This window comes from Bos javanicus, chromosome 20 (genome assembly GCF_032452875.1).
Source record: "Bos javanicus breed banteng chromosome 20, ARS-OSU_banteng_1.0, whole genome shotgun sequence".
In the NCBI taxonomy this organism is placed as follows: domain Eukaryota; kingdom Metazoa; phylum Chordata; class Mammalia; order Artiodactyla; family Bovidae; genus Bos; species Bos javanicus.
This window is the reverse complement of record NC_083887.1, coordinates 30199683-30271771: the sequence shown is the minus strand read 5'-3', so window position 1 is coordinate 30271771 and position 72089 is coordinate 30199683. Positions and strand designations below refer to the sequence as shown.

At 38.2% G+C, this 72089-nt stretch overlaps 1 protein-coding gene across 1 annotated transcript; it reads right to left on the bottom strand.

Annotated features, from left to right (window-relative positions):
- Positions 1-38040: 38040 nt before the first annotated feature.
- LOC133233617 (coiled-coil domain-containing protein 115-like) lies at positions 38041-38994 on the bottom strand (the record flags this gene model as incomplete). The annotated part of the gene is made up of 1 exon (XM_061393581.1): positions 38041-38994. A coding segment is annotated over one exon (480 nt), but the record flags the coding sequence as incomplete, so codon positions are not given.
- Positions 38995-72089: the final 33095 nt, after the last annotated feature.

Sequence of the window (72089 nt, the reverse complement as noted above, 5' to 3'; positions counted from 1 at the left end):
GCAAGAATACTGGAGTGGGTTGCCATTTCCTCCTCCAGGAGATCTTCCTGACCCAGAGATAGAACCTGCATCTCCTCCATAGGCAGAGGCACCAGGGAAGCCCCAACCTAATATATCTCATTTAATTAATGACATATTGAGTTGGGCAAATATTTCATTTGTGTTTTTCTGTACCATCTTATGGAATATCAGAAGATATTCAGCTACTGCCCTCAAGCCTGTTTTGCTCCTTTTTAAAATTTTCCCAACTGTTGTTTGAATACTTCACTGAGGGACAAGCGAAAAAGTATGAAACTGGAAAGTTAAGTGGAATGAAATAAAACTTTTCTTTTTAATTAAAAAGTCAAACATTACAACTTTATTCCTTAGACAAGCAGGGAAGTGTTTTTAAATTTAAGCCTGAAAATGACTTAAAAATAACATTGTTGCTTAGAAATTTTCTTTTATAAATACAGTTCTATTGGTAATGTGGAGCATTTATCAGAAAATTATGAGACTGCAGGCTCACAAAATATTTAGTAGGTTTAAAATAGGAGTCCAGAAAAGAGTACATGTGAACTGGAACCAAGAAGTAATATTTGTTTTCTTTCTAATTATTCATAAAATATCCTATAAGAAATATCTCTAGAATTCAATGATTTAATAAATAATATACAAAGATGAATATCTATTCAAAACATGAATAAATTAAAAATATGGAATGCAAAGTATCTAGCACAAATAGTAAGTTTACAGTGAAAATTTATTGAATAAAGTTTAGCAAATCGTAAGGATTACAATTTTTAAAAAATCTTATGAGATGGTGAAATTATGTCTCTTAAGGCTTGTATCATATAAAACTGAATTACCAATAAATCATCAGTTTTCCTTAAGAATCACTCTGGTTCCTTGTTTGATTTAAGTTTCTTAATTTTCCTTAAAAATTTAGTGTTTGGATGAATTTCTTATCTGATATTACCTTTTTTACATAAATCAAAATGTTATATATTACTCTAATGACATAATTCTAAAATTGAGTTAATTAATTAAAAACCTGTAATAGATATCTTCCTTTAGCTCAGATGGTAAAGAATCTGCCTGCAATACAGGAGACCCAGGTTTGATCCCTGGGTGAGGAAGATCCTCTGGAGAAGGGAATGGCAACCCACTCCAAGTTTCTTGCCTGGAGAATCCCATGGATGGAGGACCCTGGCAGGCTTCAGTCCGTGGGGTTGCAAAGAGTCAGACTCGACTGAGTGACTAACACTACTAATAGATAACTTAGTAATATTGTTTATGAATGTGTAATGTTCATTGATGAGAGCATTACATAAAAAGACAACCATATCAAACTAGAAAAGTATATAATGTATACTTCTCATCAATATTGATACAGAAAATGATTATAACATAATTTTAAACATTGTCTAATTTATCTGAACAATATTATTTTTTAGTGGGAGCAACTGCAAGTTGCATGTCAAAGTGTGTCAGGGAGGGAGGAGATAACTCATTTACCATCAAATGTTAATTGGAAGTCTGCTTATAAAGCTTAGGGAAGAAAGAGTCATGAACAAGCAAGTTCAGATTCAGCTAACCCTTCCTTAATCCTAGACAAATAGCTAACCCTTAATCCTAGAGAAATTTCTTAAAAAGTAACTGAGAATTATGTAAACCGTATGAATTATTGGGACAGTCACCTAAGCCATGTAGCTCTGTTTCACTGCTGTTCTCTGAAACCTAATGCCTCTGCAGACCTCCAGAATTGCTAAAAGAGATTCAGAATCATTAAGAAATCAGTCAAAATAGTTTTAAAACTTGAGTTAACACCAATGGTCACTTTATTCCATCTTGACTCTTGATAGTAGGAAAGTGACCAAGTCATATTTGATTATGTAGACAACATGGTAGGCTTACGCCCTTGAGTTTTCTTGCTGTTAGATAAAAGGTGTCTAAACTTTCCAAAATTTTATTCAAACAGAGGACTCGCCTGGAAATGAATGTCTTATCATCAGGGGAGTCAGAAGAGGGAGACTAAGACTAAAAGGCAAGTGGAACTTTATGAAGCTAAATACATCAGTTTTGCAAGATATCACTTCCAACTGAAAGTGCTTACCCTCATGCCTGTCCTACAAGAGCCCAGAAAATCAAAACAAAACAAACAAAAAAAAACCCCTCATATTTCAAATGACTGCCAGTTATTAAGGTGAAATGCATTCTCTTGTTGTTTCTGTTCCATTATGGAGCTCCCATTGCAGAAGGGCAGCACGGGCATCATGGAGGCTTCTCATACTCTTGAATAAATGCTGGTGGGGCCTCTTCCTTCCATTCTCAGGGCCCCAAGACTTGGCGTGGTTACTCATTCAGTCTAAATTTGGAGGCCAGAAAAAAAGTCACCCATAGTCTCTAAAATTCCTTATTTTGGCCACTGAAAATCAGACTCGTGGCTATGTGTAGGAAACCAGAATTACCCTGGCTTGTAAATAAAGTGTTTTTATTAATATTTCATTGGAATAGGAAATGGCAACCCACTCCAGTAATCTTACCTGGACAATCCCATGGACAGAGGAATTGGGTGGGCTATAGTCCATGGTGTTGCAAAGAGTCAGAAACAACTGAGCACACACACACACACACACACACACACATATTAATATTTCATATGCTTGAACATCTGGAGGAGAAAACAAAGGCAACCAAAGAGGTAAAAGAAGGAAGTTAAGCTCCTACATTATCATCCAAGGAAGAATTCTTTTGCCTTTTATGGTGCGTGAGTGCTTATTCTCACTTGGAAGTTGAGAATTGAAAACTTTTGTATATGTCACCAAACTTCTTTCCAAGTATCCATAACTTGTATTTTGAATAAAGATAAAAAGAAAGAAGAGTGACAGTTGTAGGAACAGAGGTAGTTCTTACTTGAGACTAACTTAAGCTTGGATTGTGCATTTGAGGTGTTTTCATTTTTATAACATCAAAACCTTTATTTCAGGGGAAAAATAAAAATTAGTGACAAACATTATTCATGGCATCTAATGTTTTCTTGTGTTAAATTGGAATCTGTAGTTTGGAGGAGCAATTAAATAAATAGATTCAGTTCAGTTCAGTCACTCAGTTGTGTCCAGCTCTTTGCGACCCTATGAATTACAGCACACCAGGCCTCCCTGTCCATCACCAACTCCCGGAGTTCACTCAAACTCATGTCCATCGAGTCGGTGATACCATCCAGCCATCTCATCCTCTGTCGTCCCCTACTCCTCCTGCCCCCAATCCCTCCCAGCATTAGGGTCTTTTCCAATGAGTCAACTCTTCACATGAGGTGGCCAAAGTACTGGAGTTTCAGCTTCAGCATCAGTCCCTCCAATAAACACCAAGGACTGATCTCCTTTAGGATGGACTGGTTGGATCTCCTTGCAGTCCAAGGGACTCTCAAGAGTCTTCTCCAACACCACAGCTCAAAAGCATCAGTTCTTCGGTGCTCAGCTTTCTTCACAGTCCAACTCTCACATCCGTACATGACCACTGGAAAAACCATAGCCTTGACTAGACGGACTTTGTTGGCAAATAAATAGATTAATCACATTTAAATCTGTTAGTAGGTAAGAATATTACATAAAAATAAGTTAGAATCTGTCACTTTATCCATCAATGACAAATACTGCAGTATTTATTATATCACTGCTTGCTTATTCAGTTTCATTATGTCAGGAAGTATTTGTTTATATATCAGGGGTGAGTTACTGACTTCCCTAGTTGTGTTTAAATGGAGCTGAAATGCTGCACCTAGAGACCCAGAACCATTCAGTTCTTGAGATAAATCTAACCAGAGAAGAAAGGAGCAGTAATAAAACAATAGTAATAACACATTTTGTTTAGAATGTGACAGGAAACATGCTGAGTGATTTTCATGCATTTCATATTCATCATCATCCTAGGTTAGTCCTGGACATTATACCCATCATCCACTTTACAGATGAGAAAACTGGATCTCAGACAAATGGTCTAATTTGCCCAATATCACATAACTAACAAGTGGTGAGGCACGGAGCCTCCAGAATCATGTTTCTAACCATCATGCTATCCTGTCTCCTAGAAGATGAGATTCTAAGATTACTTTTGCTAGAGTATGGGTTGTCTTCAGATATAGTGTTTATTGCTCAATGCATTTAACTGGATTCACAGTTTAGTTTCATGGTAGGTATTTACAGTTCCTTTTTAAATCTAAACCTCAAAATAAGAGATCTGAAAAGCTACCTATTCCAGACTAGCTGTCCATTTGCCTCAGGAGTCCCACTCAATAGATGCCGAATTCCTGGGCACTGGCCGGAAACGTGCGCAGGTTAGCCTCCAGTTCTTGTACACCACTCCCATGGGAGCAAGCTCTAAAGTCTGACCCGTGTCCCAATTAAGTTTATAGCATCTCACATCTGAGTCCACCTGAATTGTGAAAAGAAATGTACCTGCCATGAGTCATCGACTTTCTTCTTCCAGTTTTTCACCAGTAAGAAGCATCTTAACAGAGACGATTGGAATAACTGGTCCCAGTTCCGTCCTGGATTGAATTTGTGAACATCCGTCTTAACATGATATTATATCCCAAAGTTCTAAATTTATTACCCAAAACACTAGCAGTTCCTGAATCATCTGTTATGTGACACAAGTTGTTACCCATAATAAGATACTGAAGGTTATGAATGAATTGCTTTCTATTTTGTAAATTAGGACATAGTCAGTATTTTAGTACACTAACATTATTTCTATTCATTTAAATTCCAATGTGTTTTCTTAAATTGTAGGAAAAAAAGTATGGTGTGATAGCTAGTAAACCAGACATCATATCTCACCTTCTCAACTGTATCTTCTAAGGAATGCTATCATTTGTATTATATGATATATTATCTCTAGGTTTGGTGTATATTTCTACTAAGTGATCACGCCTACTTATTTTCCCTTGGAAAATGGATCAAGGAGATAATTTATTAACTGATTTAATAAATTTCCCAACATTTTGCAAAGTATTAGCAGTGGAACAACTTGTTACTTGTGAGATTAGATGCCACTGCCAGTTAAGACTTTGCTTTGTTTAACAAAGCTGACTTTCTTCTTCTAAACTTGTAAATAGGCATATAAAATAAGCTTAAATCCTGAAATTTGATGAGTCATTATTATGATAAAATTTCAGAGTAAAATTGCCATGAAAAGTCAAAAATCTTTCAAATAAAGGAAATTATAAAGTTGCATGTTAAAGAAAATAAGAGGGAAAAAGCAATAGATGAAATTTGTTTTCATAATTCAGTTTAAAAAAGCAAGAGAATTCCAAAAACATTTACTTCTGTTTCATTGACTACAATAAAGCCTTTGACTCTGTAGATCACAAAAAAAAAAAAAAAAAAAAACCTAAGGTGCATTTATTTGACTGTAGGTTGGCAAAAAAAGCCTCAGTGTCCAGTATGCAGTTATTAGTCTGTAGAACTCAAATGCTCTTAGACACAATGCTATTATTTTAACACTGAATTATTTCTTAAAAGAATGTTGTCAAGTATCCTTTCTCATGAACCCTTTAGTTGGTATTAAAAGCTGCAATTTTCTCCTATTTATTGAGGTTTTCCTATATGAAAGCATTACCACATTTTCAGGTAACTTGTATCATTAGGTGTTTCTAACGATAAATGAGTGTGATTTTTGGAAAATGGCACCAGGTTTACAACCAAGGACAATGAAAAATCTGTGCTTAAGAAATGTAGGACCTGGAAGTTCTTCCTGTGCCGCTTAAAGACTTGTGTTGTCTTGAACACGTTCATCCAGTATTACTGTCTGTTCCTTCTCTATGTTTAGTTAGTATCAAATGCCCGTCTTTTGTTTATTGTATAGTAAGCTTACAAAGAAAAGGCAAATTCTCAGCCATTTATGCAGACATTTGAATACCATGTCTGAAGGTTTGGATCATCCAAACGGAACCTTCGGCATTCTGACCATTAGCTGGGTCACTAGCTAGGGGCTGAGGGCCTCACCTGAGTAACTCGAGAATCCCTTCAATCTGGCTCTTTGATTTGGCTTTCACAGGCCAGTACTTTTTATTTCTTCTCATCTGTCTGCTATCATGTTAACAAGACAAGACGAATCTCTGCAGCTCATTGACAATGTAATAAAATGAGATTAGAATTTCACCAGCAAAAGAATGGCTTGTTTTAGGGCTTTAGGCTTGAGCCTAATGTTTGTATGTGCCTTGATGATCAAAAAAGAGGAAAAAAACAACAACCAAATAAAACCATAATGGCTGCCTACTTACTCAAATCTGCTGAGCCTGATTGAAAACCCAGAAAAGTTCCAAACCAAAACAGCACAGCATCTTTCATGTTACTGACATAATATTACCAGGAAGCTCACCCCAATGTTGCTTTGTACCATTAATAACTGTTATCCAATTTACATTTTGTTACTATAAACCCTGGTTCAAAAAAAGCCAAGTAATGCGGGAAGCTACTGGAAAACTGCTGCTTCATTTGAGTTATTTAGAACAAATAGGTGGAATATGTAATATTGTGTTAAATGTCTCATGGCTACTGAAGATTTTGGCAACTCCTAAAGACATTTTGAACTAACATAAATAAAACTTTCAAAAAAATTGGAAGAAAGACATTGTTTATTGTGCAAGAACAATCAAGAACACTTAATGGAATATTGTGACAAAGAGTCACAAATTAATATCTAATCTCAAATACATGCAAGGCTTTTAGCCTCCTAAGCTGACCAAAGAGACTAAAACAAATTGTCTTAATTGTGTTTATATTTTCAAGCCACATTTTCCATATACAATTAAGTTATTTAAAATTCTGCAATTGAAGTACTTGTCTTTAATAATAAGGTCTGGGTTTATTTGATTAAAATGCTATTTGGCATGGTTACATGTCTAACATTTTAATTAGGGAAATTGCGTTTGCTTTCTTGATATTTGCCTATACTCTAACCATTTACTTTATCAGTTACACATGACATATAAACACATTTTGCAAATTACTTTACTGGTTATTTCTTATCCTGTGAAATTTAGATAGCAGAAAGATATATAGGATGTAAATAATATATGTGTGTACTAGTTTGCATGCAATAGAAACTTAGGTAAATAAAACTACTTTAATGTGCTCTATTCATTATTAATCAGTGCAACTCAAGAACTTAAATAGCCCGGGCCATTTTAGCAGGAATAAGGATGTTTTTAAAGGAGCAGCAATCCTGTAACAAATCCTATTTCTCAGCTCTACTAATTGCTTTCTTTGCAGTTAAATCCTTGCTAGTGCTGAAAGGTAAAAGCAAGCTAGGAAGCTACATGACTGAGAAACCCAAACAAGTCTTAAAATTTTTTTCTTTTCCAGTCCTGTGCCTTGAGAATTTGCCATCTGGATTGCATACCGTATTCAGTGCTTTAGCTCTTGACGTTTTTAAACAATAGCACTGTAGCATTTCAGCATGTTGCCTCATGACAAAATAAATGTTCTGTGCATTAAATTATGCTGGTATATATTTAAAACTCCTCATGTGACCAATGGACACAGTGAGGACAGGTACTTGCCAATTTGCTTTTGCCATGGCAAAATTTTAATAATATACAATGCATTTTTATCAGATCTGCATTCATCGATATTTAGGAGGAAATATTTCAGAGAGAAATATGTCAAATTTTGTATTGCCTTGAGCTTTCTCAAGGTTAACTAGTATCCAAGTGACTAAGATGTTTTATTCCTCTTTAATACTTTCATCCCAGGGTGATATTTGCCTGAGGTTGCACTGTTTTTGATTAACTCTATGTGATAATGAAAACCATGAGAATGGCTTCATGTAGGAGTTCCTTTTTTTTCTGATGTTACGTATAAAACTGTGGAAGTCTTCCAGTATTTAACACTAAACCTTTTTTCCCTTTCTGCACCCAGACCTCAAAGTAATTACGGAAGTGTGAGGAATGATTTTATCTAAGGTCATTACTGTTTTCTAAGGTGCCTAAGTGAAGAGTTCAACTATTTTTATTGGGGTGAAAAAAAACACATGTATTGAGGGTTCAAGGCAATTTTGTGCTCTCCAAACACAGACAGGGAGTTAGATCAGCAATTATACATAGACGTTTGAGACAAATGGACTGATGCCTCCTCTATTGTGATAAAGTCAGTCTATATTTTGAACTAATCAAGTAATGACTATTGGTATTTCCTCTATGAACTAAATTGAAGTCAGAAAAACAACCACTTGGGTCAAGTTGTCAAAGTTGTTTGAGGAAAGATCTAAAGATGCAATAATAATTTTTTTCTTCCAGAAACTACACAAGATTGTGAATAAAGGAAAATCCCTTCTCTTTTATTTTACTTCTGTATTAATGAGCACATTTTGGTGCTGCTTTTTATTAGATAAAATATGTAATGGGCTTAGTGTGCATATTAATCTATAGACATAATTACAATTAGAAAGGGACTTATGTAGAGACAACTATAATCTCTTCACCTTTCATTTTACTCTTCGCTGAATTATATCTGAATCCAATGAGAAAGCAATTTGCATCATTACATTCTGTATCATAAACCAACTTGTATCATTATTATATTTTCAAGAAGTTAACACTTTACACCTTTGCTTCTACTCAATTTTATTCACCATTAACTGAGGCAATTAAAATTTTAATTGCAATACAATTGACTTAACATTATAATATTAGTTTCAAGTATAGAGTAAAACATAATGATTAGATACCTGTATGTATGAATTATGAAATGATCACCATAATGTCCTGTTAATATCTGTCACCACACATAGTTATAATAAGGCAATTTTAATTGATGAAAATACTTATATACAATGGGCTTGGGTTTAACCCATGTGTTGTCTTCAGATTGTAAGAATAAATTCAGTTTGCCTCAGTAAATCCAGGGTTTGTTGGAAAGATAGCACGGGAAGAAGGAGACGTAGGTACACGTGGGTCAGAGTCTCCCTCCCAGCCTTGTTGAAGGATGATTGCTTTATTTCCCATGTCCATTCCAATTAGCTATAGTCCAGGCAGGCCACACATGGTAAATTAAAAAAAAAAAAAAAACAATCAGGCAAAAACAAACACATCAGACTGGGGTTATGAGCATGGCAGTGAGTCTGAGACTTCTCACCAGACTGCTATATAACTAGCAGATAATTTGTGTGGCCTGGCCACACATTGGGATTCATAGAAAATAAATACTTGATTTATATTATTAAAAATTTATTGTCTGGCTGGCTCAAAAATACATGTTTATTAATTGATGACTTAAAAATAGCTATTTGAAAGAGAAATGATATCTAATACATGGGAGTATATTTTATAAAAAATGCTAAAACTGGTTTCATACTGAAAGGCAGTTGAAGTAGAACCCTCTTCTCTTCTCAACAGCTGAGTGCTATTAAATATTTATTAATTAATTGCTAAGAGATTCTAATGAAAATTGACATAGGGCCTGCAGGTTAGATCTTTTAGTTTCCTTAAAGAAATACATTTGAAAGAAATTGACTCGTGATTGAAGGAGCTAATTCTAGCAATTAAGTGGTTATTTAATGGACTATTTCCTATATAGCACAACAAATGGAACATTTTTCAAAAGGAAGAAGTCATGAAAATGCTTGCAGGCACAAAAGAATAATAAATTTTTAAACTACAAAGCTAATAAACTAGATAAACTGGTGTCATGTGAAGGAAACCCATCCTGGTTCATTAAAGTGTAACATCTGAAACCACTAAGCGGTCTGTCCCTTTTCACCACCACAGTACAGAGGTGCTAAATTACAGGCATCAGATTAACTCCTCATACGTTCAGGCTAAGCTTTGCTTGAAATGCTACCATACATGTTCAAAGAAAGAGCATTTTCTTTGAACAGTGTTTGTGAAAACTCTGATTTTATGTATAGGTATATATGTACACAAAATCTTAGGTACAGATTTTTTTGAGTGAAGTATAATTAATTTATACAATACTGTGTTAGTTTCAAGCATACAGCAAAGTGATTTCAGATGCTTTTCCATTATAGGTTATTAAAAGATATTGGATGTAGTTCCACAGAATTTCTTCTAATCAGACCTACTAACCTTTAACAAATAAAAATTGCACTTACTGAAATCATTCATGAGACCAGGATTCAGTAGATGTATTACTGTTAATACTATTGTCAGTGATACTGAAAACTCTTAATTCTTAAAGATCAAATTGACTAGTTTATCTTTGGCTTCTTCTGTATAAAAACACATTGGAAGAATTAGTTTTTTGAGACATCTGCTACCAATTTAGCACTGTTATTTTAAAAAAAAATGAAATACTCCTGCAATAATTTAGTACATATTTGATTTTTCCATAATATCAATCATGTGATTAATAAATAGCTCCTTCTATTTTATGCACATGGTATAGGTAATTTAATATTATTATTATAAAAACACTACACTTTAGAATAATCTGGCTGAAGAGTCTGAGCTTTTGCTACATCGTTGAACTGAAATGTTTCTTTAAAGCTGTAGTGGATGGGTCATTTTACACAGATTGATTACTTTAAGTTTTATCTTTGGACCATAAGTATATAAAACAGAGAAGCTACACAGTTAATATGGGGAATATACTCTCTAAAGAATACTTATTGCATAAAAACATCTTTGAAAGTAATGGCTGGAAGCAGGCTTTTCTATTTTTTGGAATTATTTCTTTTCTACAGATGTAGTTCTGTGAACTGCTATAGAAGTTGACTTGCTATAGAGCACTGTCCAATAGAATTTTTTGCAGTCATGGAAATGCTTCATGTCTATGTGCCCCTAAACACTGCTAGCCACACATAGCTTTGGGGGACTTAAAATATGGCTAGTTCAACTGAGGAACTGAATTTTTCATTTATTTATTTTAATGAAATTTGAATGATACGTGACTAGCAGCTGCCCTATTAGACAATATAAAGTGTTGGCTCAATAAAATGCATAATGGCCTTAGTATTTACTTTGTCACCAGAAAAAGTGAGACTGTATGCTATTTTCCAAATCAAAGAAAGCTTGGAAAACCAAAACAATTAAGTATGAGGAAGCAGTTGTGTCTAGGTAATGTGAGAGACTCCTCAACTGACTCTTTAGGCCATTTTTCGTCGTTTAGTGTCAGAGATGAAATTAGTAAGTCCTGAAGAAGAAAATGGTGTCTGTAATTCCCATGGTGATTCTCTAAGGTATAGCCAGGTGCACTTTAACTTGCTCTTTGAATATGGCAATGCCTTTGGAATCAAATAAATATGCAAAATAGGTACTATGAGCTGATTATACAACTTGAAACCTGATACCCTGAGGAAGATTGTTCAGTGACTCATGCAGTTCTAGACAACAAGCTACATTTTGAAGAAGAAAAAAAAAATAAAACAGAAATCTACTTATATCTGTATGAAATCATGTGAAACTAAAATAGGTGTTTCTAAATGTTAGGTCTTTATTCTAGTGTGTTCATTCCCTAACTTCAGAATAATAATTCAGTGTCACGACTTTGCAGCCAGTTTTCAAATCACTGTGTCTATACTAACTCCTACACTTGATTGCCTCTCTTTCTTTTTTCTCTTTTCTTTCCAGAATGCTTATTTTGTGTGCTGCTGCTGCTGCTAAGTCGCTTCAGTCGTGTCCGACTCTGTGCGACCCCACAGACGGCAGCCCACTGGGCTCCCCCGTTCCTGGGATTCTCCAGGCAAGAACACTGGAGTGGTTGCCATTTCCTTCTCCAATGCATGAAAGTGAAAAGTGAAAGTGAAGTTGCTCAGTCGTGTCTGACTCTTAGCAACCCCATGGACTGCAGCCTACCAGGCTCTTCCGTCCATGGGATTATCCAAGCAAGAGTACTGGAGTGGGGTGCCATTGCCTTCTCCCATTTTGTGTGCAAGACCATGTTAACCTTTCTTTCTGAATACATTATTGCTCCCTGGTTTCCAGTTAAGGCTCCTAGCTTCTGTGTTTCTAATCAGGGCCTTCATTAAGCAGTCACAGAGGTTATTGTTTGGTTGTGTTTGCAGTTAGTAGCTTTTAGCTTTATCTGCTCCGTGGTGGTTTACAAATTCCCGCTAATGCTAAATTAAAACGGTAATTTCAGGTGGCTTCTACTCTTATTTTTCCTTTCTCCTCTCCCTGCTACAAATCAGAGATGGAGGAGGAGGAGAAGACACTATGAGGTGAAAAGCTTCACCATATTCAGTCTGTAGGATCATGGATAAGGAAGATCACAGTGTTTGGCCTGGATCTGGATGTCACCAGGCTTCCCCGATTCTCAGTGGCAGAAAACCCGATTCTCCCTGCTGTTAACAGGCCTTAACATGAACTGAAGTTCACTAAACGTCTTGTAACTAAACAAAGTCAGGGTTGCTGAAACTTTCCTCCTGCCTTTAATAGTCCAATGAATAGGATAGTGTTGGTATCACAACACTGTTTTGTTGTTACCTGATGTCCTGAAACTGACATACGCTAAAATGTGTCACTGAAGCTGCCACTTGTTTCAGCCGTAACCTGCTTTCCTGAGTTTGGAGTCTAAAAAGTACAGCCTGGAGAGCACTGGAAGAGAATGTGCAGTAATACATTTTTTTTTTTTTTTTTGCATTGTGCTCTCTCTTGCAGTCTGAAATCGAACACCTTTCTGCTTTTGCAATACAGCTGATACTCCATATATTCCAAGGACAAATAACACACATCAGAAGAAAAAGGTAGAAGGAGTGTTAAATATTACATATGAGGAATGAACTTTTAGTTATTCTTTCGTAAAAGAGGGTATTAATAAAAATACAATTGACCCTTGAAAATCCTGGTTGGTTAGGGTTCTGACCCACTGGGCAGTGGAAATCTCTGTATAATTTATAGTCTGCCCTCAGTCTCCATTATTTCTCTGTATTCAAGGTTCCCCATCCTTGGATTCAACCACTGAGAATTGTGTAGTATTTACTATTATATTTATGCATTTTATGTATATTTATGTTACTTTTACAGCCCAGAGCTGTGTACACACAGACACACACACACACACACACACATGCAGTGGAATGCAATACATTATAATGATCTCAAGCAGTACTTATGTGAAATGAGTGATTTGAATCAATCCACTTAAATGAGAAACCAGAACAAAGTGTAGGCAGAAAAAAATTATTAAATGCTCTGTTGGTTACTGAAATTCCACCACCATAGCAGATTTGGGGCCTTAGAGAATTATTGTTCTTACTGTTTTAGAGTGTTACTGCAACTGATAACAATTACTTAAAGAAAACAAATCTGCCTTGCTCTTTGCCAGTTTGGCCCTAACACAGTCTTGTGAGAATATTGGCTCTACAAAAACAAAAGTTTAGGAAGTAAGGTCAATCTATCTTTTTTTTCTTTTTAAAAAATGATCTTGCATAAAAGGAGTTGGCTCCCTAAATCCACACAAATGTAAATGAGGATAAAGTACCTTGTATTCCTAGAGCAAAGAACAGGGCTAGGCTTGAACTGATGAGAAGTTCACTCACTCAGTGTTATCTCCAGACCCTTCAACTCCTGTGGCAGTGTAAGTATCTGGTGTCTACTAGTAGTATACTCATTTGAAAGCCGTAATTCTGTGGTATGAGGAGGCGGGGCTATATTCTGCCTGTTGGAGGTAGATACATGTAAATAAGAGTAAATACTATATTTACCAAGAGACTCTAGAGATGAGAACCTGGTGTGGTCCATAGACCTTCCTTGGCACATATGAGTCACTGTAGGAATTGCTAGAGGAAGTGAAAGATTGTGCAAGATTCTGCAGTATTCTGTGAGAATGTTTTTCTTATTCCACAAATTCCTTATGAGTTCCCAGTCATTACTAAGTACTTTTCAGCGTATTCATTATATATACTTTAATCATTTACTTCCCTCAGGGATCACAGAGAGTGGACATTTACTCCTTGCTCAGGGGAGGGAAAGTAAAAATGTGGGAATGTAGTTTTTCAGGAGTATGTTGCAAGTTGAGAGCCTAGAAAACTCTCCTCTTCTCTTTAGTGTTTCATGCAGCCCAGCAAATACACTTTCTGGTTATCTACTGAGCAGTTGGTGAACAAGCAAGTACATTCACCTGAAGAGATGGCTTAATGGTAGTTTTATTCAACGCTCTATTTCCTCCCAACTGGCTTATTCTTTCCCAAACTTTGGCTTAGTTAGTTCACTGCCATCTAGTCATACTCACTCATTAAAGACAACACTTAGGAGACTCCTTGAATTCTTCTTCCCTCTGTGTCCTTGTTCTCTTCTCAGTTGATTACTAAGTCCTGAGGATTTTACCACACAAATACCAAATATTTCTCAAGTATATTCTTACTTCTCCATCCTTGCCTATTTGTCATCTTTTACATGGTCTTCTGTCCCAGTATCTTAAATTTTTTATACTCTTTTGATCACAACACAATAACAATATTTTTGTCTTGAATCCCCATATACACATACACATGTACCTATGGCCCAGGAACACTAAATACCTTGCATCATGCTGTTTCTCACTCTTGTGTCATTGACCAAGTGTCATTTTTGACCTAGAATTTTCCGGCTTGCACACTTCCTACCCTCTGATCCGAGTAACCATGTTTCTTTTTTGAAGATCCATCACAGATGCGGGTTCCTCCGAGAAATTTTCCTGCTCATCTCAGGTTGAGTTAAGGTCCCTCTCCGTGCTCACATAGTGCTCATGCAGTGCTCACTGTATCTACTGCATATTCCATATCATGGTAGTTGTTTCATACCAGTTAATAGGAGTATTAACATGTGAAATTTTTGAGGGCAGTACTAATAAGTTATTCTAACATCTAGCAGAATATGTGGCAGATAATAGAAGTTTAATACATTTGAGTCAATAAAAGATTTCAAAGATATCTCTCTGAAGTGAGTTTTTTTTTCAAGATCAGGTTGGAAGTATACCAAAATCCTAGCTTCCTGAGAAATCATTTTTATACATTTTAAAGGATATATAATTCCTAGGTATCCCTACATTAAAACCTCCTAAAACAGCAAGCAGAAGTGCCTTTAATCTCTTTCCTGACTCACTCCTTTGCTCACAGACTTGCTACTCTTTCAGAGTCCCTCTACTTTTGTGCAGGATTCATTCCCTTATTTCTCCTGGCCCCTTCCAATGCCATAACCTTACCTGGAGTCTCTTTTCTCCACTAGAGTCAAGTCCTACAGTTTTTCCGTCAGGTCTGTCAAGAGTCGGTTCCTTCCTGAGCAAAAGATAATTGCTTTGGAAATCTGAGCGCTCAAACCCAGAACTAGGTAGTGGTATCAAGGTATGCTTGTGGACTACTCTGCTGGCAGAAAAGTTCCTTGATAGTGTTACTAATGTATTTAAATCATGAGAAGCAGTGCTGCTTCTATAGCTCTTGCTTACAGATACATCCTGTGCATGCTTCTATTTGTCCTTCTGTAAGTGTGAACCGTGAACTTCGTGATGTTCAAGCTGGTTTTAGAAAAGGCAGAGGAACCAGAGATCAAATTGCCAACATCAGCTGGATCATCAAAAAAGCAAGAGAGTTCCAGAAAAGCATCTCTTTCTGCTTTCTTGACTATGCCAAAGCCTTTGACTGTGTGGATCATGATAAACTGTAGAAAATTCTGAAAGAGATGGGCATACCAGACCACCTGACCTGCCCCTTGAGAAATTTGTATGCAGATCAGGAAGCAACAGTTAGAACTGGACATGGAACAACAGACTGGTTCCAAAAGGAAAAGAAATATGTCAAGGCTGTATATTGTCACCCTACTTATTTAACTTATATGCAGAGTACATCATGAGAAACGCTGGGCTGGAAGAAACACAAGCTGGAATCAAGATTGCTGGGAGAAATATCAATAACCTCAGATATGCAGATGACACTACCCTTATGGCAGAAAGTGAAGAGGAACTAAAAAGCCTCTTGATGACAGTGAAAGAGGAGAGTGAAAAAGTTGGCTTAAAGCTCAACATTCAGAAAACAATCATGGCATGCAGTCCCATCACTTCATGGGAAATAGATGGGGAAACAGTGTCAGACTTTATTTTTCTGGGCTCCAAAATCACTACAGATGGTGACTGCAGCCATGAAATTAAAAGATGCTTACTCCTTGGAAGGAAAGTTATGACCAACCTATTAAAAAACAGAGACATCACTTTGCCAACAAAGGTCCGTCTAGTCAAGGCTATGGTTTTTCCTGTGGTCATGTATGGATGTGAGAGTTGGACTGTGAAGAAAGCTGAGCACCGGAGAATTGATGCTTTTGAACTGTGGTGTTGGAGAAGACTCTTGAGAGTCCCTTGGACTGCAAGGAGATCCAACCAGTCCATTCTGAAGGAGATCAGCCCTGGGATTTCTTTGGAAGGAATGATGCTAACGCTGAAACTTCAGTATTTTGGCCACCTGATGAGAAGTGTTGACTGATTGGAAAAGACTCTGATGCTGGGAGGGATTGGGGGCAGGAGGAGAAGGGGACGACAGAGGATGAGATGGCTGGATGGCATCACTGACTCGATGGACATGAGTCTGAGTGAACTCCAGGAGTTGGTGATGGACAGGGAGGCCTGGCGTGCTTCGATTCATGGGGTCGCAAGAGTCGGACATGACTGAGTGACTGATCTGATCTGATCTGATGCCTAATCTGAAATGGTAAATATGAATATAGTCCTACTCCCTTCACCCTTTTCTTTTTCTATAAAAGCAAGAAAATGAGTCTTTTATTCTGACTGTATGTTCTATCACTTTCAATCAACACACTAACTGAAGCAGTTTTTGTATTGAAAATCTAACTTTTTATTCTCAATGGATAATTTTCATCCCCTGTGGGAACGATTTGGAGCTATATAAAATCAGAAAAGAACCTTAGAACTTTTCTGGTTTAACAGTTTTATTTATAAATAAAAAAACTGAAATCCAGGAAGGTTTGATACATTCCCAAATTATGAAATGGATTCAATCTAGCCTAGATTCTGTATCCTCCAACTTTTAGCCATTATTGCTTTCAGTGGGCTTCCCTGGTGGCTCAGATGGTAAAGAATCCGCCTGCAATATGGAAGACCCAGATTTGATCCCTAGGTCAGAAAGATCCCCTGGAGAAGGAAATGGCAACCCACTCCAGTATTCTTGCCTGGAGAATCCCATGGACAGAAGAGCCTTGTGGACTATAGTCCATGAGGTCATAAAGAGTTGGATACGACTGAGACTAGCACACACAATGCTTTCATTGTAATATATTGTCCTTCTAGTTTGGGGATGTATTAGAGAAACATTGAAGGATACAGGTTCTCCAAATCATGAATAAAGCCTACTCCTAAAACTGACATAAAGACAATTTAGAGATGGCTGTCTGGATTCAAGCCTCCTTTCTTGGCAGAGGTCCCACGGACATTCCCTGTCATTACAACTCTTCTTCCTTTCCCTGACTGTTCTTTGCTTGAAGTCCTTGCTTCACTTAATCTAACTTAAATCCAGCTTTCAATATCTTTTTTTTTTTTTTTAACACTCATTGCCAAGATGAAACTTTTATATTTTCTAACACATTGATGTTACTTTAGGGCTTTTTTTGTTTGTTTATTTTTCTTTTCCTCTTCATTTGCAATGTCTAACCAGTTCGTCTAAAAGCAAGCTCTTTACTTAATGGCAAGAATCAGTTTCTTTTATCAAAGCAAAATAATCCTGATTTCTTTCACTTTTCTCCTACAAATGCTACCTTCTATAGCTTCAATTACTTTATTGTGGTAAAAAGTCCATTAGATAAAATGATTTTAATATTTTTAAGGGTACAGCTCAGTGGACTTAAGTACATTCACTTTTTTGTGTAATTATCACCACCACCCATCCCCAGAACTTTTCTTATCTTCCCAAACTGGAAAACTGTACCTATTAAATACTAACTCCCCGTGCCGCTCTCTCTCCAGCCCCTGCCCACCATCATTCTTCTTTCTGTTTCTGTGAATTTGACTTCTCTAGATACCTGTGGCACCCCACTCCAGTACTCTTGCCTGGGAAATCCCATGGACGGAGGAGCCTGGTGGGCTGCAGTCCATAGGGTCGCTAAGAGTCGGACACGACTGAGCGACTTCCCTTTCACTTTTCACTTTCATGCATTGGAGAAGGAAATGGCAACCCACTCCAGTGTTCTTGCCTGGAGAATCCCAGGGACGGGGGAGCCTGGTGGCCTGCCGTCTGTGGGGTCACATAGAGTCGGACACGACTGAAGCGACTTAGCAGCAGTAGCAGCAGATACCTGATATAAAGGGAATCATACAGTATTTGTCTTTTTGTGACTGGATATTTCACTTAGCAGAGTTTCTAAGGTTCATCCATATAGTGGCATATGTCAGAATTTCCTTCCCTTTTAAATGGTGGATATTACTCCATTGGAGATCTATACCATATTTCTTTATTCATTAGTTGATGGACACGTGTTGCTTGCACCTTTAACTAATATAAATAATGCTGCTATGACATGGATATCCACACATCTGTTCATGTCCTTGTTTTCAGTTCTTTTAAATAAACACCCACGTGGAATTGTTGGATATTATGATAATTGTGTCTTAAATCTTTTCAAGAACTGCCATCCTGCTTTCCAGAGCAGCTACACATTTTGAATTGCACTAGTAATTCACAAATTTTCCAATTTCTTCACAACTTCACTAATATGTGTTGATTTTATAGTAGCTGTCCTAGTGCAAGTGGTGTTTTCTTATGGTTTTGATTTGTATTTTCAAAAGCATTAGTGATGTTGAGTATCTCTTTGCAACTTTATTGGCAATTTGTATATCTTTTTATGAAGAAATGTGTATTCAAGACTTTTGTCCAGTTTTAAATTGGATTACTTATTTCTTCTTGTTGAGTTGTAGGAGTTTATATATTCTGAACACTGGCTTTTTAGCAAGTGTATGATTTGCAAATATATCCTCCCATTACATGGGTTGCCTTTTCACTTTGTCAGTAGTGTTCTTTATTTTTATTTTTTAATATAAATTTATTTATTTTAATTGGAGGCTAATTACTTTACAATATTGTATTGGTTTTGCCATACATCAACATGAATCCACCTCAGGTGTACACGTGCTCCCCATCCTGACCCCCCCTCCCACATCCCTCCCCATACTATCCCTCTGGGTCATCCCAGTGCACCAGCCCCAAGCATCCTGTATCCTGCATTGAACCTGGACTGGTGATTCATTTTATATATGATATTATACATGTTTCAATGCCATTCTCCCAAATCATCCCACCCTCTCCCTCTCCCACAGAGTCCAAAAGACTGTTCTATACATCTGTGTCTCTTTTGCTGTCTTGCATACAGGGTTATTGTTATCATCTTTCTAAATTCCATATAGATGCATCAAGGCTGTATATTGTCACCCTGCTTATTTAACTTATATGCAGAGTACATCATGAGAAATGCTGGACTGGAAGAAACACAAGCTGGAATCAAGATTGCCGGGAGAAATATCAATAACCTCAGATATGCAGATGACACCACCCTTATGGCAGAAAGTGAAGAGGAACTCAAAAGCCTCTTGATGAAAGTGAAAGTGGAGAGTGAAAAAGTTGGCTTAAAAGCTCAACATTCAGAAAACAAAGATCATGGCATCCGGTCCCAACACTTCATGGGAAATAGCTGGGGAAACAGTGGAAACAGTGTCAGACTTTATTTTTCTGGGCTCCAAAATCACTGCAGATGGTGACTGCAGCCATGGAATTAAAAGACGCTTACTCCTTGGAAGGAAAGTTATGACCAACCTAGATAGCATATTCGAAAGCAGAGACATTACTTTGCCAACAAAGGTCCGTCTAGTCAAGGCTATGGTTTTCCTGTGTTCATGTATGGATGTGAGAGTTGGACTGTGAAGAAGGCTGAGCGCCGAAGAATTGATGGTTTTGAACTGTGGTGTTGGAGAAGACTCTTGAGAGTCCCTTGGACTGCAAGGAGATCCAACCAGTCCATTCTGAAGGAGATCAGCCCTGGGATTTCTTTGGAAGGAATGATGCTAAAGCTGAAACTCCAATACTTTGGCCACCTGATGGGAAGAGTTGACTGATTGGAAAAGACTCTGATGCTGGGAGGGATTGGGGGCAGGAGGAGAAGGGGACGACAGAGGATGAGATGGCTGGATGGCATCACTGACTCGATGGACGTGAATCTGGGTGAACTCCAGGAGTTGGTGATGGATAGGGAGGCCTGGCATGCTGCTATTCATGGGGTCAAGAGTCAGACACGACTGAGTGACTGAACCGACTGACTGACTGAATGTATTGGTGTTTTTCTTTCTGGCTTACTTCACTCTGTATAATAGGCTCCAGTTTCATCCACCTCATAGAACTGATTCAAATGTGTATATGTACCACAGCTTTCTTATCCATTCCTCTGCTGATGGACATCTAGGTTGCTTCCATGTCCTGGCTATTATAAACAGTGTTGCGATGAAGATTAGGGTACACATGTCTTTTTCAATTCTGGTTTCCTCGGTGTGTATGCCGAGCAGTGGGATTGCTGGATCATAAGGCAGTTATATTTCCAGTTTTTTAAGGAATCTCCACACTGTTCTCCATAGAGGCTGCACTAGTTTGCATTCCCACCAACAGTGTAAGAGGGTTCCCTTTTCTCCCCACCTTCTCCAGTGTTCTTTAATACAAAAGGTTGTTGTTTTTTTTTTTTTTACTTTTATTCCGGTCTAATTTATCTGTTTTTTTCTTTTGTTGTCCATGCTTTTGGTGTTATATCCAAGAAATCACTGCCAAATATGATGCCATTATGCTTTCTACCTTGCTTTCTTCTAAAAGATCAAATTGCAAACATCTGCTGGATCATTGAAAAAGCAAGAGAGTTCCAGAAAAACATCTATTTCTGCTTTATTGACTATGCCAAAGCCTTTCACTGTGTGGATCATGATAAACTGTAGAAAATTCTGAAAGAGATGGGAATACCAGACCACCTGACCTGCCTCTTGAGAAACCTGTATGCAGGTCAGGAAGCAACAGTTAGAACTGGACATGGAACAACAGACTGGTTCCAAATAGGAAAAGGAGTACATCAAGGCTGTATATTGTCACCCTGCTTATTTAACTTATATGAGAAACGCTGGGCTGGATGAAGCACAGGCTGGAATCAAGATTGCCGGGATAAATATCAATAACCTCAGATATGCAGATGACACCACCCTTACGGCAGAAGGTGAAGAGGAAATAAAGAGCCTCTTGATGAAAGTGAAAGAGGGGAGTGAAAAAGTTGGCTTAAAGCTCAACATTCAGAAAACAAAGATCATGGCATCTGGTCCCATCCCTTCATGGCAAATAGATGGGGAAACAGTGGAAACAGTGGCTGACTTAATTTTTCTGGGCTCCAAAATCACTGCAGATGGTGATTGCAGCCATGAAATTAAAAGACACTTACTCCTTGGAAGGAAAGTTATGATAAAACCTAGACAGCATATTAAATAGCAGAGACATTACTTTGCCAACAAAAGTGTCTAGTCAAGGCTGTGGTTTTCCCAGTGGTCATGTATGGATGTGAGAGTTGGACTGTGAAGAAGGCTGAGCACCGAAGAATTGATGCTTTTGAACTGTGGTGTTGGAGAAGACTCTTGAGAGTCCCTTGGACTGCAAGGAGATCCAACCAGTCCATCCTAAAGGACATCAGTCCTGGTGTTCATTGGAGGGACTGATGTTGAAGCTGAAGCTCCAATACTTTGGCCACCTCATGTGAAGAGCTGACTCATTGGAAAAGACCCTGATGCTGGGAAAGATTGAGGGCAGGAGGAGAAGGGGACTACAGAGGATGAGATGGTTGGATGGCATCACTGACTCAATGGACATGGGTTTGGGTAAACTCCAAGAGTTGATGATGGACAGGGAGGCCTGGCGTGCTGCGGTTCATGTGGTTGCAAAGAGTCGGACACGACTGAGCGACTGAACTGAACTGAAAAGCTTTTATAGTTTTAGTTCTCAATTTAGGTCTTTGGTCCATTTTGAGTAAATTTTGTATATGGTCTAAGGTAAGTGTTCAGCTATTTTCTTTCACCTTTGGATATCCAGTTTTCCCAAAAGCATTTGTTGGAAAGATTGTCCTTTACCCGTTGTTTTGTAGTGTGAAGTGTACAAACTGCACTTGAGGTGTACAAAGTACACCTATTTGGTTCCGGTTATTCCTAAGTACTTTATTCTTTCTGATGCTATTGTAAATGGAATTGTTTTCTTAATTTTTATGTTATTTATTTTTAGTGTATAGAAATGCAGATGATTTCTGTGTGTGGATTTTTTATGCTGCAAATTTTTGAATTCATGGACTAATTCTAATGGATTTTTTGCATGTGGAATTTTGAGAGCTTTCTACACATCACTGAAACCAGACAAAATTCTGCTTCTTCCTTTTTAATTTGGATGCCTTTTACTTGTTTTCCTTGACAAATTGCTGGAACTTCTAATACTGTGTTGAGTGGAAATGACAAAAGTGGGCATACTTGCCTTGATTGTGATCTTAGAGGAGAAAGATTTTATTTTTTCACCACTGAGCATAATGTTACCTGTAGTTTTTGGCTATTTTTAAATGTTATTATTTCACAGCTCAATTTCCTTCAAATATGAGATTACACTATGGTATTTTCATTTCCATTAAGACATTTTTCTGTTCAAGAAGTAACTTATTAGAATGTATTCCTCTCCCCCGGTCTTATCAGTTCATGGCAAATAGATGGGAAAAAATGGAAACAGTATCAGATTTTATTTTCCTGGGCTCCAAAATAGCCATGGGCAGTGACTGTAGCCACAAAATTAAAAGATGCTTATTCCTTGGAATAAAAGCTATGACAAACCTAGACAGCATATTAGAAAGCAGAAACATCAATTTGCTGGCAAAGTATAGTCAAAGCTAAGGTTTTTCCAATAGTCATGTTGGATGTGAGAGTTGGACCATGAAGAAGGCTGAGTGCAGAAGAATTGATGCTTTTGAACTGTGGCATTGGAGAAGACTCTTCAGAGTTGCTTGGAGAGCAAGGATATCAAACCTGTCAATCCTAAAGGAAATCAACCTGGAATATTTATTGGAAGGACTGATGTTGAAGCTGAAATTCCAATACTTTGGCCACCTGATGTGAAAGAGCTACTCATTGGAAAAGAACTTGATTCTGGGAAAGATTGAGGGAATGGTATCATTGACTAAATGAACATGAGTTTGGGCAAACTCCAGGAGATAGTGAAGGCCAGGGAATCCTGGCAAGCTGTACTCTATAGGGGCAAATAGTTGGACACAAATTAGTGACTGAACAACAAGAAGATACTGTATGAATGCATCTGAGTGTGTACACTTCGTTACTATTCCTCAGTCTTGTTGATATTTCCGACACTACCTAATTAATCTCCAGATGCCCTTAGTTCACAGCCATTATCTCCTTTTGGGCTCAAGTGGGAGTCTCATTGTCCTCCTTTGGATTATTTCACTCTATGATTTAGCCACACTTCAGACCTAAATATGCAGTTTTTAACCCTAACAAATAGGCATTAATTTGTTCCCATTGGTAGCAGTAAAAGTAACTTAGCACCTAGATTCTCTCTCTTCAGTTAGATTGTTTAGTTAGGGTGTTGAATCTGGTACTTTGAAAGCAGTAGGTCCCAGGAAATGTTAACTGAAGACTGGCTGAAGTCTGTGAAGTAATTTCATTATCACAGCAATCACATCTCAACAGTCACCAACAAATGGTGCTACTTAGGACAGTAGCATTTCACAACTGCTAATAAGTTCTGTGAGAAAATACAGCTGTTGACTGTCATTGAGGATAACAAAAACATTCTGGTAGGAGCAGGAGGCAGGAACAAAGAGCAAGTGCATGGAAAAGAAAATACAGATCTGCTTCAGATTTTAGATGTATTTTAAAGAAGATATAACTGTACTTTCAAATTAAAAAGTACCAGTTTCAACCAAATTAAATTAAAATATAAAAACTGAATTTTACTTATTTTAATATCTGAAATGACCTCTCATATATTTATTGTTTAATACAAATTATAAAAATGTCATAAAATATTTTAAGCAAGAACTGAAAAAAGAAATTTAAGGGGAATTGAAGTTATATATTATCTAGAGCTCTCAGTCCAGAACATCATAACCTCAACACATTTTCTAAAAAATAATCAAAACTTTTTCTGGTCACCACTGAAAATTAACTCACAGTGGTATATAAAAACTACAATCTGAATTTCCTTTCAGTAATATAGTAACTGACTTAATGAATACCTAATTTATTTAAAAAATAAACTGGCACCTACTTTGACCCAATTCATTCTAATTTTAAAAAATTCAAAAATCAGTAGCTATAAAACAATGACAATCATGCTCTGATATTATTACTGCATTCAGTAAAGGCTCCAGCCCACATGTTTCTAAGGCAAATAAAAGGAAAAACAGTCTGGAAATAATAAACAGGGAGAAATCCAGGTGACCTGAATATTTTATTTTCTTCTAGTTTTATTGAGAGGTAATTAACATATAGTACTGAATAAGCTTAAGGTATACAGCATAATAATTTGATTTACATACATCTTTAAATGATTATCACGTTTAGTGAACACTCATCATCTTATAAAAATACAAAATTTAAAAAATAGAAAAAATCTTTTCCTTGTGATGAAAACTTATTTTTTATGAGGACTCTTCAGATTTACTCTATTAACAACTTTCTTGTAAAATATATAGAAAAGTTAGTTCTATTTATCATCTTGTACATTATATTCCTGCAGCTGCTGCTGCTAAGTTGTTTCAGTCGTGTCTGAATCTGTGCAACCCCATAGAAGGCAGCCCACCAGGCTCCTCTCTTCCTGGGATTCTCTAGGCAAGAATGCCGGAATGGGTTGCCATTTCCTTCTCTAATGCATGCATGCGTACTAAGTTGCTTCAGTCATGTCTGGCTCTGTGCTATCCTCTGGACAGCAGCCCACCAGGCTTCTCTGTCCACAGGATTTGCCATTTCCTTCTCTCATTATATTCCTAGTACTTATTTATCTTAAAACTGGAAGCTTGTACCTTTTAGATGCCTTCTTCCAATCTACCCTCCCCTCATCCCCGTCTCTGGTAAAGAGTAATCTCATCTCTTTTTCTATGGGTTTGTTTTTGAAGTATAATTGACCTGCATCACTGTGCTAGTTTCTGTTATATAGCATACTGATTCTGCATTTCTATATATTTCCAAATGCTTACCACAAAAATTCTAGTTATAATATGTCACCATAGAAAGTTGACTATATTTCTTATATTGTACATTCATGCTTATGATTCATTTATTTTGCAACTAGAAATTTGTTTCTCCTAATTTTCATTTACCTATTTATCCCACTCCCCCACATCCCTCTCCTCTGGCAATTACTAATTTGTTTTATATACCTATGAGTTATTTTGTTATGTTTCTGTATTCCTTTGCATATATATGTGAAATCATAGAGTACTTGTGTTTCTCTGTCTGATTTATTTCACTTAGCATAATACCTTCTAGGTTATCCATGTTAATGCAAGATTTCATTATTTTCAATGGCCGAATAATATTCTATTGTATGTGTAGGTCATATACTGTTGTTGTTTAGTCATTAAGTAGTGTCCAACTCTTTTGTGACCCTATGGACTGTAGCTGCCAGGCTCCTCTGTCCGTGGGATTTCCCAGGCAAGAATACTGGAGTAGGTTGCCATTTTCTTCTCCAGGGGATCTGCCCAATCCAGAGATTGAATGCATGTCTCCTGCATTGTCAGGCCGATTTTACCACTGAGCCACCAGGGAAGCCTGTGTGTGTGTGTGTGCGTGTGTGTGTATACACAGCATTTTCATTCGTTTATTCATTTATTAATGTGCACTGAGGTTGTTTCCATATCTTATTATTATAAATACTGCTGCAATTAACATAAATCTTTTTGAATTAGTGTTTTTATTCTCTTGGGATAAATATTCAGAAGTAAAATGCTGGATCATATAGTAATTACATTTTTAATTTATTGAGGAAGCTCTATACTGTTTTCCATAGTGTCTTCACCAATTTACATTTTCACCAGTAGTGTGATCGGTTCCCTTTTCTCTATGTTCTTGCCAATACTGTTTTTTCTTATCATTTGATAATTGCCATTTTGATAGATATGAGGTTATATCTGACAGTGGTTTTGACTTTTCATTTCCATAATAGTCAGTTAAGTATATTTTCATGTGCCAGTTGGCCATCTGTGTCTTCTTTGGAAAATGTCTATTCAGATGTTCTGCCCATTTTTTTTTTGTAGAGGGTTGTTTGCCTTTTTGATGTTGCGTTGTATGAGTTCCTTGTATATTGTGCATATTAACCTCTCCTTAGATTTATTGTTTGCAAATATATTCTCCTAGTCAGTAGATGACCTGTTGTTTTGTTGATTTCCTTCCCTGTGCAAAACTTTTTAGTTTGATGTAGTCCCATTTCTACTTTTTGCTTTTGTTTCCCTTGCCTGAAGAGACATACCCCTCTCCCCCAAATAATAAGACCAATGTCAAAGAGCTTACTGCATAGCTTACTAAACATTTTTATTTATTTATTTGACAGCGTCTGATTTTAGTTGCAGTATACTGGCTCCAGAGTGCTTGGGCTCAGTAGTTGTGGCTCAAGGATTTAGTTGCTTCATGCATCTTGGTCCTGGACCAGGGATCGAATTTGCGACCCCTGCATTAGAAGGTGAATTCTTAACCACCGGACCACCAGGGAAGTCCCTGAACATTTTAACTTACAATACATTATTCTAAAGGAATGGTTTTTAACGTATTTAAAGAAATATTTGAGAATATTTTAAATCATATGTTAAATTATAGGAGATTTTAAGAGTGTTTTATGTAGCTAAAAAGAGAAATTTGGAAATGTAAGCCCCCTTTTATAGTAATATGTCATGGATTTCAACACTTTTAGTATTTTTTTTCAATGGAGCCAAGTCCTTAGCTTTGCCTAGGTTTAGAAAGTATTTGCTCCATGTCAAACAGGTTGGAGAAAGAGGAAGGTAATATGATACGTATTAATAGGGGGCCTTAATGAGGGAATATTCCTTAGAGAAGGGGAAGTACTTTTATTCAGCCACATTTCACAGAAAATTGCAAATGACCCCAAATTTTTCTCATTATGTTCGGAAAGAAACTTAAAGTTGAACTTCATGGTCGTCAGAACAGCGGAGGACACTGCTGACATCTCAATGACTGTGCTGCCTGCAATGGGAACATTTATGAAACCGGATTAAGTCATTCACAGCCTAGAGTCGGTCACTTACATAGTGATCCTCAGTGTGCTGTACACTAGCAAGTAAATGATGCTGTGTTAAGACTTAGAAATTTTATAGTGAGGATTTCAGTCACTTAGCGGAGAAGGCAATGGCACCCCACTCCTGTACTCTTGCCTGGAAAATCCCATGGACGGAGGAGCCTGGTAGGCTGCAGTCCATGGGGTCGCTAAGAGTCAGACACGACTGAGCGACTTCACTTTCACTTTGCACTTTCATGCATTGGAGAAGGAAATGGCAACCCACTCCAGTGTTTTTGCCTGGAGAATCCCAGGGACGGGGGAGCCTTGTGAGCTGCCATCTATGGGGTCACGCAGAGTCAGACACGACTGAAGCGACTTAGCAGCAGCAGCAGCAGCAGTCACTTAGAGGTGATTTTTCTGTTTTCTGTTCATGTTCTTAGAACAAAGTGAAAACGTGAAAGTATTATTCACATCTGTGACCCCACGGACTGTAACCCACCAGGCTTCACTCTCCATGGAATTCTTCAGGCAAGAATACTGGAGTGGGTTGCCATTCCCTTCTCCAGGGGCTCTTCCTGACCCAGGGATCGAACCTGGGTATTCTGGATTGCAGGAATGTTCTTTACTATCTGAGCCATCAGGAAAGCAAAAGTGGTGTGTAAATTACCACTGAGAGTTTTATTTCTCTGTAGTAGTTTCTTGGGATCCTTTCTTTTTGGTTCTTATATTTTAAAAGGGAGAAAGACAAGCCATCATCAGATTGTGAGAGGAACACTGGGCTTTGGTTTGTACTCCACCATGTTCCTGCAGGGGTTTCCTTGGTCAAGTCAGTTAAACATTCTTAACTCAGATTTCCTACATAAAAAACAAAGATTATCCTATTTTATTTTATTTTATTTTTGAAAGCAAAAAAAATGAGATGACTCTGTAATATTATAAATTAGTATGTAAATATAAAGCTTCTTTTTTTAAATTTCAGAGGCAATGTTTTGGGGTAGAATGGTATATCAGTTCAGTTCAGTCACTCAGTCATGTCTGACTCTTTGTGAGCCCATGGACTGCAGCATGCCAGGCTTCCTTTTCCATCACCAACTCCTGAAGCTTGCTCAAACTCATGTTCATTGAGTGGGTGATTCCATCCAACCATCTTATCCTCTGTTGTCCTTTTCTCCTCCCACCTTCAATCTTTCCCAGCATCAGGGTCTTTTCAGTTGAGTCAGTTCTTCACATCAAGTGGTCAAAGTATTGGAGTTACAGCTTTAGCATCAGTCCTTCCAATGAATATTCAGGACTGATTTCCTTTAGGGTGGACTGGTTGGATCTCCTTGCAGTCCAAGGGACTCTCAAGAGTCTTCTCCAACACCACAAAAGCATAAATTCTTCAGCGCTCAGCTTTCTTTTTGGTCCACCTCTCACATCCATATATGACCACTGGAAAAACCATAGCTTTTACTAGATGGACCTTTGTTGGCAAAGTAATGTCTCTACTTTTTAATATGCTGTCTAGGTTGCTCATAACTTTTCTTCCAAGGAGAAAGCATGTTTTGATTTCATGGCTGCAGTCACCATCTGCAGTGATTTTAGAGTCCCCCAAAATAAATTCTCTCACTGTCTCATTGTTTCCCCATCTCTTTGCCAAGAATGATGGGACCAGATGTCATGATCTTGGTTTTCTGAATGTTGAGTATGAAGCCAACTTTTTCACTCTCCTCTTTCACTTTCATCAAGAGGCTCTATAGTTCTTCTTCTATATTTGCCGTAAGGGTAGTGTCATCTAAGGTTATTGATATTTCTCCCGGCAATCTTGATCCCAGCTTGTGCTTCATCCGGTCCACCATTTCTTATGATGTACTTTGCATGTAAGTTAAATAAGTAGGGTGACAATATACAGCCTTGACATACTCCTTTCCTGATTTAGAACCAGTCTGTTGTTCCATGTCCAGTTACAACTGTTGCTTCCTGACCTGTGTACAGATTTCTCAGGAGGCAGGTCAGGTGGTCTGGTATTTCCATCTCTTTCAGAATTTTCCACAGTTTATTGTGCTCCACACAGTCAAAGTCTTTGGCATAGTCAACAAAGCAGAAGTAGATGTTTTTCTGGAACTTTCTTGCTTTTTCAATGATCCAATGGATGTTGGCAATTTGACCTCTGGCTCCTCTGCCATTTCTAAATTCAGCTTGAACATCTGAAGTTCACAATTCACATACTGTTGAAGCCTGGCTTGGAGAATTTTGAGCATTACTTTACTAGCATGTGAGATAAATACCATTGTGCAGTAGTTTGAGCATTCTTTGGCATTGCCTTCCTGGGATTGGAATGAAAACTGACCTTTTCCAGTCCTGTGGCCACTGCTGAGTTTCCCAAATTTGCTGGCATATTGAGTACAGCACTTTCACAGCCTCAACTTTTAGGACTTGAAATAGCTCAACTGGAATTCTATCACCTCCACTAGCTTTGTTCATAGTGATGCTTCCTAAGGCCCACTTGACTTCACATTCCAGGATGTCTGGCTTAGGTGAGTGATCATACCATCATGCTTATCTGAGTCATGAAGATCTTTTTTTGTATTGTTCTTCTGTGTATTCTTGCCACCTCTTTTTAAAATCTTCTGTTTCTTTTAGGTCCATACCATTTGTGTCCTTTATTGAGCCCATCTTTGCATTAAATGTTCTCTTGGTATCTCTAAATTTCTTGAAGAGATCTCTAGTCTTTCCCATTCTATTTTTTCCCTCTATTTCTTTCCAATGATCACTGAGGAAGGCTTTCTTATCTCCCTTAATATTAGATCAATATTAGACTTAATATTAGATCTAAACATTTCATTCTGCAGCTAGTGTTCTTTTTCATTGTTCATCATGGTTCTCTTCTCCTTTTGAACCTTCTGCAGAACAGTTCTGGACTGCTCTTTTAAAAGTTCCATGAAACACTCTAGATATTTGGGGAAAATGTGTAAATTTCCCTACAGTGCACCTGAAGTATATCTTCTAGAAGAGAGAATGGGAACTGCTGTCTTGATCCTGGCTTTGCAGCCTGTTCAGCTGCTTATTACTCCAATCTGATTTTAAAGAGAACCTGAATACATTCCCTCTAAATATCCACTACTTTGTCTCACTAGGACATCTGCCCTAAATTGCTGACTGCTTTTAGTGAGTTAGACTAAATGGCAATAGAAAGGCAACATTTTCCCTCAAAACCTAGATGAAGACCAGCTAATCTTTTCACTAGTGCATACAGTTAGTCCCTCAAAACTTCAAGTACTTAGGAAATTTCTGAGGAATCTCCACTACTTGGAGAAGGGATTCTCTAGAGGAGAGGGGATGAGGGAAGTAAGTTGTCTTTTACTATTTTTTTTTTTCTCCCTTCAGAGCTTGCCCTGATCACTCTCCTCCCAGCGTGACCTAGGTTTTCTCTTGATGGGTCCTCCCCTGTGGCCCCTTTTATCCTCCAGGAGACTGAAGCAAATGAAGGCTTTTCCCAGGGTTTTTGGCTGTCAGTGACAAACTCTTCAAGATGGTAACATGCATGCATGGGCATTAAGTACATTGGAAAGTACTGACTGAGTTAGTGGGGACCTTAGTGATTGAGGTCAAGTTTAAAGGAAGTAGCAGCAACTATTGGAGAAGGCAATGGCACCCCACTCTAGTACTCTTGCCTGGAAAATCCCATGGATGGAGGAGCCCGGTGGGCTACAGTCCATGGGGTCATGAAGAGTCGGACATGACTGAGCGACTTCACTTTCCCTTTTCACTTTCCTGCATTGGAGAAGGAAATGGCAACCCACTCCAGTGTTCTTGCCTGGAGAATCCCAGGGATGGCGTAGCCTGGTGGGCTGCCGTCTCTGGGGTTGCACAGAGTCGGACATGACTGACTCGACTTAGCAGCAGCAGCAGCAGCAGCAACTATACAGCCCTAGTAGATTTGTGTTAAGGAAATACAGACTCAGTTATAAAAATTCCTCAGAATTTTTTAAGAGAAACCAGACACTCAGATTTTTTTTTTTCAATTTTGAAATAATCAGCTTTTAAAAACCTAACTTTTATGTTATGTAAAGAAAAAGATGTGGCTAAAGAAAATATGTCTGTGGCCTTAATTTGCCCAATGGACTCCAAACTTGTGGCCTTGCAATAAGAAGTAACAATTATGATGTTTGACTATAGATCAGGCACAGAGCTCAGTGGTTAACATAATTTATCTTAAAGTTTCTTTTCTGTTTATATGCATGTGTGCATCCATGCATGTAGGATGCTGCTGTATGTTTCCCTGAAAACTCTTCCCTTGGTTTAGGCAACAATTCTCTCTCATTTTTCAATTTGAGCGATTTGTAATGACCTAGTTTAATGTCATTTGTTCCACACAGACTTCTCTAACAGTGATCTCTAATTGATTTCCATGTTTCCATATAAATTTTCATATATTTCATAGTGATACAATTATATCACAAATTCATTATTTAATGATTACTAATTTAATGGGAATTGGTGATAGACAGGGAGGCCTGGGGTGCTGTGATTCATGGGGTCGCAAAGAGTCGGACACGACTGAGCGACTGAACTGAACTGAATTTAGTGGGATCTCTTATAACAACTACTTTAATATTTATTCAACTTTTGTTGAATCTTATGTCATGTTTCCCAAAATAGATTATAAGGTTTTTTAGGGAAAGGTATAGACTTCTTTCTTTGTCTCTTCTGGTGATTAATAATTAATTGTAATATGTACAAGATAGACAATAAATATTTGGATGAGTATGTTTAAAATCAATAACTCTATGATAAGACATAACAGGATAATGGATTTCTTAGTTAAAATGTAAAAGCTATGTTAAGTGCTTGTTAGGCACTGTGATAAGAGCTTAAAAATTTTATCAGTTAAGTATTATTGGCTCTATTTTATAGAGGCAAACAAAAAATTAGAAACCTATAAGGTACATGGTTTTTCCATGTCACATACATGATAAGTTGCAGAGCTGGTATGTACTTTAATATTAAGAACACTCATAATAGGCATCAACAAGGTATGAAATATATAAACAAAAAGATAAAAGTGCTCCAAATCAGGAGGCTAATCACAAAACACTCGGCAAATAGTAGGATTAAGAGATTTTAAACACATGCGTTGTTAGTTTCCATTCTCAGAGAAATGTAGATACTATAAAGATTTCTTATTCAGAGAACTGATACCAACACTGTGGCTATCCTCAACTTTTAAAATAAAAAGTGCTATATCTTTTCCAACTTTCTGTCCTGAAAGGATTATTTCACTCCATCAAAAGTTAATAGCTTGAATCATAAAAATAGAATGTTGAAATCAGAAGGGATTTTAGAAACTGACGACCTATTTATTATCAAATGAAGAATATAGACACAGGAAGAGATTTACACAAGTGCATCCTACGAAGAAAATAGTATTCATAAAACCACTACTGTTTTTTCATAGAAAGTAAATAACAAGATCAAACATTTTTCAATAGCTATGTAAGACTGCTGGAACCTCATCTCCTGATTGACAGAGAGCAAATGCAAATGAATTGACAGCAGAAGGCAATGGCACCCCCACTCCAGTACTGTTGCCTGGAAAATCCCATGGAAGGAGGAGCCTGGTAGGCTGCAGTCCATGGGGTTGCACAGAGTTGGACACAACTGAAGCGACACAGCAGCAGCAGCAATCCCCCAACCAGTAACGCTGAAGAAACTGAAGTTGAATGGTTCTATGAAGACCTACAAGACCTTTTAGAACTAACACTCAAAAAAGATGTCCTTTTCATTATAGGGGACTGGAATGCAAAAGTAGGAAGTCAAGAAACACCTGGAGTAACAGGTGTTACCTGGAGTAACATTGGAGTATGGAATGAAGCAGGGCAAAGGCTAATAGAGTTTTGCCAAGACAACACGCTGGTCATAGCAAACACCCTCTTCCAACAACACAAGAGAAGACTCTACACATGGACATCACCAGATGGCCAACACGGAAATCAGATTGATTATATTCTTTGCAGCCAAAGATGGAGAAGCTCTATATAGTCAGCAAAAACAAGACTGGGAGCTGATTGTGGCTCAGATCATGAACTCCTTATTGCCAAATTCAGACTGAAATTGAAGAAATTGGGAAAACCACTAGACCATTCAGATATGACCTAAGTCAAATCCCTTATGATTATACAGGGGAAGTGAGAAATAGATTTAAGGGACTAGAACTGATAGACAGAGTGCCTAATGAACTATGGATGGATATTTGTGGCATTGTACAGGAGACAGGGATCAAGACCATGCCCAAGAAAAGGAAATGCAAAAAAGCAAAATGGCTATCTAAGGAGGCCTTGCAAATAGCTGTGGAAAGAAGAGAAATGAAAAGCAAAGGAGAAAAGGAAAGTTATAAGCATATGAATGCAGAGTTCCAAAGAATAGCGAGGAAAGATAAGAAAACCTTCTTCAGCGATCAATGCAAAGGTAGAGGAAAACAACAGAATGGGAAAGACTAGAGATCTCTTCAAGAAAATTAGAGATACCACGTGAACATTTCATGCAAAGATGGGCTCGATAAAGGACAGAAATGGTATGGACCTAACAAAAGCAGAAGATATTAAGAAGAAGTGGCAAGAATACACAGGAGAACTGTACAAAAAAGAGCTTCACAACCCAGATAATCATGATGGTGTGATCACTGACCTAGAGCCAGACATCCTAAAATGTGAAGTCAAGTGGGCCTTAGAAAGCATCACTATGAACAAAACTAGTGGAGGTGATGGAATCCCAGTTGAGCTACTTCAAATCCTGAAAGATGATGCTGTGAAAGTGCTGCACTCAAAATGCTAGCAAATTTGGAAAACTCAGCAGTGGCCACAGGACTAGAAAAAGTAAGTTTTCATTCCAATCCCAAAGAAAGACAATGCCAGAGAATGCTCAAACTACCACACAATTGTACTCATCTCACATGCTAGTAAAGTAATGCTCAAAATTCTCCAAGCCAGGCTTCAGCAATACGTGAACCATGAACTTCCTGATGTTCAAGCTGGTTTTAGAAAAGGCAGAGGAACCAGAGATCAAATTGCCAACATCTGCTGGATCATTGAAAAAGCAAGAGAGTTCCAGAAAAACATATATTTCTGCTTTATTGACTGTGCCAAAGACTTTTACTAGGTGGATCACAATAAACTGTGGAAAATTCTGAAAGAGATGGGAATACCAGACCACCTGACCTGCCTCTTGAGAAACCTATATGCAAGTCAGGAAGCAACAGTTAGAACTGGACATAGAACAACAGACTGGTTCCAAATAGGAAAAGGAGTATGTCAAGGGTGTATATTGTCACCTTGCTTATTTAACTTCTATGCAGAGTACATCATGAGAAACGCTGGACTGGAAGAAGCCCAAGCTGGAATCAAGATTGCCAGGAGAAATATCAATAACCTCAGATATGCAGATGACACCACCCTTATGGCAGAAAGTGAAGAGGAACTAAAAAGCCTCTTGATGAAAGTGAAAGAGGAGAATGAAAAAGTTGGCTTAAAGCTCAACATTCAGAAAATGAAGATCATAGCATCTGGTCAATCACTTCATGGAAAATAGATGGGGAAACAGTGGAAACAGTGGCTGACTTTATTTTTGGGGGCTCCAGAATCATTGCAGATGGTGACTGCAGCCATGAAGTTAAAAGACGCTTACTCCTTGGAAGGAAAGATATGACCAACCTAGATAGCATATTCAAAAGCAGAGACATTACTTTGCCAACAAAGGTCCGTCTAGTCAAGGCTATGGTTTTTCCTGTGGTCATGTATGGATGTGAGAGTTGGACTGTGAAGAAAGCTGAGCGCCGAAGAATTGATGCTTTTGAACTGTGGTGTTGGAGAAGATTCCTGAGAGTCCCTTGGACTGCAAGGAGATCCAACCAGTCCATTCTAAAGGAGATCAGTCCTGGGTGTTCATTGGAAGGAATGATGCTAAAGCTGAAACTCCAATACTTTGGTCATCTCATGAGAACAGTTGACTCATTGGAAAAGACCCTGATGCTGGGAGGGATTAGGGGCAGGAGGAGAAGGGGACAACAGAGGATGAGATGGCTGGATGGCATCACCGACTTGATGGGCATGAGTTTGAGTGAACTTGGGGAGTTGGTGAGGACAGGGAGGCCTGATGTGCTGTGATTCATGGGGTTGCAAAGAGATGGACACGACTGAGCGACTGAACTGAACTGAACTGAATTCTTTTTCATGATTGACAGTAGTTGTCCTCTAAATTGCTCTGAGCCAGCTGAATGGAGAAAGCTGGGTAGATGAAGCTTGTAGCAGATATAAAATGATGAAGAAATGAATTTCTTGTTGTTGCTATTCAGTTGTGTCTGACTCTTTGAGACCACATGGACTGCAGCATGCCCAGCTCCCCCTTCACCGTCTCCTTGAGCTTTCTCAAACTGATGCCATCCAATTGATATCATCCTCAGTTGCCCCTTCTCTTCCTGCCTTCAATCTTTCCCAGCATCAGGGTCTCTTCTAATGAATGGCTCCTTGCATCAGATGGCCAAAACATTGAAGCTTCAACATCAGTCATTCCAATGAATATTCAGGGTTGATTTCCTTTAGGATTGACTAGTTTAAGCTCCTTGCAGTCCAAGGGATTCTCAAGAGTCTTCTTCAACACCACAGTTCAAAAACATCAATTCTTCAGCGCTCAGCTTTCTTTAAGGTCCAACTCTCACATTCATACATGACTACTGGAAAAACCGTAGTTTGACTAGATGAACCTTTGTTGGCAAAGTATGTCACTGCTTTTTAATATGCTGTCTAGGTTGGTCATAGTTTTTCCTCAAAGAAGCAAGTGTCTTATAATTTCATGGTTGCAGTCACAATCTGTAGTGGTTTTGGAGCCCCACAAAATAAAATCTGTCACTGTTTCCCTTGTTCCCCCATCTATTTGCCATGAAGTGATGGGACTGGATACCATGATCTTTGAATTTTTTGAATGTTAAGTTTTAAGCCAGCTCTTTCACTCTCCTCTTTCACCCTCATCAAGAGGCTCTTTAGTTACTCTTGGCTTTCCGCCATAAAGGTGGTGTCATCTGCATATCTGAGGTTATTGATATTTCTCCCGGCAATCTTGATTCCAGCTTGTGAATCATCCAGCTAGGCATTTTGCATAATTTACTCAGCATAGAAGTTAAATAAGCAGGGTAACAATATACAGCCTTGATTTACTCCTTTCCTGATTTTAAACCAGCCTGTTGTCCCATGTCTGGTTCTAACTGTTGCTTCTTGACCTACATACAGGTTTCTCAGGAGGCAGGTAATGTGCTTTGGTATTCCCATCCATCTCTAAGAATTTTCCACAGTTTGTTGTAATCCACATGGTCAAAGGCTTTAGCATAGTCAATAAAGCAGAAGTAGATGTTTTTCTAAAATTTTATTGCTTTTACTATGATGCAATGGATGTTGGGAACTTGATCTCTGGTTCCTCTGCCTTTTCTAAATCCAGCTTATACATTTGGAAGTTCTCAGTTCATGTACTATTGAAGCCTAGCTTGGAGGATTTTGAGCGTGACCTCAATAGCATGTTAAATGAGTGCACTTGCGCAGTGACTTGAACATTCTTTGATATTGTCCTTTTTGGGATTGGAATGAAGACTGATCATTTCCAGTCCTATGGCCATTCCTGAGTTTTCCAAATATGCTGGAATACTGAGTGCAGCATTTTCATAGCATCATCTTTCAGGATTTGAAATAGCTCAACTGGAATTCCATCACCTCTACTAGCTTTGTTCATAGTGATGCTTCCTAAGGCCCATTTGACTTCACATTCCAGGATGTCTGGCTTAGGTGAGTGATCATACCATCATGATTATCTGGGTCATGAAGATCTTTTTTGTATGGTTCTTCTGTGTATTCTTGCCACCTCTTTTTAATATCTTCTGCTTCTGTTAGGTCCATCCCATTTCTGTCCTTTATTGAGCCCATCTGTGTGTTAAATGTCCCCTTGGTATCTCTAATTTTCTTGAAGAGGTCTCTAGTCTTTCCCATTCTATCGTTTCCTCTATTGCTTTGCATTGCTCACTTAGAAAGTCTTTCTTTTTTTTTTTTTTTAGCAGCAGCGATTCAAGTATATTTTTATTTAAGGCTCAAGAATTAAAACACTGTGGTACCTGTGTCTTAACTTCCATTAAGATCAATGAAAAAAATGGAAATGCCAAAATATGGTAGGGGTATACAACACTGGGATTAATCAAAAGAAAAGGGTGGCATTTCAAATCAGCGCTAAGGATGGTCCACTGTATGAACTATGGTAGAAAAGAAGAAGTTGAGTGCAGGACTCACCCTATACTTCACTTGAATACAAAAGTTCTTGAGGAAAACCCTGGAGAATTCTATTATCCCATCAACTGCAATCCCAAAGCCAGAAATCATAAAATAGCTACCTGATAATTTCAACTGTTCTAAGAAACTTGATTTAAACACAAGAGCTGAGAGAGCTTTCACCTTACTCATTACACTATTCAACTGTTCTGTGCAGTTTAATGCAATGTGTTTTATAATAAAAAGTTAAAAAAAAAAAAAAACCACCATAAGTGAAGTTAAAACACAAAAACTACAGCTCATATTATAAACAAAAAACTAACATCCCCCATAAGCTCCTAGAAACTGCTAAAAATATCAACAAGCCCATAGAAAAATAAAGCCAGGACACAGAGTTTCTGGCCCCTCAACAAATTAAAAGACTCATTCTTGAAAGGCAGTCTTTTAAAAACCTGAATGGTCTTTTGAAAGAGTTCCCTTGAAAATTTAGGTCAGATCCTTTTTACTTTCTGGCTTAAAACCTGCTAAGCATTTCCCATCTACTCAGATACGTGTGTTTTTCTATCAACGCAGAATCATTCTGTCCTGATCTGTGTAGCTATGTATGTTTTTTGCCCCCCATCAAAGTCAGTTTTAAGGATCTGGAGAAACTGAAGCACCTACTTCTTGTCCTTCCCTGCCACTAGCTGTGTAGTATTTCATCCAGTAATGAAAAACCACAGCTAATTGATGCGTGAAGTTGTTATTGTTCAATAATATGAACTAACCTAACAGCTTTGTGACTGCTCCACATGGATGTGTCCTGGGACAATGTGAGTTTACAAGTGGTTTCACAGTAGTAACCTTGAACATTATGCAGTTTGCCTCTTCAGACTTTCCCACCTAACAAAGTTGGAAACATGCAGACCAGAGAAGTATTAAGGAGCAGGAGCTAGTTGGGGTGGCGGGCAATCTGTGAAGGAGGAAGGGCTGATAAGGGAGCCACATCGAAGAATAGCTGTTCCCACTGCCTTGCTTCTGTGGTGACAGGTCAGGGAGCCCTGGGTTCTAGCTGCTTGAGTTTCTCCTGGAGTTCCTGGAGCTGGCTTCGACCCCAGGTGATGCGGCTCTGAAGGCTGGCCATGTCCGCAGCCAGCTGCAGACCCTCCCGGAAGCTGGCTTGAGCTTGTCGCAGACTGTGAGGAACCAGGATTCCAAACCATTTCAAAGGGTTCTGGGGAGCTGGGGAGGAGTCTGGCTCTGGGGTCCTTGGGAGACCCTTGCGCCTGTGCAGAGCTGCCTCGCGGGATCCCACCTCCTCTGGAGTCTGGGTGCCGGCTCTCACCATCCAGAACTTCTGGAGTCCGTCCTGAGCCTCGCTGGTGCCGACGCGGACCTGGGGCTCCATGTGGGACGCATACTGCAGGGGCCCTACTGACTTGGCACCCATGGCATAGCGCGCTTTGGAGAGCGAGAGCCAGCCCTCCTCCACCCGGGCGTTTAGCCAGGAAATCTTTCTTAACACTCCTTGTTATTCTTTGGAACTTTGCATTTAGATGGGTATATCTTTCCTTTTCTCCTTTGCCTTTTGCTTTTCTTCTTTTCTCAGTTATTGGTAAGGCCTCCTCAGGCAACCATTTTGCCTTTTTGCAGTTCTTTTTCTTGGAGACGGTTTTGATCACTGCCTCCTCTACAATGTTATGAATCTCTGTCCATAGTTCTTCAGGCACTCTATCAGATCTAATCCTTTGAATCTATTTGTCACTTCCACTGTATAATCATAAGGGACTTTTAGGTTATACCTGAATGGCCCAGTGGTTTTCTCTGCTTTCTCCAATTAGGTCTGAATTTTGCAATAAGGGGTTCATGATCTGAGCCACAGTCAACTCCCAGTCTTGTTTTTATGAATGTGTAGAGCTTCTCCATCTTTGGCTGCAAAGAATATAATCAATCTGATTGACCATCTGGTGATGTCCATGTGTAGAGTCTTATCTTGTGTTGTTGGAAGAGGGTGTTTGCTATGACCAGTGCATTCTCTTGACAAAACTCTGTTAGGTTTTTCTCTGCTTCATTTTGTATTCTAAGGCTAAATTTTCCTGTTACTCCAGGTATCTCTTGGCTTCCTACTTTTGCATTTCAGATTACATTTTGTCTTTCCTGTTTTGATATTCCAGGAAACAGCTGACTGTATGATGCTTGTAGCTGAAAGGAGTGGTAGATGCTTTGCATTCGCTTCTGCTCCAGTTAATGTTTAATGATTGCTTTCTGTGCGGTAGACATTGTGCCTTGAGCTTTCAACTATTTAATCTTACTTAATCTTCATGATAAACAAACAGAGAGAAAGGGAGAGGGGCAAAATAGGAATAGGGGATTAAGAGATACAAGCTATTATGTATAAAATAAATAAGCAACGAGGATATATCATATAGCCCAGAGAAATATAGCCATTATTTTGTAATAGCTTTAAATGAAGCAGAATCTACAAAAATATTGTTAACCTGAAACTTATATAACACTGTTAGTTAACTATAGTTCAATTATTTTAAAAAACCTTGTAGATAAGTGTCATCACCATTTTACACATAAGGGCATAAGTTTAGGGATGGTAAGTTTCCCATTTACAATTAGTAAAACTAACACTATAACACATGATTCCAAGTCCAGAACACTTTAAGCCACACTTCTTTCTCTCTCACACTATGTAAAAAATATTTGTATCTGAAGCTGTCTAAGCAAATATGATACCATTTATCAGAGCATACATTACAACATAAGCAGTGTTCCGAACATCTCAGCTGGAGGTGACTTGCTAATTAGTAGCTAATTTTTGAATAGAAACCCTAGATGTAAGCATCTGAAGAAGCATTTCCCCTCACTATGAAATGGTACTGTTCAGTCAGAGAAGAGCCATAGAGTTTTTAAGATAGTAACTAGATAAAACATTGCTTTTCTCTCCACAGAAAGCCATAGATATTCATAAAGCCCTGCCCTAGGAGGATGAAGCTAATAATATAACAAAAAGCACTCAGGTCAATGTCTAAGGAATTTTATAATGCTGAAAGGATTACATGATATTCTTGTCTTGACCCCAAACTTCTGGACATCAGGGGCAGTTTCCTTTGTTACTATAAAACCACATACATGACAGATGTTCACTATATTGGTCAACAAATTTAGAACTACTTGTAAAAGTTGTAAAGATAATATAATTTTTATGTCCTTTCTTCCTGTTCTATAGGCTAAATAGTAAAGGTATATCAGATGTGTTTGTGCATGCTAAGTCACGTCAGTCATGTCTGACTCTTTGCAGCCCTATGGATTGCAGCCCTCCAGGTTCCTCTGTCCATGGGATTCTCTAGGCAAGAATACTGGAGTGGGTTGCCATGCCCTTCTCCAGGAGATCTTCCCCACCCAGAGACTGAACGTATGTTTGTCTCTTACACTGGTAGTGGGTTCTTTACCACTAGCACTACCTAGGAAGCCTGTATGTCAAATGGACAAGAATTTTTTTTTTTAATTTAGTCTTGGCTTGTAATGATCAGATTTAATGATTATTATGAATTTATTCTTGGTAAAAACAAACTTAATTATAGTTTTATTTAAGAATATCAGGAGGGTTCAGGATGGGGAACACATGTATACCTGTGGTGGAAAAAAAAATTTAAAAAGCAAAAAAAAACAAACAAAAAGAAAAAAAAATAAAAGATGAAAAAGCAGTATAAGTTAGAATTAGGTAAGATAACAGAACTTAGGACAGAATTCAAAATAAAAGAAATAAAAAAAAAAAGAATATCAGAATGATGCATAGAAAAAATGCTTTCAACAGAAACATCTTCAACAACCAATATTTCTAAGACTTTGCAGAAAGCAGTTTGATAGTCTATAAAGTAAGTGGCTAATCTAGCATCTGTCATTTACATTTCTGTGTTTGGAGTGATTATTCCTGTGTTTGCAGTTAGTGTGATCTTTAAATACCTATATATTTACATAAAAAATTTTTTTAAGTGACAAGTTAGCTGTAGAGATGTATATAGTGTACTGTGCAGGCTTGACTTTGGAGAGCAGATATAAAAAACAGCACAAATTGGGTTAATTTAAACTCAAACAAAAGGTCAGCTGGCAAAAAGTAAAGACCTCTCTGACCTCTTGTTCAAATCCTGGAAGCTATAAATCCCGCTAAACTACTTAGGGCTTTATTAAGCAAGCCCAACAAAAGATAATCAACATTGTAATTATTGTTCAATTATAGTCAGAATAATAAACCTGGTTTTTATTTGTCAAAGCAACAGGCCTCAAGTCATTTGTAAAACCATTTTAATGAATAGTAGAGAGCTGTAGGTTACATAGTAATTAAAGAAAAATCATAAAACCAAACAATTAAAATTGGTTGAAACCTTAACAGTATCCATTAAGCTTCTTGAAAGTCAAGGTTATAAGGGTAACTAAAATGCAAAATTCAAGGGCAAAATCTATTCAGGTTTCACAATCTCTAATGTCTCATTTTCATCGAAAAGTTCAGCCAAAGAAGGAAGGAAAATTGAAAAACTAGTAGGCCTCCAAACCACAAGTTAAGTGACCCTGGTTTTTCCTTGTCGAGTGTCTCCAAAACAAGAAGCAGGATGTTCTGTAAACCAAAAGTTGAAAACCTGGGTAACACTTTATGGTGTATTTTATAAGTACTTAAAAAAAAACAATTAATAAATGACTGGAAGAAAAATTTTTCCTTAATTATTTTAATATGTATTTGTGCTTCATTACTCATGCAGCATGTAATGTGTTTTACAAGCACTTAAAACTTATTATTAAATAATTTTAATACACTAATTTTCTTGAAAGCCTGCAAAGTTCTTACATTGAAATCATTGAGTGGAAATAGTATTGAAAATAAATTTTTTTGAATCTTACATATAACATTTTGCAAGTATGGACAGTACGTGTTTCACTTGTAAAGAAAAATTATAGAGAAGTTTGTAGTTAATGATCTCCTTTTCTAAATATATTTCTGTTATTGATTAAGAAGTTAAAAACGGAAAGATAGAATGACACCTTTTGAAAACAATTGAGTCTTTCTTGAATATAAACTGCTTATTTTTCTGTCTGAATATATGTTTTTAAATTTCAAAAGTCTGTGCTTTGGGATTTGCATTATAACTGAACAGCTTTAAGTGAGCAGTCCCCAAGGTTACAGAAGCCTTGTATAATCAACCTATTGGAGAAACTTCGTAAACACAAGGCAAAGCTTCAAACCCTCCGGTGCATTCCTACAAACTAAATTGAAGAGAAAAAGCTTGTCATGATAAAGTGAGAATAGTGTCAGCTGGCTTCTGGGGTTTGGTTTTGTTTTGTGTTGGTTGAAACAAAGAGGAAGCTTTCTGTGGAACCCACTGAAACCTGATTTTGGCATTTCAACCAGGACTCAAACCTCTGGCAAAACACAATACCCTGTTTCTAAGAAAAGAGGTTTACAAAGCTCAGAAAATCTTGGACATCAAATGGTTCTTACAAAACAACATTTTGATGATTTAAAGTGAATCAGAAACATATGGATTAAATTTCTCTTAAAATACACATGGGTTTAAAAATTAAGAATGAAAGTGCTCGGCAAGATGCGTTTTTAGTTTTACTAACTCCAAAAGGTTTGAAAAGAGTTCAAGTTGACAGACCCAAAACACAGCAGTATTCTTCATTGTTTTATTGATTGTTCAATCATGTCTGAGTCTTTGCAACCAGATGGACTGCAGCATACCAGGCTGCCCATCATTCACCATCAACCACTTTACTCAGATTCACGTCCATTGAGTTTCACTGGTAGTACCAACCAACTCTAATCTCAGAAACAATGGATGTCTACCCCATTCAAAAGGTGTCAGGTACTGCCTTAGTCTGTCCTGCTATGTATGTTCATTATAGCATATATGCTATAATGAAATACCACAGACTGGGTGGCTTATAAACAACAAATGTTTATTTCTCACTGTTCCGAAGGCTAGAACATCCAAGATCAAAAGGTCAGTAGATTCGGTGTCTGGTGTGGGCCTGCTTCCTGGTTTATAGACAGCAGTTTTCTTGCTGTGTCCTCACATGGCAGAAGGAGCAAGGAAAGCCCTTTGGGGTCTCTTACACAAGAGCACTAACACCATTTATGAGAGTTCCACCCTCATGACTTAATCACTCCCAAAGGCCCCACAGACAAATGTAATCACATTGGGCATTAGGATTTAACATATGAATGGTACACAAAACAAGCTGGATACACCAACAACTCAGATATAATAGTTTAAATTAGATGTTAAGTTATAGAATATTCTACTTATTTCTAAATCTTACAATCATTGTATAATCATTGCAGGAAAATGGAGCTTCCAGGAATTCAAAACCAGGTCTAATTTCTTCCTACTTTTGCAAAACTCAGAAATGCTGGTTACAACAAATGCAAATGCTTTCTAAACTGTAGAGCATAGATCAGCTATGTCAGAAATATCTAGGTTTTTATTTAAAATATAAACTCCCATTTCCTTTTTCAGATTTATGATATCAAAGTCATTGGAGGCAAGGCTGGACATTTACATATCTTATAAGCTCTTATTCAGATGCCCTTTAAACATTGAGAATAACAGTAGTATGTGAGGCAGGTACTTTCAGATCTCCCAAGAGAAGGGTACCATCATTTTCTGCGTGGCTAAACTGAGTGTTACGTTGGATTGATTTCTAAGCTGAAAAGGTCTGCATGGGCGCAAACTGTTCACTCTCACTCACCATTGTATCCTCAACTCAGTTGCCCATCATAAAGTAAAAGCAAAGATTTTCTAATAAATTCAATGAACTAAAAGATACAATTTTTATTTAACACTTTTGCACTCAAGAATATATTTTGAGATATTTTTGAAGGGTCATGATGGCTATTTAATACTGCTTTATTCAATGTTTTATTTTCTAGTTTATTATTGGGTCTTAAAATGTAAATGAGAGAATATGTAGGTAGCTTTGTTTGTATACCAGAATTACACAGAAATGGCTTAAATTTCATGATTAATTCTGTCAAGGGAGTAAATGTTAAATCCAGGATACACTATCTTCACAGAGTTACTTGCTTAATGTCCTTCTGTCTATATCTGGTATCACAGGAACAAGCAGAAAGTTTATACCTGTAAGGTGATACTATGAAAGAAAAATAAGTGATGAATCACAACCAGTTAAAATATTTATGCCAAAAGATACAAAGAAATGTAATGACAGGCAAGAAAATACTTTAATACCTGTGATTATTAAAAGCTTTACTTTTGTGTGCAATAATTGCACATTTGGTTCCCTCAGTTTATAAAATGAATATCTCATGTTTATTAATGTTTTTGAGGAAAAACAAGGTATGAACAAGAAATCCTCTAATAATCCGAAATTAATACAAAGCTAACAGCTTGACAACTACTCCTCCCCATCACACTTATCTTAGGTTTTCCAGTGTATTTGTATGTCAGTACACACACACATATTTTAATTTAATTTTTATTTTATATTAGAATATACTTGATTTTGGAAAACTCAGCAGTGGCCACAGGACTGGAAAACGTCAGTTTTCATTCCAATCCCAAAGAAAGGCAATGCCAAAGAATGCTCAAACTACTGCACAATTGCACTTATCTCACACGCTAGTAAAGTAATGCTCAAAATTCTCCAAGCCAGGCTTCAGGAATACATGAACAGTGAACTTCCAGATGTTCAAGCTGGATTTAGAAAAGGCAGAGGAACCAGAGGTCAAATTGCCAGCATTCCTTGCATCATCGAAAAAGTGAGAGAATTCCAGAAAAACATCTATTTCTGCTTTATTGACTATGCCAAAGCCTTTGACTGTGTGGATCACAACAAACTGTGGAAAATTCTTAAAGAGATGGGCGTATCAGACCACCTGACCTGCCTCTTGAGAAATCTGTATGCAGCTCAGGAAGCAACAGTTGGAACTGGACATGGAACAACAGCCTGGTTCCAAATCGGAAAAGGAGTACATCAAGGCTGTATATTGTCACCCTGCTTATTTAACTTCTATGCAGAGTACATCATGAGAAATGCTGGGCTGGATGAAGCACAAGCTGGAATTAAGATTGCCAGGAGAAATATCAATAACCTCAGATATGCAGATGACATCACCCTTATGGCAGAAAGTGAAGAGGAACTAAAGAGTCTCTTGATGAAAGTGAAAGAGGAGAGTGAAAAAGTTGGCTTAAAGCTCAGTATTCAGAAAACTAAGTTCATGGCATCCGGTCCCATCACTTCATGGCAAATAGATGAGGAAACAGTGGCTGACTTTATTTTTGGGGGCTCCAAAATCACTCCAGATGGTGATTGTACCCATGAAATCAAAAGACGCTTACTCCTTGGAAGGAAAGTTATGACCAACCTAGACATTATATTAAAGCAGAGACATTACTTTGTCAACAAAGGTCTATCTAATCAAGGCTATGCTTTTTCCAGTAGTCATGTATGGATGTGAGAGTTGGACTATAAAGAAAGCTGAGTGCAGAAGAATTGATGCTTTTGAACTGTGGTGTTGGAGAAGACTCTTGAGAGTCCCTTGGACTGCAAGGAGATCTAACTAGTCCATCCTAAAGGAGATGAGTCCTGAGTGTTCAATGGAAGGACTGATGTTGAAGGTAAAACTCCAATATTTTGGCCACCTGATGCAAAGAGCTGACTCATTTGAAAAGACCCTGATGCTGGGAAAGACTGAAGGCAGGAGGAGAAGGGGATGACAGAGGATGAGATGGTTAGATGGCATTACTGACTCAATGGACATGAGTTTGGGTAAACTCCGGGAGTTGCTGATGGACAGGGAGGCCTTGTGTGCTGCGGTTCATGGGGTCGCAAAGAGTCGGACACGACTGAGCGACTGAACTGACTGACTGGTACTTGATTTACAATGTTGTATTAGTTTCACTTGTACAGCAAGGTAACTCAGTTAAACATATATTTATTCTTTTTTCAAATTCTTTTCCTATTTAGGTTATTATAGCATGTTGAGTAAAGTTCCCTCTGCTATATAGTAGGTCCTTGTTGGCTATTTATTTCATACGTGATAGTGTGTATTCCCTGGTGGCTCAGACGGTAAAGAGTCTGCTAGTAATGCGGGAGACGCGGGTCCGATTCCTGGGTTGGGAAGATCCCCTGGAGAAGGAAATGGCAACCCACTCCAGTACTCTTGCCTAGAAAATTGCATGAATGGAGGAGCCTGATGGGCTACAGTCCATGGGGTCGCAAAGACTCAGACACGCTGAGCGACTTCACTCACTAGTGTGTATATGTGAGTCCCAAACTCCAAAGTTATCTCTCCTCCCCAATTTCCCCTTTGGTATCCATAATTTTGTCTTCTATGTCTGCAAGTCTGTTTCTGAATTGCAGCTAGAAAAAAAATTATCTGCTAGATATCTCCATTAAAATTTTTTGAAACTTTCTTTAATATCCATTGTGAAAAAAGTTTTATAACTATTGTATGCATGCTGGAGAATGCTATATATTTTACAACTGTTCAATGTAAAACTTTCTGTGTAACTAACAGATCAACATTTTAAAATTTATTATTCAAATATTCTATATCTTTGCTGACTTTATCCATTTAACACATCAACAATTAAAACAAGTTTTTTTGAGATACCACTATGAAAAGGAAAGTCTTTGTTTCTTATTATAATTCTATCGAATTTATTTTATATTTGGAAGATATTCTGTGGATACATATTTAAAATCAGTATCTGGTGCCTGCTTTACTTATATGGCAAGAGTTTCTGCTCTACTTCTAAAAATGCTTTTTAATACTTGATTTGATAATAAGAGTGTATAGTGAAGAATTTGGCCCTGCTCAAAGAGAAGTCTGGCCTCTGTTACCAGCTCCTGTGAGGTCATCTCTAAAACCTTGGGAATTTCCCTAATAATAGGAGTATCTTTGTTACTAATGAGGGTCCTTTGAGCATCACTTCATAGCTTATAGTTTACACTTACGAGGTGAGCTGTGGTGGGTCCCTTGGACTATGTGGTATTAGCTGGATCTGAGGAATGGGGCAGAGATGATGAGATTTGGTTCAGGCACTTGTGAAATCAATCAACTAATCATGCCTAAATAATGAAGCCCCTGTGAAAAATCTGGATACTGAAGATGGAATGAACTTCATTGTCATCAGGACATGTTGTTCAGTTGCTCAACCATGTTCAACTCTTTGGGACCACGTGGACTGCAATATGCAGTATGCAACACATGGAGTATTGTGTGTTGGCACACAGGAATTCTGTAGGCTCACACGTCCTAAAGACAAGGAAAGCTTTACATTTGGAATTGGCCCAGATTCTGTCCTACAACTGGTTATAATACATCCTTTTCCTGTAATAAGCCATACACATGAGTATGAAAGCTCTTGGTGAGTTATATGAGCACTTCTAGCAAATTATGGACACTGAGTGTGGTTTTGGGAACTCCCAAACTTGCAGGTTTTAGAAATCTTGGGCAGACTTTATACTTTGGAGGACTGTATCCTCTTATCTTATTTGGCTAACTCTGGGTAAATAGCTGTGTGTAAATAGTGTGTGTGTGTGTGCACACGCGTGTGTGCACATGCACTCAGTTGCTCAGTCATGTATGACTCCTTGTGACCACACAGACTGTAGCCCGCCAAGTCCCTCTTTCAATGGAATTTTTCAGGCAAGAATACTGGAGGAAGTTGCTGTTTCCTACTCCAGGGATCTTTCCAACCCAGGGATTGAACCTGAGTCTCTTGTGTCTCCTGCATGGCAGGTGGATTCTTTACTACTGTGCCGCCTGGGAAGCTCTAAAGAGCTATGAAAGTGAAAATGAAGTCGCTCAGTTGTGTCCGACTCTTTGCGACCCCATGGACTGTAGCATACCAGGCTTCTCAGTCCATGAGATTCTCCAGGCAAGAGTACTGGAGTGGGGTGCCATTGCCTTCTCCAGGGGATCTTCCTGACCCAGGGATCGAACCCAGGTCTCCTGCATTGTAGGCAGACGCTTTACCCTCTGAGCCACCAGGGAAGCCCTAAATAGATATACCAAGTTACTTATTTTATCCCTTGCCCCCTACAATCCCTGCCAACCACTGGTGTTTTTACTGCCTTTATAGTTTTGTCTTTTACAGAATATCGTATGCTTGGAATCATACAGTGCATAATCTTTTCAAATTAATATTTTTGCTTAGTGTTGTGCATTTTAGGTTCCTCCATGTCTTTTCATAGCTTGATAGCCCATTTCCTTTTAGTGCTGAATATTTCATTGATTTACGGTACCACAGTTTATCTATCCATTCACCTCGGAAGGACAACTATGTTGCTCCCAAGTTTTGGCAGTTACAAATAAAGCTGCTAAAAAAATGTATGTGCAAGTTTTTCTGTGGCCATAAGTTTCCCCAACTGCTTTGGGTAAATACCACAGAGTGTGACAGCTGGATCATATGGTAAGAGTGTCGTTAGTTTTGTAAGAAACCACCGAACTCTCTTTTAGACTGGCTGTACTGTTTTGTATGTACACCAGCAATGAATGAGAATTCCTGTCCTCCACATCCTTATTAGCACTTGGTGTTGCCAATGTTTTGACTTTTGGCCATTTGAATAGGTGTGCAGAGGTGTATCTTCTTTGACAAGGTATATGTTAAAGTTGTGAGTCCACTTTTCAGTCAGGTTGTTTGTTTTCTTATTGTTGTATGGCAAGAGTTCTTGACACATTTTGGACAATAGGGTCTTGCAAATATTTTCTCAAAGTCTATACTTGTCTTCTAATTCTTTTGACATTGTCTTTCACAAAGCACAAATCCAGCTTTAAGGTTTTTAAGTCATAAATCCAGCTTTCAGTTTTTCTTTTATGGATTGTGCCTCGGTGTTATATTTAAAAGAGCGTCATCATTCCCATGGTCATCTAGGTTTCCTTCTAACTTATCTTTTAGAAGGTTTACAGTCTTGTGTTCCACATTTAGGTCTATGATTTGTTTTGAGCAAATTTTTATGAAGATTGTAAGCTTTAGATTCCTGTTTTTTAGGTGACTATCCAGTTGTTCCAGCACCATTTGTTTAAAAAACTGTCTTTAGTCCATTGTATTGCTTTTTCTCCTTTATCAGTAATCAGTTGATTATATTTGTGGGGTCTATTTGTGAGCTCTTTTTTGTTCCATTTATCTATTTATTCTTTATACTATCTTGATTACTGTAGCTGTATATTACATTTTGAAGTTGGTCAGTATCTGTCCTCTGACTTTGTTTTTCTCCTTCAATATTGTGTTGACTCTTCTGCATCTTTTGCCTCTCAATATAAACTTCAGAATCAGTTTGCTGATGTCCATAAAATAGCTTGCTTGAATTTTGACTGGGACTGTGGTGAATATATCGATCAGACTAAGAACTGATATATTGACAATGTTGAGTCTTTGTATCCATGAACATGGAATATTGCTCCATTTATTTGGTTCTTCTTTGATTTTTCTCATCAGTTTTGTAGTTTTTCCTCACCTATAAATGACATCATGTTTTCAATTTCAAATTCTACTTGCTCATCACTTGTATATAAGCAACTGATTGACTTTTTTATATTAATCTATATCCTGCAAACTTGTTATAATTGCTTATTAGTTCCAGGATGAATTTTTGCTAATTCTTTCAGACTTTTACATAGATAATCATGTCATCTACCAAGAAAGACATTTTTATGTCTTCCATTTTAATATGTATATCTGTTTTTCTTTTCCTTGTATGACTGCAATAGCTAGGATTCTACCCTTTCTAAGGATAATCCAGGATGCCGGATGTCAAATTCTAACTTTTTTTGCCCAGCAGTTTTACTGTTTCACTCCATTCTGTTCTTGCTTGTTTGTATGATTTCTGACCAGCAGTCTGCAATGATTACTTGTAGAGGCATGGATGGACCTACAGCTTGTAATATAGAGAGAATGTCAAAAGAAAACCCAAATACTATATATTAACACACTTCTGTGGAATCTAGAAAGATGGTATAGATGGTCACATTTGCAAAACAGAAATAGAAACTGCAGAAATAGAGACTTAGAGACTAAATGTATGGACACCAAGGGGGGATAGGTGGAGGGTGGGGTGAATTGGGAGATTGGGATTGACATACATACACTATTGATACTATATATAAAAGAGATAATTCACGAGTTATACAGTTCCCTGTATATGTCAGGGAACTCTTCTCAGTGCTCAATGGTGACCTAAATGAGAAGGAAATCCAAAAATATGGGGGTATACATATAGCTGATTCACTTTGCTGTATAGTAGAAACTAACACAAAACTATAAAGTTACTATACTGTAATAAAAATTAATCAAAAGAAAAGAAGCTCTCCCACCCTGGCTTCTTTCAAGATTTTCATGTGTCTCAGGGTTTTTGCAGTTTAAATATGAGGTACCTAGGTGTAGATTTTTGGTATTTATCCTGCTTATCATTCTCTGAGCATCCTAAGTTTATGATTTGATGTTTGTCATAAATTTGGAAGTTTCTAAGAATAATATTCTAAGTATTATTTTAAATATTTATTTCCTACATTTTCTCTTTCTTCTCTTTCTGGTATTCTAGTTAGGTATATAATGGCGTGTATACATGCTCAGTTGGAGAAGGCAATGACAACCCACTCCAGTACTGTTGCCTGGAAAATCCCACGGATGGAGGAGCCTGGTGGGCTGCAGTCCATGGGATCACTAAGAGTCGGACACAACTGAGCGACTTCACTTTCGTTTTTCACTTTTCACTTTCATGCATTGGAGAAGGAAATGGCAACCCTCTCCAGTGTTCTTGCCTGGAGAATCCCCGGGACGGGGAGCCTGGTGGGCTGCCGTCTCTGGGGTCACACAGAGTCGGACACGACTGAAGCGACTTAGCAGCAGCAGCAGCATACATGCTCAGTAGTGTCCAACTCTTTTGTGAACCCATGGACTGTAGCCTGCCAGGCTCCTTTGTGTACAGAATTTTCCAGGCAAGAATACTGGAGTGGGTTGCCATTTCCTTCTCCGGGGATCTTCCTGACTCAGGAATTGAATCTGCATCTCCTATGTCTCCTTCTTTGACAACTGAATTCTTTACTGCTGCACAGTTCTTAGATGTATTGTTGTGGACTTTTTTCCCCTATTTTTTTCTCTTTGCATGTGTGTTAGTTTCCTAGGGCTGCTATGACAAATTATCACAAACTTCGTGGGTTAAGTCAACAGAACTTTATTTGTTTACAGCTATGAGGTCCAAAATAATGGTGTCAGCATGGCTGCATTCTTTCTGAAGGCTCTAGGGAAGAACCTTTGCTTGCCTCTTTCAGCTTCTAGGAGCTGCTTGCAACTTTTGCTGTGTTTTAGCATATAGGTACATTATTCTAATCCCTGCTTCCATTCTCATATCCCTTTTCCCTCATCCCTGTGTCTTAAATCTCTTGCCTTTTTCTTATAAGTAAAAGATTTAGAGCCCACTCTAAATCCAGGGTGATCTCATCTTATCCTTAATTACATCTGCAAAGACCTTTTTACCACATAAGGTCACATTCACAAGTTCTAGGAGTTAGAATTTAAATCTCTCTTTTGGGTCAATGACATTCAACCCACTCCTGAACTTCAGTTAGGGAGTTTTCTATTGGCCCATTTCCAAGCTTACTGACTCTTTCTTTGGCTGTGCTTTTTTTTTTTTTTTAATGCAGTTTAAAGTTCCTGTGTTTGTATATATTAATTTTTAACTGCCTCCTTAATTTTCTAAAATATGTAATATGTGTGTGCGTGTGTGTGTGCTCAGTCATATCCTCCTCTACTAAGTCTCCAGGACTATAGCCTGCCGGACTTCTCTGTCCACAGGATTAACCCAGCAAGAATACTGGAGTGGGTTGCCATTTTCTCCTTCAGGGGATCTTCTCAATCCAGGGATCAAACCCTGTCTCCTGTGGCCCTTGCATTGGCAAGTAGATATATTATAGACATATTCAGTAATTGTCACTTTGAATGTCTGTGTAACTTGGGTGTTTTATTAGTCTTTTGGGGCTGTCAGTACAAAATACCATAGACTAGGTGGCTTAAACAACAAACATTAATTTTCTTACAATTTTAGAATTTAGAAGTCTGAGATCAGGATGCCAGCTCTGAGTTCTTCCTGAGTTCTGGTAAGAACTCTCTTCCTGGCTTGTAGAAAGCTACTTTCTTACTTTTTCTGTACAGGCCAGAGAATGTGCTCTGATGTCTCTTCCTTTTTTTATAAGGACTAATTCCATCCTGAGGGCCCTACCCTCATGACTTCATCTGAATCTAATTACTTTTAAGTCTCACCTTCAAATACTATCACATGGTGGGGGTAGGGATTCAATACACTAGTTTTTTTTTGTTTTTTAACTTTACAATATTGTATTGGTTTTGCCATATATTGAAATGAATCCACCACAGGTATACATGTGTTCCCCATCCTGAACCCTCCTCCCTCCCCATACCATATCTCTGGGTCGTCCCAGTGCACCCAGCCCCAAGCATCCATTATCGTGCATCAAACCTGGACTGGCAACTCGTTTCATATATGATATTATACATATTTTGATGCCATTCTCCCAAATCATCCCACTCTCTCCCTCTCCCACAGAGTCCAAAAGACTGTTCTATACATCTGTGTCTCTTTTGCTGTCTCGAATACAGGGTTATCATTACCATCTTTCTAAATTCCATATGTATGCGTTAGTATATAGGCTCCAGTTTCATCCACCTCATTAGAACTGATTCAAATGTATTCTTTTTAATGGCTGAGTAATACTCCATTGTGTATATGTACCACAGCTTTCTTATCCATTCATCTTCTGATGGACATCTAGGTTGCTTCCATGTCCTGGCTATTATAAACAGTGCTGTGATGAACACTGGGGTACATGTGTCTCTTTCATTTATGGTTTCCTCAGTATGTATGCCCAGCAGTGGGATTGCTGGATCATAAGGCAGTTCTATTTCCAGTTTTTTAAGGAATCTCCACACTGTTCTCCATAGTGGCTGTACTAGTTTGCATTCCCATCAACAGTGTAAGAGGGTTCCCTTTTCTCCACACCCTTTCCAGCATTTATTGCTTGTAGACTTTTGGATCGCAGCCATTCTGACTAGCGTGAAATGGTACCTCATAGTGGTTTTGATTTGCATTTCTCTGATAATGAGTGATGTTGAGCATCTTTTCATGTGTTTGTTAGCCATCTGTATACTACCCAAAGCAATTTATAGATTCAATGCAATCCCTATCAAGCTACCAACGGTATTCTTCACAGAGCTAGAACAAATAATTTCACAATTTGTATGGAAAAACAAAAAACCTCGAATAGCCAAAACTATCTTGAGAAAGAAGAATGGAACTGGAGGAATCAACCTGCCTGACTTCAGGCTCTACTACAAAGCCACAGTCATCAAGACAGTATTGTACTGGCACAAAGACAGAAATATAGATCAATGGAACAAAATAGAAAGCCCAGAGATAAATCCATGCACATATGGACACCTTATCTTTGACAAAGGAGGCAAGAATATACAATGGATTAAAGACAATCTCTTTAACAAGTGGTGCTGGGAAAACTGGTCAACCACTCGTAAAAGAATGAAATTAGAGCACTTTCCAACACCATACACAAAAATAAACTCAAAATGGATTAAAGACCTAAACGTAAGACCAGAAACTATAAAACTCCTAGAGGAGAACATAGGCAAAACACTCTGCGACATATATCACAGCAGGATCCTCTATGACCCACCTCCCAGAATATTGGGAATAAAAGCAAAAATAAACAAATGGGACTTAATTAAAAGCTTCTGCACAACAAAGGAAACTATAAGCAAGGTGAAAAGACAGCCTTCAGAATGGGAGAAAATAATAGCAAATGAAGCAACTGACAGACAACTAATCTCAAAAATATACAAACAACTCCTACAGCTCAATTCCAGAAAAATAAATGACCCAATCAAAAAATGGGCGAAAGAACTAAATAGACATTTCTCCAAAGAATACACAAGTTTTAAGAGGAGACAATTCAATTCTCAGCAGGTGTCTAAATAACTTTCCTTTATTTCTGTTCTTTCTTAACAGTAGCTGTTTGGCAGTATGCAGACAGTCAGCAACACTCCTTATCAGGATCATGTCAGCCCTTCTCAAGGCAGGATCAGCTTTTCCACCTTCCTGTCATTCTTAACTTCACTCCCCACAGCAGGGGAGAGTCTGGCCCTTGGGCACATCAAACTCCTGGCTGCCAACTGCTTCAGATAGTCTTCCTGCTGCTCTGATTCCTTGGACTTGGGTGTTTTACACCCAGAATTACAAAGCTGTTATTGGAGGGGGCAATGAATAAACTATAAGGTAATTCTGACCATGTGTTCAGTTAAAAATTAATATATATAAACGCAGGAATTTTAAACCACTTGCTCATGTCCAGACTGCCAGCCTCTGAAGCCAGGGATTGAGCTCCTCCAGCCTATTTTGGTGGTGGTATCATTCCAAAAAATTATGGAGTTACTTAAAATCTATATGCTAAATTATCATTTGTGTGTACATTATATTTATAAAAGTAGTCTGGATGATCTAGACTCTGGATCATTACATTAATTCTAGGTCACTCATTTCTCATATAATGGTAAATTAAAATAGAAGAGTTTAAAATAGTCAATTGTTCTTTCAGAATTGCAAAGCTGTTATTAGAGGGGACAATGAACAAACTATAAGATAATTCTGACCATGTGTGCTCAGTAACTTTTGTTGGAGCCAATTTTTTTGTGACCCCATGGATTACAGCCCCCTAGACTCCACTGTTCATGGGGATTCTCCTGTCAAGAATACTGGAGGGGGTTGCCATGCTGTCTGCCAGGGGATCTTCCCAACTCAAGGATTGAACCTGTGTCTCCTGCATTGCAGGCAGATTCTTTACCCACTGACCCACCTAGGAAGCCCAATTCTAACTTTTATAATAGAGGAAATTAGTTTTCAGAAGAGAAGATAGTTTTTGTACTGCCTTTCAGGACTAGAGTGCAGCCAGGGAATTACATGTCTCTGTTTTTGTTTTTAACTAAACAACATTTTCCCTCTCTGAAATATAAGCATATCATGTTTAGTCTGAAATGTGCTTAGAAATTTGTTCATGATTTGGCACACATGGCTAAAGGGAGAGAATCCAAAGTTATACAGAAAATACAGACATGATACACTGGTTAATTTACAGCTTACTTTTAGCACCTTTACTCTTTAATGACCTGAAATTAAACAGGAAATTTTGGTATTTTTGTATCACTTTATTTACCTATATGGGCTTTCCTAGTGGCTCAGTGATAATGAATCCATCTGCCAATGCAGGAGAGGTCCATCTCTGGAAGTTCCCCTGGAGGAGGAGAGGGCAACCCATTCCAGTATTCTTGCCTGAAGAATCTCATTTACAGAGGAACCTGGTGGGTTACAGTCCATGGGGTTGCGAAGAGTTGGGCACAACTTAGAAACTAAACAACAATAACATATAGATGTTGATTTTTAAAAAACCTGTACCTTTTTTCCCTTACATTGGATTTTTTATTGAAGTATAGTTGTTTTAATATGTTGTGATAGTTTCAGGTGTACAGTAAATTGATTAGGTTATATATATTCCTTTTCAAATTTGTTTCCATTATAGGCTATTATAATATATTAAGTATAATTTCTTGTGCTATACAATAGGTCCTTATCTGGACATTCCTTATAGTTATAACAGGGCTTTTAAAACAAGCGGGAAATGCTTATGGCATAATAGTAACTAAATAAAAAGGTATATAAAATTATAAGACTAAGATTCTCAGGTTTTTCATTTAATTTTCCCCTATACATTCTTTTGAAAAAATTGAAAACATAGAAGAATTGAAAGAATAATATAATAGACACTAGTATGCACTCAGGAGAAGGAAATGGCAACCCACTCCAGTGTTCTTGCCTGGAGAATCCCAGGGACGGGGGAGCCTGGTGGGCTGCCGTCTCTGGGGTCGCACAGAGTCGGACACGACTGAAGCGACTTAGCAGCAGCAGCAGCAGTATGCACTCATCTAAATTCACATTGCTAGTATTCTGTCACATTGGCTTCATCTCTCTCTCTCCTGCCCCTACACACATTTATTAATATGGAATCACTTGAAAGAAGTAGCTGAAATAATGACATTTCACTCCTAAACAATTTTTTAAAATTGGAATATAACTGCTTTACAGCATTGTGTTGGTTTCTTCCGTACAATAAAGTGAATCAGCTGTAAGTATACATATATCTGCTCCCTCTTGGACCTTCCTTCCACCCACTCCCTAAACAGTTTAATCTACGCCTCCTAAAAATAAGAACATTCTCCTAAGAAAATCAGTTCAGTTCAGTTCAGGCGCTCAGTCGTGTCCGACTCTGCGACCCCATGAATCGAAGCACGCCAGGCCTCCCTGTCCATCACCAGATCCCGGAGTTCACCCAAACTCATGTCTATCGAGTCGGTGATGCCATCCAGCCATCTCATCCTCTGTTGTCCCCTTCTCCTCCTGACCCCAATCCTTCCTGGCATTAGGGTCTTTTCCAATGAGTCAACTCTTCACATGAGGTGGCCAAAGTACTGGAGTTTCAGCCTCAGCATCAGTCCTTCCAAAGAACACCCAGGACTGATCTCCTTTAGAATGGACTGGTTGGATCTCCTTGCAGTCCAAGGGACTCTCAAGAGTCTTCTGCAACATCACAGTTCAAAAGCATCGATTCTTTGGTGCTCAGCTTTCTTCACAGTCCAACTCTCACATCCATACATGACCACAGGAAAAACCATAGCCTTGACTAGACGGACCCTTGTTGGCAAAGTAATGTCTCTGTTTTTAAATATGCTATCTAGGTTGGTCATAACTTTCCTTCCGAGGAGTAAGCGTCTTTTAATTACATGGCGGCAATCACCATCTGCAGTGATTTTGGAGCCCCAAAAAATAAAGTCTGACACTGTTTCCACTCTTTCCCCATCTATTTCCCATGAAGTGATGGGACCTAAGAAAATAATTCCTTAATAAAATAAAATACTCAGTTTATATTGGATATTTAAATATCCAGAGAAGAGGAGGAGGGGAGGGAACTGGAGAGGGAGGAGAAAACAGGAGAGGAGGAAGAGGAGGAACAGAAAGGAAACAGAAAGAAGTCAATGGCCTATGAGAAAGGGTTCTTGGACCATAGTAATTTATCCTCTGAAGTATTTATATACCTCCTGTTATTTTTGGCCATAACAAGGCCACTTTTTCACTGGTAAATTCAAGTTCTAGATGCAGAAAGAACATGTATGTTAAACTTGTGGAAAGCAGCTAACTGGGCAAGGAGATTTAGTCAAAAGGGGAATTTGAGCGTGACTCTCAGACTTCTGCCTTTGTAAACTGGAATTAACTCATATTGAAATGATTAGTTCTTTTAATAAGTGTCATGACTATGAAAAATGAGATTTTTTTATTTTAATAAATCCAATAAAATGATTTACATAAATGAGTTTTGATTTCTCTACTGTTTTGAATCTCTTTGGTATGGAAAGATTTTCCTTTTCTGAAGTTGAACTTGAGTTTTGAAAACAGTTGGAATTTGTGAACTAAGCCTGGTAACTAAGAACTGTGAAATAAACAAAGTAACACCAATTTGGTAATACCAAAAATGTTTTCACTGAAAGTGCACAGAATAACAGGATGGCTAAGAAGCCAATTACTGTGCCACAGTTCACACCTATTTATGAGTATCATATGCTGATGATATATGAAGCTTATTGGTTTACTGGTAGTTTAATAACCACATAAACACAAACATTCTATTTCATTATAATTATTGAAAATTGAAAATTGGCTTTTTTAGTTCTCTTGTAATTGAGAGCTAAATAGATTACTTTTCTTTCTTCAGTCTCTCTGCTACCTTTTCTCTTTATGCCTACGTATTTCTCCTTATTTCATTCATTATGCCATTCTTGATTAAAAACTTTTTATGCTTTGATCCAGCCATTGGTTTAAGACCAAGATCCAGCACTCCGAGCACCATGGAATCTAGTCCCATTGTACCAATTTTATTTTATCTTCCATTAATCTAGCCAGTGTCCTCACTTTTCATTCTGAACATAATGCTGCTGCTGCTGCTAAGTCGCTTCAGTTGTGTCCGACTCTGTGCGACCCCATAGACGGCAGCCCACCAGGCTCCCCTGTCCCTGGGATTCTCCAGGCAAGAACACTGGAGTGGGTTGCCATTTCCTTCTCCAGTGCATGAAAGTGAAAAGTGAAAGTGAAGCCGCTCGGTCGTGTCTGGCTTTTAGCGACCCCATGGACTGCAGCCTACCAGGCTCCTCCATCCATGGGATTTTCCAGGCAAGAGTACTGGAGTGAGGTGCCATTGCCTTCTCTGCTGAACATAATAGTTATTAGTTAATTGATCATGCATTTATTAAATGCCTATTATATATTTTGTATGCTCATTTGCTCAGTCGTATCTGACTTTTTGCAGTCCCATGGACTGTAGCCCGCCAGGCTCCTCTGCCCATGGAATTTTCCAAGCAAGATTAATGTAGCGGCATGTCATTTCCTACTCCAGAGGATATTCCTGACCCAGATGTCTCTTGCATCTTATGCACTGGCAGGAAGATTCTTTACTACTAACACCACATGGGAAGACCTGTTGAATAATATGTTAGGCACTGGTTAAGATGTGGGAATTTGAAGATGAATAAAACATTTTTCTCAACCTCAAGGAGCTCAAATCATAGTGGAGTTGCCAGATAATAATAACTTAACATAATGTAAGAAGTGCAAGTATAGTCTGGTGGTCAGACAAGTTTATGACAGAGTACGCTTCCATCCATTATTGTTTGCTGGTGTTTTTGTTTTTGTTTTTTCCCAGTGTAAAATAACAAAAGATAAAGGGTAAAACTCAATGGCACTTTATAGCATACACAATGCAATCCTCTCATTTTTCAAACAACAAAACTAAGTCTCAGAGTGGACACCCGTTTAGTGAACAGGATTCGAATTCAAATTCTCACTTCCTAGCCCTGTGCCTGTTTAAGGCATTAAACTAGATTAATTGGCAACTGATGAGAGGGTAACACAAGGAATATTGGACATATACCTGAAATAGCATAGCTTGGTTTCCCCTTAAAATTAGATTCTGTGACAAGGACTTGAATGCACGTAACTTTCGAGGAGAGTCTCACAAGAAGTGTAAGAATGGGCAGGATGAGGAGCCCATAAAGGGTATGATTACAAATGAGTTAATACCTGGTGTTCAATCCCACTGAGAACCCTCCAGATCACTGTGTAGAACATAACTGAGAATTACACTACAGAAGGACAGGGAAGTGGGGTCTTTACCAGTGACCTGTGCCCCTCATTATTGGGACCATTGACTGCCCAGAACTTCCTAGCTGTGGGCAGTCTACACAAGTTCTTAGGGAGCCGGAGAGAAGTCTCAGACAGGGAAACACAGACATTCCCCATCAGCGATTATAGAACACTTAGCTTCAAGTGAGCACAGAGGTAAGCCAGGCATATAGAGCAGGGCATGAGTGGCATATGCTACATGGATGGATAAAGAGTTTTTAAAGGCTGAGATGGAAATTAATGTAACTTCTTAATAATTCTGCCAGTGCCACATCAACCATGATCACCCATATCATTGCATAGGTCAGTACTGCCTGTTACTCTAATTCTGGATAATATCAGCAGTGTAAGGGTTTTTCTGTGTCCATAAAAGAGAGATATTCAGTGCACACTATAGAACGAGATGGGAAGGAGTTACAGTAATTTTCCTTATTCAACACTTATTCACATTCACGTAAGTTTTCCTTATATCTCTATATATTTTCCATAATTTGTTTTTAAAAAAGCATGTATGACCTTGGAGGCTGACTAGTATAGAAACAGTAATGTTTTTCAAATTTAGTTGTCATTTCCATTTTACTCTAATATCTTTGAAAGGACAAACTGAGGATGTTGTTTACAGGATTAAGTAATCTGAGAGTTCAGTTTCTAACTGTTCAGGTAACTGTTCAAGTATTCAGAAATAAATCCAAATTTCTCTGGTCTGGAAGTTGTCCCTGACTAGTTTATTTACTGGGGGATACAATTGAAGTTAGAAATCCTGGGAGAACTGTTTCTGTTTGTTTGCCTAGATTTTCTTTTTTCTTTTTTTTCCTTTGTGTGTTTTTTTTTTTTTTTTTTTGCTATTAGAGTGTATTTTGATACTTTTAACTTGTAGTTTGGGTGGATTCCATGACATAAGAAGGCATATACACTTTTTCTTTTTTCCTTTTTGGTAAAAAGTTAGAATATCTGAAATGTCAAGAACATGATTTGTGTTTAAGATGTTTAAAAATTTGGGTCGATTCTTATATTGAGTTAATATGTAATGGTCTCTGATCTACCCTCCCTTTCATTTTCTTTGCTATGGATCAGAAGAATACAAAGGATATTGGAGATGAATGTGTTTTCCAAACCTATCTGATTACTCAAGTAGAGCAAAAAGCCAATGCTTCATCAGGCTCTTGCTGTCCTGTGCAAGACTGTGTATAAACACTAAGAAGTGAGCCTTTCGAGAACTCAGTTTCCTCATCTATTAAACATACCAATTTAGCAATGGATGATTTCATAGATGGCTTTATTCTTCACAATTTTGTGACTTTTTATAGGTGTTAGAGATGTTTCCCATTTCATATGCTTCCAGCAATGCTTATCAGCTAGTTTCCTCAAACTGATTAGGGCAGATCCAGTTCAACATAATGAGCAAGATATCTTAAGACACTCTAATACTCTCCTCATTTCTGTTGTAGAGAGTCAATGTTAGCCATTTAACTTTACAACCAATTAATCTCATGATAACACAAAGGGATTGAGGATTGGTTCCTGTCTCTAGCTAACACCCCATAACCTCTGGTCTTCTGTGGGAGGGGAAAGGAGAGAAAAGAACAGTGAAAGGAAGATAGGGTAGGAGTTAAAAAAAAAAAAAAACCTGTGGTCCCTGTATTCTCCTGGCCCAGGAAATTGAGTCAAGGAAGCAGAGGCCATTCAGTTCAGTTCAGTAGTTCAGTTCAGTCGTGTCCGACTCTTTGCGACCCCATGAATCACAGCACGCCAGGCCTCCCTGTCCATCACCAACTCCCGGAGTTCATTCAAACTCACGTCCATCGAGTCAGTAATGCCATCCAGCCATCTCATCCTCTGTCGTCCCCTTCTCCTCCTGCCCCCAATCCCTCCCAGCATCAGAGTCTTTTCCAGTGAGTCAACTCTTCGCATGAGGTGCCCAAAGAACTGGAGTTAAGCCATTATCATACTGGAATTACAGACCATGCTCTAGAAGTTTCAGCCACCACAAGAATCAGGATCTTCCCAGCGTGTATGTATACCCAATTAGAAACTGACCACCAGGTGGCGCCAAACTGAAGCTATGATACAAGTGAATTTGAATTATTTAGTATCAAGCAATCCTCCTGGTCATTTCATAAGACTCTCAATAGTTGGATAGTCGAATGCTAAGGGACCTTACTTTTCTGTTTCCAATCCCATATTTATAGCTCCTCTTACCTATAGCCTATAGGTAAGGTTGAAAATCTTTAGCTTTGTCGAAAAGAAAATCTGCCTTATTTTTCATTATCACTTCTTCCTCTTTCCCTGAAGTCTTACATAGTATAGCTGAGTCACATGGCAACAGCAACCATTTACTACATGTCCATTTCCTCTTGCAAATGCCATTCTTTTCTTTGCTATGCCTTTGCCACCTCAGTCCTTGTGCTCTAGATCTAATTAGAAGATTTTGCTCTAGAAAAGGTCGAGCCTATAAGATATCCTCTTCCATGAAGTCTCTTCGATTACTTCCATCCTTACAAAAGGCAGTGTTATTAACACCTACTTCCCTGGCCTTCCAGAGTTCCTGTTTGTTACTATCATTTCCCACATGTAAGTATCGTCGTTGATATTTGTCAGTTTGCCACTTAGAATGAGAACGATTCAAGCACAGGAACAAACCAAACATTTTACCTTTGAGTGGCCAGCGTTTAGTATACAGTTATCACATACTATACCTTAAGTCATTGTATCTTTAGTGACTAAAACATGATTTGGATAAAATATAGATATAGCTAAATTTCGAAGTTGGATAAAGTTTAAAAACATATGGGCAGCTAAGTATATAAAAGACACAAGTGATGATGTTCCTAATAAAGCAAATAATCCTTTGCTAATGTGGATGAGCACTGGATCCTTGTTTTCTTGGTCCTTTTGCTGTTGTCTTAGAACAAATATTCATGAGTATTATATCCTGTTATACTGTTAATGGCCTGATAATATTTTTATATATTGTACTTCCCAGAGTTAGTTGGTTTATAGGAAAGAATAAATTTAGTTGATGGGCAAAATTACTTTCCTTGTGGTCGTCTCATAAGAGAGACTGACATACCACCTATTCCTTAATTCTGACTTACCTACTCTAACTCTTAGCTATAGTGATGGTCACTGCATGGTCATTGACCTGTCTTTTCACCGATGCCTAAAATGCTCCAGTTGATTTCAAAATCAGAAGGTAGTTTATCTCAAAAATTGGAAAGGATCTTAATCCATATGTCTTCTTTTTATAGTTGAAGAAACTATGGCATAGGAAAGTTAGATGCATTCCACACAGTTTATTAAAGAGACAATTGCAGCAAGAAACCCACTTACTCCCACTCTATCATGTTGATTTCCTTTGACCCACAGAGTTAATAGGTCATCATGATTGACTTAGTTTATGACTTGGGTAAACAAACAAGTCTGAAACAGTGATAGAAGAAAAGCCTACACATGGGCAGTTTAGTTAAAGTCCTTCGTAGCACATCCTTCTCCAGAATCTAATCTCATTCCTCCAGTCTACTCCAGTGTTTTGGTTTTTAATCACCTCTCTGGTTCTGAGAAGCACTTATAGACACTCTAGAATTCTTTAAACTTTTAATCCAGTCTGGGGTCTTATTTTGGCAGTTAAAGGACTTGGAGTGTCCCACAAAGGACTGTTTGCCTTCTTATCTAATCTTCAGTGCATCTAGCAGCAAAACAGACCATTTCATGGTATCATTCTGCCAGCAGAAGGTTGTTTAAGGATACACAACTCCTGTCACTTTTATTGCATGGTCGAGTAAATAATTTGAGGCCTTTCCAGCTCCTGACTGCATCATGTATTTGTAATTTTCCTTCTGCAGTTCCAGTTTGCTTCCCTTCTTTGAGGCTAGCTTCCATCCCAGAAGATCCGGCAAATGTTTTCTGAATAGGCGTGGCATTCCTCCATTTACGCAACACAGAATAAGAAGCCCAGAGAAAGCAGCTTGATGTTGTTTTCCGAATTCTCTGCTACCTCCTGAGTTGTGAAATATTTGGAACAGCAGTTCACTTGGCCCAAACGTTTCACCTGTTTCCTCTTTTTTCATCTCCTTGGTGAATTGTAAAACCAATCTTCAAGAACAGGATTCCATTGCCATGCTGTATCGTCTTTCAATCACACATGAAGTGTTTGGATGAAGCACATACCCTATGGGCCTGTGGCCCTGTATGAATGCTAAAGTACCCATGAGGCTCTGTAATATATATCAGGGCTGATACCAACTTTGGAACCTGGGTAAAGCCTGGGGGCAATCCAAAACCATGAGTCTGCTTTTTGGCAGGCCAGGCCACCTGCTAACAAACCAGAAACATGCGCGGGGTTTGCAATCACTAGTCAGAAAGAAAATAAAGTTGATGCCAGAAGCTTCACAAATTATAGCACAATCTCAGGAAAGAAGGATTTAAAGGGGGTAGAAAGTAGACAACCACAGGAGCACCTGAATCTAATAACAAACTGGAGTGTTTTCAATTGGCAGAAAACCTGGATGTGGAAAAAGAAAAATTCTGTTTGCCTCTGGCTAATAAATAAATGATACTCTCCGATGCCACTCATTAGTCAGATCCTGACCTCACCTCAGTGCAAGTTATGCCCCGTGATGAGTGCAGTGGTATCTTTTAGCCCACTTTTCCCACTTCCAGGGTGGTTCCTGATTACAGATCCATGGCAGATGACAGCTCAGTGTCAGGGCTTTATCAGCCAGTGGTAAAATGAGAAATCCAATAGGCTATTCCTAACATTAAATTCATTTAATTTAGATTTTCCATTATTTTGAGAAATTTATTTTTCTACTTTCACTTACTATTAAAATGTCCACTTCTTATGAAATGATGGAGGAAGTAGAGAATAGAAGATACATGTATTATTTAAATGTCTCTGTTGGTAAAATTACAAGTTGGCAAAAATGAATCATTTTTCACAGTTCAATGGTTCTTTAAAAAAAAAAAAAAAAAAGCCAAGAAATTGTTGAAACTCATTTTGAGCAGTTTCAGTTCAATATAGCAGATTTCTTCAGTGAGCAAAGATTGGATATTGTGGTCTCTTCTGCAGCAGACTTGATTTAATCTAATGGCCTCCAAGGAAGGGAAGGTTAGTATCAGAAGGGAGGGAACACCAGGTTATCTCTCACCTAGATGATTAACAAGATCTTCACCATTCTTGTGGGACTATTTCTCCTTGATGTCTGCACACCTAAAATTAACTGTATTACAAACTATGCTCACAGATCCCCAAGGTCCAGGCTTAATGCATACTTTGCTCTCACATTTGTGAGTATCACAGCCAACAGTAGCCTGACCTTTTTCTGCTAGGTGACAGAGATGAAGATGTTACAATAAGCTGAGGACCACTACCAAAGTACCACTCCTCTTTTTTCACCTTCAGCTCCTCACTACTTCTTTTCACCCCTGATATCCTTCCTGCTGGCTCCCCATAACCATTTTCTCTATGTTCAGAGTGCTAATTTTGTGTCTTGTTGCTCAAAATCCTATACTGTGAAAGTCTCAAACAGATCTGTCTTGGGCATTCTACCATGGGCCAATCCACCCCTGAATCCACACCTGATTAGATTCCGTCTTGTGTTTTATCCTTAAAAGCCTGAAAACAAGTTTCCCTGTGACAGCTAATAAAATGATACTAATTTGTGGCTGATTATGACCTTGTATCTTGCCTGAAGAATTTCATGGACAGAGAAGCCTGGCTACAGTCCGTGGAGTTGCAAAGAGTCAGACCCGACTGCATGACTAACACTAACTGTTGGGGTCTTCACTTCCAAGTAAATACAGTGCCTTAACCTGAATGACTAAAGATAAGAGTTCAATATTGCTGTGATGGGATTAAATGTACTTTGCTTGCCTGCCTACTTTGTAAAAATGTGAGCATATGTGCTATCCTTATGGTGTGTGAGGTTAGTAATATTAGACATTAAAAAAAAAGACTCTTCTTTTCTCTTTCAATAATAATCCCTCCATCAATAATCCCTGCTAATTATTTTCTATTGCCATCTTTCTCTATATTGTTCATGTTAATTCTCAGCTAAACTACTCTGAGGGGTTTCTAACTGGTTCCTTGTTTCCAGCTTAGCATCTACCCTTTCCTTACGCTTCATTCTCCTGGTCCACAATTAACTATCCCTCAGTACAGCTATCAGAACAAATTTTCTGAAAAGTATGTGTTAATCACTCAGTTGTGGAAGACTCTTTGCAATCCCATGGACTGCAGTCCACCAGGCTTCTCTGACCATGAGATTTTCCAGACAAGGATACTGGGGTGGGTTGCCATTTCCTTCTCCAGGGAATCTTCTCAACCCAGGGATTGAACCTGGGTCTCCTACACTGCAGGCAGACTCTCTACCAACTGAGCTACAAGGCAAATCTGGCTAGAAAGCCTCCAGCAATTCTCTTTGGCCTATCTTATCTCCACTAGCCTCCTAGCCAAAGGATTCAAGCCAATCAATACTATCCTACTCTCCCAAATGTTCCTCCTTTTCCCTGGAGCAATTATCTTCAACACATACTCAGCTTGGAAGACAGTTCAAGCACCATTGTCTACTGCTTTATATGTACACCTTTTACATTCTGCTGAATACAGCACTTTGCATTATAATTATCAGTTCATCTGCCTTCCTCACTAGATAGTGATGCCCTTGAGGCTTGGATATATGCTTATTTCCCTTGATACACCCAATGCCGAACTCAGTCCCTAGTGTTGAGAAGTTGCTAGAAAAGTATGTGTCCAAAGTATACAAAGGGCTTTCCTGGTGGCTCAGAGGATAAAGAATCTCCCTGCAATGAAAGAGACTCAGGTTCAATGCCTGGGTTGGGAAAAAGGAAATGGCAACCCATTCCAGTATTCTTGCCTGGATAATCCCAATCCATGGGGTCACAAAAGAGTTGGACACAACTGAGTGACTAAACAATAACGACAACAAAAGTATGTAGGGCTACTCTCCTAGTAATAGAGCTTTCCCAACATGGTTTTCCTTTAAGTAAAGGCTTTTTCTGTTCTGCTGCTTGCTCAGTCACTCTGTCGTGTTCAACTTCTGCGATTCCATGGATTGTAGCCCGCCAGCTTCCTCTATCCATGGGATTATCCAGGCAACAGTATTGGAATAGGTTACCATTTCCTTCTCCATAGCTGTTGATGTTATAATCAAATTCAACCAGATACCTACATCACAAAGAAAATACTTTCACCTGTCTTGCCAAGACACCTATGAGACAAATTTGTCAGAAACTCACAACATACAGTTCTCTTACTCATCAAAAACATGGCACTCTCTGGCATCTTTTCTAATCAAACAACTTCAGTAATGTCCTTGAGATGAGTGAGGAACAGACCAGGGAAGCCATAAAGATGTAGGCAGTCTGCAAGGAGAGCTAGACTATAGTCGTAGCAGCAGCATCCCAAAGCAGGACATGATGGAGGTCATGGCAGGCAGAATGGGGCCCTGGGAATGTGGGAATGGAGGGCATGGGAAGAGCCAGAGTTTCTATAGGGGCACCAAGTGCAAATGCCTGGCAGACAGGTTTGTTTACTGTGAAGGAAACACTAGCAACAGAGATGCTACAGAGAAACGCTACAGAGAGAGATGAATCCAACAGTGAGGAGTGTTAGAAGACATTTAGAGAGGAAGGGACCTTAAGGTCAAGTCCTGAACCACTGACATACTAACATTACTGAACCATCGGGGAAGCCCATACTAACATTAAAGGTGGGGAGTTCTGAACACGCCCCCAGAATTATTGGGCAAAAATCTAAATGTCCTTATTCAAAGTCCAATGACCTTTAATATTCTGTTATGCTATGGTTGATAAACCAATAATATACAAGCAGGGTATAAGATGCAATTCACAAGATGTACAAAACTATGTAAGAGCATTAAGTGGGCGAAGGTGGGAAAAGCACTGTCTTTTATCAAATGACAAGAAAGTACTTAAAAAATGACAGTGACAGGAAGGCACTTTTTATTTCATTCTTCCCTCACAAATGTCAACTATTGTCTAATCATGGTAGCAGGCAAAGATATGATGGGAGGCAGAGAGCCTTACCAAAGCAGGAACAGATAAAAATGACTGACTCAGATTGGATGAGTTAAATCCATAGATCTTGATAGCTTCCACACTAAAGAACTTAAGAAATTGGCCACAGCCATTGCTGAGTCACAAGCAATTATCTTCAAGAACTCTCAGTGGGCTTAAAGTGGCCCCACACTGGAATATATCATATCAGTTCTTTCAGAAGAGGATTATGGACCACCCTGGACATAGCTGATTTACCAGAGAGGGGAAAGAGATTAACTCAAAATATTGGTTTTTCAATGGCTAGAAGATAATAGGGTTGGAATCAATTGAACTTGTGGGGATACAATCATAAAATTTGGGGCTGGGCTTGATTTTAGGGATCATGTAATATATTGTCTTTATAGAGAAATAAAATGAGCTTAATAAAAGTTAAATCAGAAATCCTTAAGAGTTCAGGTCCTAATTTAAGGACAGTGTCGCAAGTCTGGAAAACGAGGTGTTGGATAAATGAAATATTTATTGGCTTTTTTATCTCCTCTAAATGGTATTCTTCCTTTGGGCTCATGATTTCTTTCATAAAACAGGAAATGAAATTCCAGCACCACATAAATATGAGAAATAACCTCTTAGTTACAATTTGCAAAATAATCAACATCTTGATACCTAGAGGTTATACTGCTTCACAGATTTTTCTCTGAGTGAGAAAAATGCTTCCTTAGTTCCATAAATTACTGCTACTTTTCACTTTCCCTTTGTGACGCAAACTTTTAAACTCTAAGTGAGATGAGTCACTGAGCAAGAGCGCTAGTCCTATGAAATCAGAGAACTTACTTTAAGCTAACATTGAGTATAAAAATATGACTTTACAAAGTACTGTTTCCAAATTTAGGATAGTTCTTGTCGAACTAAAGGAATTTTAAGGAAGTAAAAGAATGGCCCTGGAATCCCTTCCTTTGACTTCTGGGCTGTTTATTTGAACTCCTATCGGGTTTTGGAGCCCTTTCTCCCCAGTTTTCCTGAGGTATTTGTTGAAAATCTTTGGTAGGGTCATGCTTCACAGAGGGAGGGAAACACACGAGATAAAGTCCGTTGTCACAGGTGCCTGTTGCCACTCTTATGATACAGTCATCTTTCAGTATTCGACAGTGTTGGTGGAGGGAATTCGTTCCATGATACCAAAGTCTGGGGATGCTCAAGTCCCTTAGATAAAATGGCAGAGTATATAGTTCATGCTCCATATCTGTGGTTTCTACATCTGGGGATTTAACTAATCTGTGTACTAGAATGATTAACCAAGTCTTTCCTCTATGGGCTGAATTTCTTCGTGCTTTTTTTTTTCTCTCTCCAAGCTTCCTTTCCTGATCATAATCTTATTATCCTGTATTTTACTTCCTTAGGGCCTTTTGCATGACAATTCTTTTGTATAACAGATGAATTCCGGAAAATAGGTTGATTTATATTCAATTATGTTTAATATGTTGGTGATAAGTTCTCTATTTAAACACATTTATCTGGGGGAGAATAGTTTAAACTGAAGATGTTCCTCCGTTTCTGGTGAAATTCACTTTCTGTTACCAGCTGAGGGAGGGGAATGCTATGAATTTCTATGGGAGGAAAAGAAGTTGGGTGATCCAACCTTATGGAAGGTGAACATGAGGTAGGATAAGTCATGAGAGAGACTGCTTAAAAAAAAAAAAAAAGAATATCTACTAAGGCCCTCTTAACATTTAAGACAGTCAAGTTTGTATTTAAATTGTATTGTGTCCAAAATACATCTAATCATATTTTTTATTAACCTATGGCTCCTACTTCTATCTTCTAGGTCGGTGTAGAACCATTCCCACATCTTTTGCATGCAACATCTATTTGAATAGATTTGAATACAGCTTATATACTCCCTCAGACATGCTTGCTAGAGGTTTTGATACTTTTGATAGTTTTGAGCCTGGAAAGTTTTCTTGTATTCTAAAACACTTACTTGCTGATATTCTGTTAGCAGCTATATTCTGATAAAAGGAAATATTGTACAACATTGCAAAGAGCTTAAATTTTCTGTTAATGCCATATGAGTGTAAGAAGCTAACTTCAGAAATTTTCTGGTTAGGAATATTGGTTCTCTGACTCCATATGTGGAAGTCTTCACTTATATACACCTGCTTGGGTAGATTGTGGAAGACCACAGACAAGTGATTTAACTCAAGATGTTACAGGCAAAGCATTCTATTTCTTCTTACTGTAAAAAATAAGGAACATTTCTGAGTCATTGCAGTCTTGGAATGTAATGCCGAACAAATGAGAACCAGACCACAAACAGTGGGGCCAAGTACATCATTACTGAGTGACTAATGTGAACGACTTACATAAACTGTGGCTGAAACTGAGTTTTTAGCAGATGACCATAACCTTTGATTGCATCAAGAATAGTTAAAAGCTCTTTAATCTGCATATTGTCTTCAGGAAAGAAAAACTCATCAATTCTATTCATAATCTCTGAGACCTGCAATTTTTCATTAAGATTTAACTCTACCTTTCTCAGATTCTTCTCCTCCTAGAGAGGGACAGATGTGACTAAAAGGAATTAGCTGGGGTCCAAATGTGTTGCATATATTGATAACGGGGGAAGGATGCTACAGATTAATACAATCTTCTTCCTTCCTTTAAAGCACCATGGAATGACTTCCTTTCAAAACTTTGGCTGATGGAATAATTCATGTATTTCTTTGGAATACCTGTGTCATATACTGAGTTCCCAATCCTTTAGAAAGTAGTTTCCTTTGTAGCAGGATCATTTCTTCTTACTCATTATGAACCACATCTGCCCATGATCCCATCTCATTGAGGTTTATTTTCTTTAAACACACAAATGAAAGGCAACACAGATTTTCACTAGGAACTCTTTTTAAAATGGAAGCAAAGAACATTAGTAAGTCCTTCTGGGAAGGAAAAAGTTCGCTTCTGGTTTTACTCCCTAAATAAAAGCACTGCTGCTGCTGCTAAGTCGCTTCAGTCGTGTCTGACTCTGTGCAACCCCATAGACGGCAGCCCACCAGGCTCCCCCATCCCTGGGATTCTCCAGGCAAGAACACTGGAGTGGGTTGCCATTTCCTTCTCCAATGCATGAAAGTGAAAAGCGAAAGTGAAGTTGCTCAGTCATGTCCGACCCTCAGCGACCCCATGGACTGCAGCCTACCAGGCTCCTCTGTCCATGGGAATAAAAGCACTAGAATCACACTAATAACTATCTCATAGTTGAATAAATGTTAATATTTTGTATACTTTCTCTCTGTTCACATTTGAATGAGAGTCTAATTGATTCCTGTGTACTTGAGAAAGATATAAGGGAAAAAGGAAGAAAAAAAGAGTTAAGAATTTTCCTGAAGGGTATTGATATTCTTTAAACTTATTAATAAATGTTGATCCAAATTCTCTTTTTTTCCACTTTTTGTACTCTATTTGGAAAATCTTAGCCCTTACCACAGGCCAACTAAATTAAAAGCTTCATTTTAGTAAAAGCCATAGGTGATCTATATGGACATTAAAATTTGTCAAAAATTGTTCAACTCACTGAGTCTCTAAACTTATGATTAACATCAAATATTCTCACCTAAAACTCCTGTTGTCCTATTCCATTTACCTCTGACTTGTTTTCCCCCCACCTAAAAAATCTTCACAGTATTAATTTTCTTCCATGCTCAACTCTTGGGGAAAACTCTATGCAATTTCAGTATCCATGAATAGAATCCTTTTAATATCCTAGCTCTTCAACAACTTGACCTTATCTCTTTCAAACATTTTCTCTTCCTGGAAAATAGCATTTGGTCCCATTGTCTTATAACCTGCAACCCTACCAGTAATGAAAAGTTTTAATTTACCATAATTTTAGGTTTGATCATCTTACTCATAGGTTATCGTCTATTACCTTTCAATTTCACTTCCTCTGGTACTCAAACTTTAATGAATTTCTGAATCCACGGGTATCTACATGGTATTTGACTTTCCCACTTTTTCATTACTGTCACCACATCTTGGCATCCTTTCTTTCCTGCCTTAAATCCCATGGCCAATCTATAATCATTCCTTTGAATCTATTTTCTATACCCTTGCACATTGTCTAGCTTTCTTACACTCATCTTCCAAAAACTCATCACTGGCCAAATTAAACCTTAATCCTTTTAAGTTTTAGCTCAGCTAAATTGGCTGAAGAAAACTACAAAATCATGCTAATATTTTACCTTAACTAAAGAC